The following is a 68,228-nucleotide window of genomic DNA, read 5'->3' as shown; positions in this document are numbered from 1 at the left end:
TAATGAGCGGGAATCAAGAGGTTTTCTCCAATGATTTTCCATGTGTAGCCACGGGAGGGACCGGTCCATGCGCCAGTAGGCACGTATTTGAGACGCTAATGAGAACCATGAGACGAGCTGCAACCCTAGGTTTCGTGTGTGTCCAGACATATGATGAGAGCAATTTACGTATTTTGGAAAATAACAATTGTGGAACATGTATGTGGAGATTTCTAAATAAATACAGCAACCGGGGCAATAACAACATCTTAAAAGAAGCAATTCTCCCCAGCCATGACACCTCAACTTTGCCCCTATGGTCCAGTTCATTCTTACAAGAAAGCAAAAGTGGACTATAATTACATGTATAAAGATCTGAGAAATGGGGTGTTATGTGTAACCCCAAATATGAGATATGATCGTCTCTCCAGTGAAAAGTGAACGTGGATTTCAAGTGCGATATTAGCTCCGGGGTTAAGTTAATAGATAGTGCTTGAGACTTGGAGACATTTTGGGACATTTATCAATGTTTGCTTACGTATTCCTTTTTTTTAGTACTTTTTTCTTTACTTTTTTTTTTGCTTATGTGTGACTTATTTATCAACTGGTTTCAGCCTGTTGATAATTTTCTTTCACGTAAGCAATTTTTTATTTTTTACTTTGGTAGTAGCTTTTTCTGCTCCATGCTTGAGTTGGAGTAAATTTAGTCAATTTTTAACCTTGCTGCGACTTTTTGTTGCGCAGTTGTGACTGTCACAGTTAATAAATACCAGACTACCAGTAGTCCATTTTGAAATTATTACTACGCAGTTACGTTTTGGAAAACTTGCTTTTCTCGCTTTCCAGTCAAAATGTCGCACAAAAAATTGCATAGTAAAAATTTTTAGTAAAAAAAAAATGTAACTAAATCGCTTGATAAATGTCTGTCTTTGAGCTTGTAATATGAGACTTTGCTAAATTCTGTAATGATATCGATGGAACCCGCCAGGGACCTCTCTGGGTCAGTGAAGGTAAGAATGATATCATCAGCATATAAAGAAATAAGGTGGGGTCGAGAGCCTATAATTATACCAGTTATGTCAGGCGAGGCTTTTAGCATAAGAGCCAAAGGTTCCATGCACAGTATAAAAATCAGGGGAGAGAGTGGGCACCCCTGTCGGGTTCCATTGGTAATAGCAAAGTCCCTGGAGAGTGTGCCATTCACAAAAACCTTCGCATGAGGAGCTGAGTACAGTGCCTGTATCGCACTGAGAATGGGACCACTGAAACCCATACCCTGGAGCATCGAGAAAGCATAATTCCAATGTATACGATCGAATGCCTTCTCGGCGTCCAGGGCCAGGAAATCTCCTTTTTATTTACATAGTGGAGCAGGTTTAATACCCTTCTGGTATTTTCATAGGTTTGCCTGCCTTGCACAAATCCCACCTGGTCTTCTGAGACCAGGAGGGGAAGTAGAGGGGCTAGTCTATTGGCTTTTCCCTGGGAGTATTTCTATTATTCGTGGTCTCATTTATAAATGCTAATAAATGTGGATTCAGGATCTCCCGAAATTCTTTATAATAACCAGTGGTGAGGCCATCTGGACCAGGGGATTTCCCAACAGGGAGGGATTTTACAATTTTTTCCAGTTCTTGCATTGAAGGAGGGGAGTTCAAAGCAGCCATGTGAGAGGGAAAGAGTGAGGGAAGGGCAATGTGTGATAAAAAATAATCTATGGTGGATTGAGAGGGTTGACATGTAGTTGTGTCCTCAGCAAAGTTATATAGTTGTGCATAAAATGACATAAAACTATCTGCTATACCCTGAGGGTGAAGAATCCTATGTGGAGGGTTACCATGCCACACATATGGGATCTTAGATTTTCTGTGTTTGTCTTTAAGGCGAGATGCCAAAAGTTTCCCCGTTTTGTTGTTATATGCATAGTATTGGGCTTTTAATTTTTGGGATCTACGGGCATAATCATCATAGAACAATTGTTGAATTTTATTTCTGACATTCCTGAGATTTTCTAGTAGCTGTGTAGATGGTTGCGCTAAATTGGCTGCTATTAAAGTGTCCTGTTCAGTGAGTAGGTGTCACAGCCAGCGCTCCGGTCCCTGCCTCCGGACCGGAGCGCTCGCTTCCCCGCTCCCCCTTCCCGGGATCCTGGTGCCTCCCACACAGTCACACAGAACGGGAGCACGGGATCCCTTGTGTCGGGGACGCGGCTGCCGTGGAGGCTGGTCCCCGCTCACGCGCCACATCCCTGCCTGACTTACCTGGCTCCTCGTTCCCAGCGCAGACTGGCTCTGCCTTCCGGCACGCGCGGCCCCGCTCTCTAGGGCGCGTGCGCGTCACCTTCTGTAGATTTAAAGGGCCAGCGCACCCTTGATTGGTGTGCTGGCTAATTATCCCTGCCTCCTTCCCTAATAAAAGTCTCCTGCCCCTTCCTGCCCTTGCCGGATCTTTGTGCCCTAGTGCCTTTGAGAAAGCGTTCCATACTGTGTATACTGCCCTGCCTGCTGCTGTACCCTTGCTACCGTCGTCTCGCCTTTGAACCCTTGCCGCCTGCCCTAACCTCTGCTATGTCCGACTACGCACCTGCCTGCTCCCTGTGTACCACGCCATATCAGCTACCAGTGAGGTCGAGTTGCTACTGGAGGATACGACCTGGTGGTTACCGCCGCAGCAAGTCCATCCCGCTTTGCGGCGGGCTCTGGTGAAAACCTGTAACCACTTAGAACCGGTCCTATAGTACAACCCGCGTCATCGCCTCTCTGGTCCAGAGGATCCACTACCAGTCCTGCCGGTACGTTACAGTAGAGAGGTGAGCGCAGTTAATCTCTGTTGCTTAACTACATGTTCCCATTTAATAAATAAGACCCTAATTACCGCCTTATGTGCATTCCACAAGGTTGTTGGCGATATCTCAGGAATATTATTAGTGGCAAAGTAGGAAGACAAATCTGCTATCAATTCCACCCTATAAGTCGGATGTCTAAGTAAATATTCATTGCATCTCCCCATATACGTGTATGAGGGAACAATCTGTTCGTGAATTTCCAATGTGATCGGCTTGTGGTCCGACCATGTAAAATCACCTAGAGTGGAGGATTTATGTGCGTTCAGGAGGGATTTATCAACAAGTATCATGTCAATTCTAGAGTAACTATTTGAAACATGCGAGTGAAAGGAATAGTCTCTCTCATTGGCGTGATATATGCGCCATACATAAAAAAATTCCTCCCTGCTAAAAAGAGGATGCAGAGACACAGGACGGTGTCTGTCAGGTCTTGATAAATCAACAGTCTTATCTGCTACGGCATTTAAGTCACCCAATAGTATAGTCTGACCCTGTTTATGTCTGTGAAGCATGCGGAAAACTTTTTTCATGAAAGTTAGTTGATTTCTATTAGGTGCCATATGTAGACATTATTGTGTATGTTGCATTATTAATAGAGCACACAATGAGAACATATCATCCCATCTTGTCAGCTACCACTTTCATGGGTGTAAATGCTAATGTGTTGCGGATAGCAATAAGGGTCCCCCTAGTTTTAGTGGCGAAATGAGAGTGGTAGATATGATGGTAAAGGGGATGCTAAAACTCTACATGCGTCTGCCTCTAACAGATGCGTTTCTTGCACAGCTAGTATATCACAGGATAAAGATTTCGCTTCCTTCCATAAATACGACCTTTTACGTCGCAAATTAAGTCCATTAACATCCAATGAAGCAACCTTAAATACCATTGTGACAGTCCAGCCAGCTAATACAGACATTGGACCATGTAAAGAGATTAGTGAATGATGTTGATTGCAGAAGTATCTCTGAATGAAGAGTGCCTGAAAAACAAAAGGAGGGGAAGGGGGAAAAAAGGAGGGAGAACAGGGGAAAGCAAACAAAAAACAGATTCAACAAGTTCCCAAAGGAAAAGGGAACCAAGGAAATCCAGAATGTGGTGAAGAATGATCATCACAGCAATGTGAGGAAATAAAGTCACTTGAAAGCACAGAGGGAGGCAGCACGTCCAAGTCCATGGCTGTTCAAGTGTGACCTTTTCCGCGGTGAGATACAACCCTCCAGTCCGGTGGCAATCGAGAAGGTGAAGAGGAAGCTGGGTCCACAGCAATCCCCCACAGCGACAACAACTGGGCTCCGTCTTGAGGAGATCTGATGACATGCATCTTGTCATCCCTATGGATCAGCAGGCAAGTAGGAAATCCCCACTTATACAAAATTTTGTGTTCCCCGAGGGCCACTGTGATAGGGGCCAATTTTCTACAGGTTTGCAAGGTTATAGCCGACAGATCGGTGTAAAGCGAGACCATGCGGTATTGGTCCGGGAGTGATTCCTTCTGACATGACTTACCCATTAGAGCCTCCTTAATATGAAAGAAATGGACTCTCGCTAAGACGTCTCTGGGTACGTCAGCTGCAAGATGTTGCGGGCGGGGGACCCTATGGGCCCTATCCAGGAGTAGGTCCTGTTGTGACGTATTAGGTAATAAAGCAGCCATGAGTCCAGATAAGTAAGACATCAAATCTTTAGTGGAGACCTCCTCAGGAATGCCCCTGAATTTAATATTATTGCGTCTCAACCTGTCTTTTTTTTTTATATCTGACTTCCTGCACCTCTGATTCCAGATCATAGTGTGCATCTATAAGATCTTTATGGGATGTGGTGAATTCAGCCATCTCACTTTTCAGTATGGTCTATGCCTTTTTCTGCTTCAGATATAGCCGCACGGATGGGCGCTAGGGATAGTAGCTGCTATAGTGGAGTTCAGTACTAGGAGCATATTTTTTAAGGCAACCTCAGTTACAGGCACGTTTGAGGTAGGAAAGTTATGGAAAATGTCCGTACTCATAGTTTCCAGACGCACCCCATAAGTATCAGGGAGTTTTCAAAGCTCTGTAGCGGGACCCCGCTGCATTCGGGGAGTAATGCCCATGCTGCTCCGTATCGGGGTCAAATTGGAACGGATCTCCAGCAGTTGCAAGTGATGAACGTAAGGAACTACTGCGGCGCTGTGAGGTGGCAGGTAGCTCGGAGTACGGTGAGGATGTAGCGCTGCCGTTTGTGCGCGTGCTGTGTGAAGACCGCCCAGCGCCATCTTGTGAGGCACGGCACCCACGAGCGGCGTAGAAGTCCGTTAATTTCTTCAGTCTGCCGCTGGCTTTGTTCCTCGCTGCTATAGCTCTCCAGGAGGTTCAGAAGAGTACCTGAGAGGGTTTCAGCAAGATCAGGCCGGTGAGGAACGGGTCAGGGAGCTTAATCTGTCGCTGTGTGCCGGAGCTCAGTGATCATGCGGCCATCTCCCTCTGCAGCCAAGCCACGCCCCCCATGTAATCTCCTTAATACTAGGGTGACACACTGTAACAAACCTCCTCCTTATGTAATCTCCTTACTACTGGGGTGACACTGTAACAAACCTCCTCATTATGTAATCTCCTTAATACTGGGGTGGCACACTGTAAGAAACCTCCTCCACATGTAATCTCCTTACTACTGGGGTTACACACTATAACAAACCTCCTCATGTAATCTCCTTAATACTGGGGTGACACACTGTAACAAACCTCCTCCTTATGTAATGTCTTTACTACTGGAGTGGCACTGTAACAAAACCCCTCCTTATGTAATCTCCTTACTACTGGGGTGACACATTGTTACAAACCTTCTCCTTATGTAATCTCCTTACTACTGGGGTGCCACTGTAACAAAACCCCTCCTTATATAATCTCCTTACCACTGGGGTAACACACTATAACAAACCTTCTCCTCATTACATCTTTTTACTACTGAGGTGCACATTGTAACAAACCCCCTCCCCATCTCCTTACTACTGGGGTACATGTTGCTATATAAGGTAGATCATGCTGTCACACTTGTGCTCCCTCTTCTCCTCTATGCTATGGATGGAGCTGTGCCCTGAATCATTCTTCTGAGCTGCAGAGGGGGTGTTACCTCCTCTAAGCCAATCACAGCAGCTCACTCACTGCCCGCTCTCTCCAGCTCTCTGTGTTGGAGATCCTCACACAGGGAGCGCACACAGGCTTATAAAGCCTCCCCCTCACTTCCTGTATTCCGACTGAGATGCTGATGTTGCCAGTGGGAAAGACCATAGTAACAGGAGTGGGACATTTTATGAGGACCTCTAGTGGCCACTTTTATAGGAGCAGTTTTCTAAGGGAAACTGTGGAAAAAAATTATGAAATAGTATTAGAGAAATACTTATTTTATATGGCTCTATTGTTTTTAAAAATATAGTTTTGGTTATAGTGGCCATTTAAGCTATTATTCCTTCAACAATCCGTGTAATTGAAAGTGGCAAATAGTCTGTTTCATTCCCTCCGGTGCAGTAGATGCGTTAGATCTAGAACTTTCCTTTTATGTGTAAGTTCTAACACACCTGAGGCCTATCTCTGAGCTCAAGGCCAAATGGACCTGTGTGAAATTTCCTAGATTCCATATATTACAAAAACTGTTCCGCATTGTCCATTATCTCCCTGGAACCAGTCCACATTTGTGAGTGATGGGACTCAACACCTTCCTGACATCTCATTAGGCCGATAGTTCTGGTCGTCTCGGGGCATTGTCAATCATGAATGTCCAAATACCAAAACCCAGAATTAATTATCTGCGGTCAAGTGGGAAACCTGATCCTGACTATCCAGAATAGAGTTTCGCATTCTAATATCCTGCTCAATATACACAGTATATTGGTTGAATAGAGACTGTACTGTGACACAAACATTGGTATTGTACTGTCATACAAACAATGGTATTGCTATTTATTTTGCATTATTTTAAAGAAATATATTGTTCAAAGAATAAAAAAAAAAAAATCTGGCAACAGACTTTGCAATTAAATAACCAGAAATGCATCACTTACCTCTTAAAGGGATTATCCAGGATAAGAAAAACATAGCCACTTTCTACCTAACATAGTGCCACACCTGTCCTCAGGTTGTGTGTGGTATTACAACTCGTCAACCCCATTGATGCTGTGATCAGGACTGATCATGGCATCTATGGGGTTAATGCTGCAAAGACCAGCGTGATCCCGGTTTCGGTAGCTGCGACGGGACCCCGGCTGGAAGGGGTTAAATCACTGATGACATCCTTTTAAGGCTAAGTTTCTACTTGTTTTTTTCTTCCCTTTTTTGCAAAAGCTAAAACACCTAAAAAAAACACCAGAAAAATTACAAAAAAAATTTCCTGCGTTTTGGCTGTTTTTCTGTTTTTTTTTTTCCTGTTGTGTGCAAACAGCAATTTTTGGACCCTGTGGCAATTTTCATTGCCTTCAGGGTACCAACCTACGGAGTCTAAAGGAGGTAAAGAGTGTTGCATAGCATCACTACTCACCTCCTCCGGCCGTATAGTATACAGGGGTGCATATTGCACACCTGTATACTATACAGGAGCCAGGTATCCAATCAGTATATTAACGGGACTCCCTGCTCCTAGCGGTGCTGAGCTGTTTGGTACAGCTCATGCTGGGCAGGAGATGTACATAGTATACCTTCTGACCAGCAACTATATACATAAAATGCAGTGATCTGTGGAGATCACTACTTTTACTGTAAGCACTTGCTGGGCTAAGCATTATGCAGAGCAGTGCTGGTTAACCATTAGGGGCTATCCAGTATAACCAGCTATCTATTGATAGCTGGATATACTGTATATAGTAGCCGACATCCACCTTCCTGGCTGCTGCTTCGGTGTAGCTCCGCCCTGTTGATGATGTAATTTAAGGCAGAGCTACAGCCCAGGAGCCAGGGGGTGATAAGTGTAAGGCGCTGTTCACATGGTATGTTTTGTATCATGTGAACAGACCCTTCTAGCAGTATCTTCCCAATCAGGGAGACTCCAGATGTTGCCAAAACTGCAACCACCATCATTCCCAGCCTGTCTGGGAATAATGGGGTTGCAGTTTAGGAACAACTGGAAGCTCCCTGTTTGGGAAGACACTGTATTATGCAGTCACTGTAAAATGTACTGACCAATTTTTCATGTTTTTTTTCTTCTTGTTTCAGATCCATGTATGCAGAAGACTATATCAGATTTAGTGGACTATGTCAATGACAAGCCTAAATAATGGCAGGTGGGTTTTGAGGGTTATCAGTAGCTGTTTTGGGGGCTAATGCTAAGCCCCTGTATAGCAATGGATTCTGCCTGTAAGATGACTTCCACTAATAAGCCTGAAAATTTAATTATAAAAAAACACAACACATAAAAAAAATTTTTTATTTGAATAATGTAATTTAAATAAAAAAACAATCCCGTACAGCCCTTGTTAACCCTTTTACTGAAAGAAAAAAAAATGCTGGTCATTAACGTAGTCCACCAAATCCGATGTAGTCTTCTGAAACAAAAAGAAAAAAAGACAGGAAAAATGGGTTAGCATATTTTTCCCTGGGGGGAAAGCACTGATAATGCAGTGTCTTCCTAAACACGGAGCCTCTTATTGTTGGTAAACTACAATTGCCAGAATTCCCAGACAGCCTTTGGATGTCGGAAAGAAGAAATGCAGTGTGGACCTACCATAGGCACAGCTTTACTATAGCAGCTGCTCCACAACCTCCCCCCTCCCCAGATTTGCCATAAGCATCTGCGTATTAATTTTCCACTCAGCATAAGGCTACGTGCACACAAAGTATTTTGGTCCTCAATTTGGTCAGTATTTCTACCAAAACCAGGAGTGGAATTGACACAGAAAAAACAAGCTATAATGGCAAAATGTGCCATTTGTGTGTTTTAGACCCACCGCTTGTTTTGGAAAAAATATTGTGCAAATACTGACCAAAATGAGGATCAAAATACTGTATGTGCACATAGCCTAAGACTGAAAGGCATTATTGCTTGAAAATACAATATATTTTAAAGCATGATAGGTGCGATCATAGGATTGGTTCTCAAAGTTCCCTAAAAGAACAAAAAAGTAAACATAAGTGAAATAAAATGTAATAATAAAAAAATCTTTCCCTTATTGTTATTGTTCCCTATAAGCAAAAATATATACTTAGTACTGACACAAGCATAACAACTGACATAATAAAGTTATTAACTGGATGCTTCTTAAAAATACAACTGGTCCTACGTGAAAAAAGACATACCGTATTTATCGGCGTATAACACGCACTTTTTAGGCAAAAATTTTTAGCCTAAAGTCTGTGTGCGTGTTATACGCCGATACCCCCCCAGGAAAGGCAGGGGGAGAGAGGCCGTCGCTGCCCGCTTCTCTCCCCCTGCCTTTCCTGGGGTCTAGAGCGCTGCTGTCGGCCCTTTTCACCCCCTGGTTATCGGCGCCGCTGCCCGTTCTGTCCCCCTGACTATCGGTGCCGGCGCCGATAGCCAGGGGGAGAGAAGCGGCGCCGACAGCCAGGAGGAGAGAAGGGGCAGCGGCACCCATTGCCGGCGCCGCTGCCCCGTTGCCTCCCCCCATCCCCGGTGGCATAATTACCTGAGTCGGGTCCGCGCTGCTCCGCTGCTCCAGGCCTCCGTCGTTGCTATGCGCTGAACGGCGCGGCGCATGACGTCAGAGCGCCGCGCCGTGCATGGAAACGACGCCGGTCCCCAGCGTCGTTGCTATGCACGGCGCGGCGCTCTGACGTCATGCGCCGCGCCGTTCAGCGCATAGCAATGACGGAGGCCTGGAGCAGCGGAGCAGCGCGGACCCGAGCAGCGCGGACCCGACTCAGGCCTGGAGCAGCGCGGACCTGACTCAGGTAATTATTCCACCGGGGATGGGGGGAGGCAACGGGGCAGCGGCGCCGGCAATGGGTGCCGCTGCCCCTTCTCTCCCCCTGGCTGTCGGCGCCGCTTCTCTCCCCCTGGCTATCGGCGCCGGCACCGATAGTCAGGGGACAGAACGGGCAGCGGCACCGATAACCAGGGGGTGAAAAGGGCCGACAGCAGCGCTCTAGACCCCAGGAAAGGCAGGGGGAGAGAAGCGGGCAGCGACGGCCTCTCTCCCCCTGCCTTTCCTGGGGGTATATCGGGGTATACACGCGCACACATGCACCCTCATTTTTTCATGGATATTTGGGTAAAAAACTTTTTTTACCCAAATATCCTTGGTAAAATGAGGGTGCGTGTTATAGGCCGGTGCGTGGTATACCCCAATAAATACGATAATTTGGTTACATCGACAGAAAAATAATAAAGGTTATGGCTCTTAGAATATGACATTAACCCCTTAAAGGGTAGCTCCCACCATCCTATATTTTTTTTCCTGTCCCTGCCTATTGCACATCTATCCCTAACCCCCTCCCTGCTTTTCATTTTTATTTTTACTATATTAAAAATGCCTTTTGTCGGCCTGGCAGTGTGCTCACTACCAGGCAGACTTCCCCAGCAGGCACCACGTCACTGATGCCTGCTGGGGGAGGGACTTCCGCCCTTAGTTCATCTACACAGGGTGCCTCCAGCTTTTTCACCACTACAACACCCAGCTTGCCCTGACATCTATTGGCTGTCAGGGCATGCTGGGAGTTGTAGTATTGAAACAGCTGGAGGCACCCTGTGTAGATAAACTATTAGTTAGTTACATGCGGCGCTGTGGCGCTAGCCCGTCCCCTCCGTCTCCCTCCCCCCTGCGCCATACCCCATTCCCTCCATCACAACCTCCCCCCCCCCCCGCATACCCCGTTCCCTCCATCACAAACCCCCGTCCCACATACCCCGTTCCCTCATTACACTTACTGCAGAGTCCGGCAGAGGGCGTGCAGAGACAGCGGCGGCGACGAGGCGGCGGCGATGTGCGGGAGGAGTGGCCTCCCAGCCAGTGGCCGGGGAGCCAATGCGCTCGCTCCCTGCCTGTCTGATTGACAGGCAGGGAGCGAATGCAGCCTAACTGAAAAAGGATTGATTGCCAGGCCAAAATCAGTCCTTTTTCAGGCATGACGTCACGCCAGGCTGCAGCCGACCACTAGGAGGGAGACCACTAGATGCCAGTTTTCAAATGTAAATTAAACCATTTTAATAAAAAAATAATAATAATAAAAGTATATTAGAGATATGTTGTAGTACATAAGTACTACAACATATCAAAAAATAAAGTTGGTGACAGTGCCCATTTAAGGACCAGGCCATTTTAAACCATAGGACCAGAGCGTTTTTTGCACATCTGACCACTGTCACTTTAAACATTGATAACTCTGGAATGCTTTTAGTTATCATTCTGATTCCGAGATTGTTTTTTCGTGACATATTCTATTTTAACATAGTGGTACATTTTTGTGGTAACTTTCATCAAAATCCCAAAATTTGATGAAAAATTTGAACATTTTGCGTTTTTCTAACTTTGCAGCTCTCTGCTTGTAAGGAAAATGGATATTCAGAATAATTTTTTTTTAATTCACATTTCCAATATGTCTACTTTATGTTTGAATCACAACATTGACGTGTTTTTACTTTTGGAAGACATCAGAGGATTTCAAAGTTCAGCAGCAATTTTCCAATTTTTCACAAAATTTTCAAACTCACTATTTTTCAGGGACCAGTTCAGGTTTGAAGTGAATTTGAAGGGTCTTAATATTAGAAATACCCCACAAATGACCCCATTATAAAAACTGCACCCCCAAAGTATTCAAAATGACATTTAGTAGGTGTTTTAACCCTTTAGGTGTTTCACAGGAATAGCAGCAAAGTGAAGGAGAAAATTCACAATCTTCATTTTTTACACTCGCATGCTTTTGTAAACCCAATTTTTGAATTTTTATAAGGGGTAAAAGGAGAAAATGTATACTTATCTTTGTAGCCCAATTTCTCTCGAGTAAGCACATACCTCATATGTCTATGTAAAGTGTTCGGTGGGCGCAGTAGAGGGCTCAGAAGCGAAGGAGCGACAAGGGGATTTTGGAAAGTATGTTTTTCAGAAATGGTTTTTGAGGGGCATGTTTCATTTAGGAAGCCCCTATGGTGCCAGAACAGCAAAAAAAAACACATTGCATACCATTTTGGAAACAAGACCCCTTGAGGAACGTAACAAGGAATTAAGTGAGCCGTAATATCCCACAGGTGTTTCACGACTTTTGCATTTGTAAAAAAAAAAAAAATTTTTCCACTAAAATGTGTGTTTCCCCCCCAAATTTCACACTCATGCAAGGGTTAATAGTGGAAAATACTCCCCAAAATGTGTAACCCCATCTCTTCTGAGTATGGAGGTACCCCATAAGTTGGCCTGAAGTGCACTAAGGCCGAACTACAATGCTCAGAAGAGAAGGAGTAATATTTGGCTTTTTGAGAGCAAATCTTGCTCGGGGGGCATGTCGCATTTAGGAAGCCCCTATGGTGCCAGAACAGCAAAAAAAAAAAACACATGGCATACCATTTTGGAAACTAGACCCCTTGAGGAACGTAACAAGGAATAAAGTGAGCCTTAATACCCCACAGGGGTTTCACGACTTTTGCATATGTAAAAAAATATTATTTTTTTCACTAAAATGTGTGTTTCCCCCCAAATTTCACATTTTTGCAAGGGTTAATAGCAGAAAATACCCCCCAAAATTTGTAACCCCATCTCTTCTGAGTATGGAGGTACCCCATAAGTTGACCTGAAGTGCACTACGGGCGAACTACAATGCTCAGAAGAGGAGGAGCTCACTATACCCCTTGTTACGTTCCATGAGGGGTGTCGTTTCCAAAATGGGGTCACATGTGGGTATTTATTTTTTTGGGTTTATTTCAGAACCGCTGTAAAATCAGCCACCCCTGTGCAAATCACCAATTTAGGCCTCAAATGTACATAGTGCACTCTCACTCCTGAGCCTTGTTGTGCGTCCGCAGAACATTTTACGCCCACATATGGGGTATTTGCGTACTCAGGAGAAATTGCGTTACAAATTTTGGGGGTCTTTTTTTTTTCCTTTTACCTCTTGTGAAAATAAAAAGTAAAGGACAACACCAGCATGTTAGTGTAAAAAATTTTTTTTTTACACTAACAGGCTGGTGTAGACCCCAACTTTTCTTTTTCATAAGGGGTAAAAGGAAAAAAAGCCCCCAAAATTAGTAGTGCAATTTCTCCCGAGTATGGAGATACCCCATATGTGGCACTAAACTGTTTCCTTGAAATACGACAGGGCTCTGAAGTGAGAGAGCGCCATGCGCATTTGAGGACTAAATTAGGGATTGCACAAGGGTGGACATAGGGGTATTCTACACCAGTGATTCCCAAACAGGGTGCCTCCAGCTGATGCTAAACTCCCAGCATGCCTGGACAGTCAGTGGCTGTCCGGAAATGCTGTGAGTTGTTGTTTTGCAACAGCTGGAGGCTCTGTTTTGGAAACACTGCCGTACAATACGTTTTTAATTTTTATTGGGGGGACAGTGTAAAGGGGTGTATATGTAGTGTTTTACCCTTTATTATGTGTTAGTGTAGTGTAGTGTAGTGTTTTTAGGGTATGTTCACACTGGCAGAGGTTTACAGTGAATTTACCGCTAGGAGTTTGCGCTGCGGCGAAAAATTTGCCGCAGCTCATACTTGAAGTAGTAAACTTACTGTGAACCTGCCCGTGTGAATGTACCCTGTACGTTCACATGGGGGGTGGGGGGGGGCAAACCTCCAGCTGTTTCAAAACGACAACTCCCAGCATGTACTGACAGACCGTGCATGCTGGGAGATGTACTTTTGCAACAGCTGGAGGCACACTGGTTGGAAAACCTTCAGTTAGGTTCTGTTACCTAACTCAGTATTTTCCAGCCAGTGTGCCTCCAGCTGTTGCAAAACTTCAACTCCCAGCATGTACTGATCGCCGAAAGGCATGCTGGGAGATGTAGTTATGCAACAGCTGGAGGTACACAACTACAACTCCCAGCATGCAGAGACAGCTGTTTGCTGTTTAGGCATGCTGGGAGTTGCAGTTTTGCAACATCTGGAGAGCTATAGTTTAGAGACCACTGCACAGTGGTCTCCAAACTGTGGACCTCCAGATGTTGCAAAACTACAACTCCCAGCATGCCCAGATAGCAAACTACTGTGTGGGCATGCTATCAGTTGTAGTTTTGCAAGATCTGGAGGTGCACAGTATAGAGATCACTGTGCAGTGGTCTCAAACTGTAGACCTCCAGCTGTTGCAAAACTGCAACTCCCAGCATGCCTAAACAGCTCTCTGGGCATGCTGGGAGTTGTAGTTTTGCATATCTGGAGGGTTACAGTTTAGAGACTACTATAGTGGTCTCAGACTGTAGCCCTCCAGATGTTGCTAAGTAACTCACCGGCTTCCGTCGGATCCAGGGAGCTGCGTCGCCGTCCTCTTCTTCCGCCGATCGTCGCCCGCTGCCGCCGCTGATCGTTGCCCGCTGCCGTCACCGATGGGTAAGTGGATCTTCGGCGCCGGTCCCTGTCAATTTCCCCGTCCTGTCCCGCCTATTGTGGGTGGGCAGAACGGGGAAACCGAAAGTAAAGCCCTCTGCCCCCGATCTGCTATTGGTGGTCGCCTCTAGACCACCAATAGCAGAGATAGGAGGGGTGGCACCTCTGCCACCTCACTCCTATTGCTTCAAGGGGATCGTGGGTGTCTAGGACATCCGCGATCCCCTTTATTTTCCGGGTCACAGGGTCACTATAGACCCGTATGAACCGGAATAGCCGCAAATCGCAAGTGTGAATTTACTTGCGATTTGCGGCGATCGCCGACATGGGGGGGGGTTTGATGACCCCCCTGGGCATTTGCACGGGATGCCTGCTGATAGATATCAGCAGTCACCCCGGTCCGGTCCCCGCCCGGCGCGCGGCAGGGGCCGGAATTCCCACGGACGTATGAGTACGTCCCTGGTCCTTAAGACCCAGGGCGCAGGGACGTACTCATACGTCCGTGGTCCTTAAGGGGTTAAGGAAACAGAAAATTGGCTTGGTGATTAATGGCCAAAACACTTGCGTGTGGATGGGGTAAGACAGACCAAAGTAACCCCTTCCCCAACCTCTATCTTTAGTAACGCTCTGCAATTTTCCACATTCTACCGTGACAGCCACAGCTTTGTAAATTGCAGACATAACCTATTAATTAGATCTTTTGATGGCGGCCATATTCTTGAAGACATTCATTTGAGAGGTCACACAAGCAATTTCGGATTTTAGTAGTTTCAGCAAAAGCTCCACTGAGGAGATAACCTTTATCTGCCTTTTCTAATAAGCTTCTCTTCTCAGTGATATTGATATAACCATATTAATGATACTGTTACCAAAAAAACACACTTGGGAGGCATGTGCAGAAAACCCCTGGCTCACTGTGAAGGTGACACTGGATTGTATGTTCTTTCTACATGTAGGATGTTGTGCCAGCCATGTCGTCGTACTGTTCAATGAGCCTTGGGATTTTGGGATACAGGGAAAAGATGAGTAAACGTATCTAAAGAATACGATCGCGGCGATGTGCGGTATTAACCTTTTAGAAGCGGCGGTCAATGCTGACCGCCGCTTCTAAAGTGAAACTGAAAGTGACCCGGCTGCTCAGTCGGGCTGTTCGGGACCGCCGCGGTGAAATCGTGGCGTCCCGAACAGCTGATCGGACACCGGGAGGGCCCTTACCTGCCTCCCCGGTGTCCGATCGGCGACATTAACCAGTCCTGCAGTAGCATCAGACTTGTCCATGAGTCATGGACAAGAGATGACTCACGGACAAGGCTGCATGAGCAGACGCACTAATCACCTCCCACCACCACAAGGGAGGGACACGCCCCCTTCCCCTGAGAGGATTTCTAACACTGTGAGCTAATGAAAAGAGGGATTTTTTATAATAAATATAGATAAGAGAGGCATAAAAATTACATGTACATGGTCAGGATTAGGTACCCAGTAACATGGTATTATTATTATTATTTTTTTTGTAGGTACAAAAGAGGACTTCATTTCATTTTGGTGCTGTTATTCACTTACATATTAGTATTCGGTGCTGCAATTCACTTACATATTAGTATTCGGTGCTGCAATTCACTTACATATTAGTAATAGTAAATGTGTTCAAATGCTATATAATCCAGGACCTAGCACTAATAAATCAAGACCATTGTACAAATAAAGAGAGAGAGAGGAAGGCGCCTCATGTGCGGGATCAGCAGATCTTGTTAGTGGGGGTGGGGGACGGTAATTCCCAAGCCGCTTACCAAAGGTGGTTGTGCGCCCACACACAACAAGGTAAAATGCAGAGGGAATATAAAAGAAGGTCCACTGCAGCCCTCCTGGGTAGAAGTAAAATCAAAACCGAATGACCATGAATTCAGGAGTTCGTCCGGCGCAGAGAGGAACCATCAGGAAGCCAAGTAAAATCAATGGATTTATTAAATGCAACGCATTTCGCTGCGCATGCGCAGCTTCATCAGGCTGCGCATGCGCAGCGAAACGCGTTGCATTTAATAAATCCATTGATTTTACTTGGCTTCCTGATGGTTCCTCTCTGCGCCGGACGAACTCCTGAATTCATGGTCATTCGGTTTTGATTGTACAAATAAAGCAAGAAAGGTCTCCAAACTGTGCACCTCCAAATGATGCAAGACTCCAACTTCCAGCATGCCCGAACAGCCAACGGCTGTTCGGGCATGCTGGAAGTTGTAGTCTTGCCAACTGCTGTCCAGGCATGCTGGAAGTTGTAGTTTTGCAACATCTGGAGGTTAACAGTTTGGAGACTACTGAACTAGCCAATTACCACCAAAAACACATTTAAGGCAGCTAATTTACCAAGTACGTCCCCTGACGAAACTCAGCAGGAGCGAAACGTGCGTTGGGATCGGATTAGGTATTGACATTGTGGTTGGTTACTCTCTACGGGCTTATTATTTGCTATTGTTAGTGCTGAGCGCGAATATTCGAAAATGCTAATTTTTACCGAGAATATCGGCACTTCGTGATTTCGAAAATATTTAGAATATAGCAAAAATATATATTCGTAATAACGAATATTCGTTTTTTTTTTTTCTTCACAGTATCACAACAATGATGGTGTACTGTGTAAAAAAAAAAATTATGATCATCCCTCCCTGCTTCCAGCTTGTGGTCCAAAGAAGGCTGCAATATTATTTACTGTGTGAGTCCGTGTGGAGCGCGTATATTTTGTATATCCGAATATATGCAAACATACGCAAATATTGACATTTCCTGAGGACACTGATCCCTCCCTTCTTTTAGGTGAAAGATATAATCACGCATGTGCACTATGTGAATTTAATTACGAATTTTCGCATGGAAAAAAAGTGCACGAACATAGCGAATATCCAAATTTCGCGAACATAGGACTAATATATGTCCATATATATATCGCGAATTCGAATATGGCCCCTGCCGCTCATCACTAGCTATTGTGACGTCTACCCATATGTACATGTATATTATTCTTCTGTGACTTTTTTTCCGTTTTATTGTAGACTCATTCTCTTACTCATGCCCCAACCCTGGTGTTGACATGTGTCCTCCTCATTATCTATTGATTCCTGGTGATTGCGTGTTCATTCTGTAGGGGTGGCAGGGGTGCTGTAGTTTTATGATTGCTTGTTTTAGTATGTTCATAATTTTCAATAAAGTATTTTGATTATTTGGGATATTTTCTGTAACCGATCTATTTTCTTAAAGGGGTTATCCAGCATAAGGTGATTTTAGTACGTACCTGGCAGACAGTAATGGACATGCTTAGGAAGGATCTGCCCTTGTCTTGGGCTAAATGGCTATGTTGTGAGATTACCATAACACTGTGGCTAGCTTTCTGTGAACTTATATTTCCTGTTTTCAGTTTTCTTGTTTGCCTACAAATCCCATGATTCCATCTTCCTCCTTCCCACACATGAGCCACCCCACCCATTGAAGCATAAATGAGCTGCAGACCTGTGGTTTTCAATCAGGATGCCTCCAGCTGTTGCATTACTTGCAGATTTCTCTCTCCACCCATTGAAGCAGACAGGCTCCCTGTCATCAGCTGACTAGTGAATCAGGTCTCGACCGCATTGCAAGCTGGGAAAAATCAGAGACAGCAGTCATATTATATGCTGTTAAAATAAATCTTGGGATGATAATCACATAAGAATTGTGAGAAAACCGTCACACACAGGTACAGACACTATATTATGAACTACACTAACTTTACAGCCCCTGTAGCATAGTCAAATAAAAAAAAAACTGGAATACCCCTTTAAGGTGCAATTCTGTGTCAATGTAGAATCTCTAGATTAGATCATGTATGATAATAAATGGTCTAGGTGGATTTCTCATAAACATCTGGACATCTCTTGGTAAATTCTGGCTGGCGTGTAAAGAATACAGGTTGCATTCTGTTGCTCTGCCTCAATCCCTTTTGAACTATCCTCTCACTGTTTCCTGTTTATCCCTTGGGGCTGTATTCTCTATCACATGAACGGGTACTTTTCCCTGTGAATCTTCTGCTCATGAAAGGAACACACATGCAGTGTCTGTGAAAGCAGAGAAGATTGATTCCCTATACCTGTACGGTTTGAGACACATTTCAGAATTTCCATTTCACCTGTGCCTGGTTTCCTAAGAAGACCTTGATTTTCGTTCTCTATTGGCTTCATGTTCTTGTGGGGATCCTGAGATCAGGCTTGTTTGTGTTTGTTCACCTCCAACTTGGTTGCTGCAGCAGAAGGTATTATTCTATACAGTAGTGGGAAAATGGAAATATTCTTCTATTACTATACAGTTATTCTGTTGGCTGGCTTGAAAGGTAAGACATTTTATCATACTTACTTTACGATAAGGTATCAACTTGTAACAATATAATTATTATCCATTTGTTGCATAATTAACTAACAATATATCACACAATAATGATAATGGTCGCATACACACTATATATATATATATATATATATATATATATATATATATATATATATATATATTATAATAATAAACCCTCTCTGTGTAAATATATATATATATATATATATATATATATATATATATATATATATATATATATATATATTACACAGAGAGGGGTTTATCATTTTTTGACACAAGCTTATATATTTATGTGTGGTTTTGCAAAGGACGGCAGGTGTAACCTACTTCACTGTTGCAATGCACATAATATTGCGCGGAATGACAAATTCATTTCTTCTACAGATAAATATTTTAATGTATATAGTGCTATATTAACCTCCTTTCTACTGTATTACAAACTATATTAATGTACTGCCCGAAAATGTAAAATTATTGAAAGCTGTATTTATGTTAAATTAGTGTTCAGGCTGCATATACTTGTTCTAGTTCATTGCTTTCATTCCTAGCTTTATTATTTTTCATTCTAAATCTACATTTTTTAAGGCTTATTATTAGTGTTTAGAAAATCTTCATCGCCCTGAGGGTTACTGTTTTAACTGCTGCATTGAGAGGTGAATGCTTTCTGGCACTAAAAGGGTTGAGAGACCAAGACGATTTAGTCAATAAAAAATTAATACGGCTAAGCCATGCATTAAACAAGGACTCAGGGGAGAGATGCAGTCACAAGCAAGTTGCATAACATCTGCCTCACACGTCATATTCACTTCTTATGGGTTTTGCAGAAATGCTTTCTGAACCTTTTTCTGGCTCTATTCAGGGCATCTGCTCAATAACATTTTTATATGTGATAACCATCAATGAAGTTAAGGATTTTTTCTCTTCAGTGTGGCACCTATATGTGAACAGGACAGAATAAGCTTTCAGGAAATAAGATAGTGCCTGTGGGCCTAGTAGTTTCAGGGGCCCACAAATGGCACACCCCAAGCAGATGAGGACTCACAGAAGTAGATCCTTAAAGGGGTGCTCCACAGGAAAACATTTTTGTTAATCAACTGGTGCCGGAAAGTTAAACAGATTTGTAAATTACTTCTATTCAAAAGTCTTAATTCTTCCAGTACTTATCAGCTGTTGTATACTACAGAGGAAGTTCTTTTCTTTTTTAATTTCCTTTCTGCCTGGCCACAGTGCTCTCTGCTGGAAAAAAAAAGCAAATCAAGTTTTTTCCCCATCATTCTGCTCTCATACCCCATAATACCAAAGGGAAAACAGAATTTAAGAAATGTTTGAAAATGTATATTTTGCATAGACGGAACTATTCAGACCCTTTCCTATGACACTACACCTTGATTGGAGTCAGCATTTTGGACATGATTTGGAAACACAGCCCTGTCTATATAAGGTCTCATAGGATAGTATGGAGGCAGACATCTGGAGAAAGATACAAAAATTCTGTTTCCCACAAGCATAGTGGCCTCCAAAAATTAAAAATGAAAGATGTGTGGAATAACCAGGACTGGACCTAGCTGCTCCACCAAACTAAGTAATTGAGGGGAAAGGGACTTGATTAAAAGGGTGACCAAGAACCCAATGGTCACTGTAGCTGAGCTCCAAAGGTCCTGTGTGGAGAAGGGAGAAATTTCTAGATCAACCATCACTGCATCACTCCACCTCTGGGCTTTGGCAGAGTGGCTAGAAAGAGGCTTCTCAGTAAAAGAACATGAAAGCCAATCTAGAAATAAATCACCTAATGGACTCTAAGACTGTCAGAAACCAAATTTTCTGTCTGATAAAACCATGATTACATTTTTTGGCTTCAATTTTAAACGATATGTCTAAAGGAAACCAGTAAGGCTGGGTTCACACCACGTTTTCTTAAATACGGTTCCCTTATACGGTTTGGAGGAGAGGGGCGGGGCTTAATCGCGGCGCCCGCACTCAGCCGTATTCGGGAACCGTATTTAATGCAAGTCTATGAGCCGACCGGAGTGAGCCGCAGCCTCCGGTCGGCTTTGTTTTCGGCCGTATGCGGTTTCCCGACCGCAGGCAAAAACGTGGTCGACCAGAGGCTGCGGTTCACTCCGGTCGGCTCATAGACTTGCATTAAATACGGTTCCCGAATACGGCTGAGTGCGGGCGCCGCGATTAAGCCCCGCCCCTCTCCTCCAAACCGTATACGGGAACCGTATTTAAGAAAACGTGGTGTGAACCCAGCCTAACTGCTCATCACCTGCTCAATACCCTCCTTACCGTGAAGCATGGTGGTGGTAGCATCATGCTGTGGAGGTGCTTTTTTGGCAACTGAAACAGCACACAGCCAAGACAACACAGAAGTGGCTAAGGGAACACTATGTGAATGTCCTTGAGTGGCCCAGAAAGAGCCCTGACTTGAACCTGATGGAACATCTATGGAGAGACCTAAAAACTACTGATGGTCCCCATCCAACCTTGAAGGGATCTGCAGTGAAAAATGACCGAAAATCTCCAAATCTGGTGTACAAACCTTGTGGCAGGCATCATATCCATGAAGACTTGAGGCTGTAATCTTCTACAAAGGTGCTTCAACTAAGTTCTGAGTAAAGGGTCTAAATAATTATGTCAATGCAAGATTTTAATTTTTTTCTTTTCAATAAGAAAAGATTTCTAACATTCTGTTTTCACTTTATCAATATGGGTCATTGAGTGCAGAATGATGGGGCAAAACTTTAATTGTTCTTACACAAGGCCACAACAAAACAAAATGTGAGAAAAAATGGTCTGAAAACTTTTCAAAATGCAATGCTTGTTAATTTTGATATGATATTTTATATCTTATAATTATATCATATATTACTAGAGTAATGCAGCCTTGTTTGGCCATCCTTCTGGCTCATCCAGATGGTGCTTCTGCCCATAAGATGGCTTAACCCCTTAAGGACCGGGGGTTTTTCCGTTTTTGCATTTTCGTTTTTTGCTCCTTGCCTTTAAAAAATCATAACTCTTTCAATTTTGCACCTAAAAATCCATATGATGGCTTATTTTTTGCACCACCAATTCTACTTTGTAATGACGTCAGTCATTGTGCCCAAAAATCTACGGTGAAACGGGAAAAAAAATCATTGTGAGACAAAATTGAAAAAAAAAAACGCCATTTTGTAACTTTTGGGGGCTTCCGTTTCTACGTAGTACATTTTTCGGTAAAAATGACACCTTACCTTTATTCTGTAGGTCCATATGATTAAAATGATACCCTACTTATACAGGTTTGAATTTGTCGCACTTCTGGAAAAAATCATAACTTCATGCAGAAAAATTTATACGTTTAAAATTGTCATCTTCTGACCCCTATAACTTTTTTATTTTTCCGTGTATGGGGCGGTATGAGGGCTCATTTTTTGCGCCGTGATCTGAAGTTTTTAACGGTATCATTTTTGCATTGATAGGACTTATTGATCGCTTTTTATTCATTTTTTCATGATATAAAAAGTGACCAAAAATGCACTATTTTGGACTTTGGAATTTTTTTGCGCGCACGCCATTGACCGTGCGGTTTAATTAACGATATATTTTTATAATTCGGACATTTCCGCACGCGGCGATACCATTTATGTTTATTTTTATTTTTATTTACACTGTGTTTTTTCTTTTATGGGAAAAGGGGGGTGATTCAAACTTTTAATAGGGAAGGGGTTAAATGATATTTATTCACTTTTTTTTTGCACTTTTTTTTTGCAGTGTTATAGGTCCCATAGGGACCTATAACACTGCACACACTGATCTTTTACATTGATCACTGGTTTCTCATAAGAAACCAGTGATCGATGATTCTGCCGCATGACTGCTCATGCCTGGATCTCAGGCACTGAGCAGTCATTCGGCGATCGGACAGCGAGGAGGCAGGTAGGGGCCCTCCCGCTGTCCTGTCAGCTGTTCGGGATGCCGCGATTTCACCGCGGCTATCCCGAACAGCCCACTGAGCTAGCCGGCATGCTTTCGGTTTCACTTTAGACGCGGCGTTCAACTTTGAACGCCGCGTCTAAAGGGTTAATAGCGCGCGGCACAGCGATCAATGCCGCGCGCTATTAGCCACGGGTCCCGGCCGTTGTTAGAGGCCGGGCCCGAACCGCTATGACGCGGGGCCACGCCGTGGCCCCGCGTTATAGATCGGGAGTGGACACATGACGTTCCAGTACGTCATGTGTCCTTAAGGGGTTAAAGGAGTACTCCGGTGAAAAACTTTTTTTTTTTTTTAATCAACTGATGCCAGAAAGTTAAAAAGATATGTAAATTACTTCTATTAAAAAATCTTAATACTTCCTGTATTTATTAGCTGCTGAATACTACAGTGGAAATTATTTTCTTTTTTAAACACAGAGCTGTCTGCTGACATCATGAGCACAATGCTCTCTGCTGACATCTCTGTCCATTTTAGGAAGTGTCCAGAGTAGATAGGCAAGTGATACATCATTCAGCTTTCTCAATAGTAGAGCACTGCAGACAGGAAATTAACACAGGTGCATGAATAGTGACATTGTCACATAGCACTCCATTTTCCATTGACCAGATCAAAAGGATTGCCAAGCAAGTGGAAATGACTTCACAAATATACAAAACAGGTCACAACTTCTAAAAAGAGTAGATCACTCAGTAGCATATAATGTTCAAGGTAGAGTTTTACATTATCAATACAGTGGCCTACCCTCCCAAAGGAGTAGTGTAGTGAAAGATAACTTATCCTCTATCTAAGGGATAGGACATAAGTTATAGATTGCGGGGGTCCGACCGCTGGGACCCCCCGCAATCTCCTGAGCGGGGCCCGGTAGTTTGCTGAAATGCATTGAACGGCGGCCAACATGCCCCCTCCATGTATTCCATAGAGATACATAAAGGGGGTGTGGCGGTGGCTTCCTGCTGGGGTCGGAACGGCCGCTTCCGGCAGATTGCCGGGCCCTGTTCAGGAGATCACAGGTGGTCCCAGTGGTTGGACCCCCCACGATCTATAATTTCCCCTTTAAATAGGGGATAAGTTATTTATCTGTGCACTAATCCTTTAAGGATTCTATAACAGGTTGTGTTCCATAGGACTGGAATAAAACAAATGTGGTGACTGCCAATATTAAAAAAAAGGAAATAAATCAGCATGGAAATTTTAGATCAAGTAAAGGTAAATTCAGCCATAAAATAAAGTTTACCTGTCCTAAACAAAAACAATACCCTTATATGTATATTTGTAAAATACATTGATTAAAAAAATGTGTATATTTTTATCCCTACAGCTGTTGTCTGTTAGAAGACCAAATACAGGAAGTTTGAGTGGACAAGTGGGGCTCTGTGCACTGAGGACAAGCAGGGCTCTGTACACTGTGGATAAGCAGGGATCTGTGTACTGAGGACAAGCAGGGCTCTATACAGTGAGGGCAAGCAGAGCTCTGTACAGTGAGGACAAGCGGGGCTCTGTACACTGAGGACAGGCAGGGCTCTGTACACTGAAGACAGGCAGGGCTCTGTACACTGAGGACAAGCAGGGCACTGTACACTGAGGACAGGCAGGGCTCTGTACACTGAGGACAGGCAGGGCTCTGTACACTGAAGACAGGCAGGGCTCTGTACACTGAAGACAGGCAGGGCTCTGTACACTGAAGACAGGCAGGGCTCTGTACACTGAAGACAGGCAGGGCTCTGTACACTGAGGACAGGCAGGGCTCTGTACACTGAGGACAGGCAGGGCTCTGTACACTGAGGACAGGCAGGGCTCTGTACACTGAGGACAAGCAGGGCTCTGTACACTGAGGATAAGCAGGGCTCTGTGCAGAGACAAATTACAGGAAGTGTGAGTGTACAAGCAGGGCTCTTTGCACTGAGGACAAGCAGGGCTCTGTACTCTGAGGACAATCAGGGCTCTGTACACTGAGAACAAGCAGGGCTCTGTGCCCTGACAACAAGCAGGGCTCTGTGCAGTGAGAACAAGCAGGGCTCTGTGCACTGATGACAAGCAGGGCTCTGTACATTGAAGCTCTATGACACATTCCTGGCTCACACAGCAGGATGAAGCTAGGAGCCCCTGCTTGACCTCAGTGCACAGAGCCCTGCTTGTTCTGCCCTCACTTCCTCTATCTGGCTTCCTCATATAGACAATGGCTGCAGGGACAGATTTTTTTAACCAAAAAATATACAAATTTTTAATCAATGCACATTACAAACATACATATAATGGTATTATCTACAGTACATTATATTAAATGTTTTTTGTTAACAACAGGTACACTTTAAAAAAAATAAAGGATTTTTTCTAGCCATGCCCACCAAGAGTGTGGTAGTGAAAACATCCTTTTAGAAGGTTGTATCAGCATATTTTAATATTGGACACACTTGCTGCTAATCTGATCAGCTCCTATGAGAACATCTTCAAAACTATATCTTGGAAGGGGGTTGAGGTTTTAAATTTATACTGTTACACTTAAAATGTAGGTGTAAATGAGAATGCTGGGGCTGGGAAGGGGGGATGAGTATACATGAGTTAATAACTGACTGAAACATAAAATACACTATAGTAAACTTAACATTGATACAAAATCAATAAAGTAATAGAGAAATACAAAGCACTTACCAACTAAAAATTGCAGCCAAAGCAAATAAATGTATGTGTGGTGACCACAGGGTGTTGCAGTATGTAGCAGGGTCTGGTGGTATTGACCTTGGGGGCAAGTTGTTGTTAACCCCTTAGTGTTCGTGACGCCAGGATGGGGTTGTTTCGGTATAAGAACCACTGACAACCAGCCCTGAAACGGTATGTAATAAAGGAATGTCCACGACAAGGGTTTTGCAATAACTGGAACTTTTACTTGGAATATTCAGGAAACAGTCTTTATAGTAATGCAGTTTCCATAGAGGCAACCGGGACACAGGATGCCTCGCAGGCTTGCTTGGCCTTGTAGTTATGAGGATATTTATGCAGGCCACTGTGGTACTAATATATTCCTTAGCTGAGTAGTAGCCAGAAAACAGTAGAAAGATGGATCTCCAGCGGGCGCTTTAACAGCATGAATTAAGGATGAAATGTTCAAAGATCATATAGCAATTTATTTGGGCACACAAAGCAACGTGTTTCCTGCCCATAGCGGGCACTTCATCAGGCAAATGTGCATTTGCCTGATGAAGTGCCCGCTACGGGCAGGAAACGCGTTGCTTTGTGTGCCCAAATAAATTGCTATATGATCTTTGAACGTTTCATCCTTAATTCATGCTGTTAAAGCGCCCGCTGGAGATCCATCTTTCTATTGTTTTCTGGCTGATATTGGACCGGTGGTCGAGGACGTGACCGGAGTATCGTGATCGTGATCGTGACCGGTGGTCGAGGACGTGACCGGTGTTGTGCCCAGAGCGCAACGCTACTTGGTAAGTGTGTTTTTTACTACCACTGCCATATATAAATACAGTATTACACTAGGGGCGCATGTGCCTTTTTTCCTCTTTTGTCTCTACTTAGCTGAGTAGTAGTGTTGCTCGCAAATATTCGCAATTCGAATATTATTCGCGAATATCGCATATTCGCGAATTCGCGAATTTCGCGAATATAGCGCTATATATTCGTAATTACGAATATTCTTTTTTTTTTTTTTTTCTTCACAGTACACATCACAGTGATCACCCCTCTCTGCTTCCAGCTTGTGTGGTGTAAAGAAAGCTGTAATACTACTGTGTGAGACTGGCGTGCGAAAATTCGCATATGCGAAAATTAGCAAATGCTAATATTCGCATATGCGCATTTTCGCGCGTGTTAATTTTGTATGGGCCAATATTCACTTATGTTAATTTTCGCATACGCGAAGTTTCGCATATGCGAAAATAAAACGAGAATATGCGAATATTCGCGAATATATGACGAATATTCGTCCATATATTCGCGAATTCGAATATGGCCTATGCCGCTCAACACTACTGAGTAGTAGTCACTGGATTTGTAGAGAGAATTGTAACTCACGTTTTAGAAGTGGCTGCTGTTCCTTAGACTTTGGCCTAGATGCAATTGTGCAGAAATTTATACTGCTTTAGTGTACAGGATGAGAAGCAGGAACTAAGAGAGCTAACTGAGAGACTACAGCCCCTTATATACTAGGGGGCTGGACTAAAGCCCATTGGTTGCTAATGCCTGGGGTTCTTGTGCCCATGGAACTCTGGGTATATCACATGACAGTAGATCACATAACCAAGAAAGGTCCTATATATTTTATACAAACTTTACAACTTTATACATATGAAGACATTTATATGAGACAACAAGGGGAGAGCCCTGCAGGAGAGCCCAATGGACCAAAGGGACTCTTCCTAAGGGGACTTAAGGATTGTACCGGGACACCATAAACCCCCTTACTTAATGAAAGTTGTCCTCGACGTCTGTCCCCTTAGGGAAAGAAGCAAAATGGCCATTGGGCCGGATGCAGTCCTGAAGCATTTGAACGAGAAAATAATAATGAAATATAAAGTCTCTGTACACATTAAAATGTCCATACAAGCTCTGTAACTTGGCAAACAGGATGACATTGGTTAACTTTAGTACTTGCAGGATATATGGAACCATTTAATGGTCGAGACAAGGTTCCTTAAGAACACAACCATGAATATGGTAACATTATTTTTACATTTTCCAACAATAACTTTCTTTTTTTCCCCCTTTTGTATAGATATATCTACATATTGTTATGCATCTCTAATGACTATGCACATATTATGAGTACCATCCCATTTGACTATGACTGACAATTTTACTGACATTTAACTGCTATATATGGTATGCATGATGACTGCAATGCTTATACCCACTTGACATTATCTCACTGTTACTTTTCGTTGATAGATATTTGACATTATACCACTGGTTATTTCTGCTGTTATACACTGGCTGCAGATTGGGTTGCCTGAGGCTTTCTGCCCAATGCCTTGGCTGCTAGGGTCTATCGATACTACACACTTACCCCTAGAACACTTTATTTTAGATAACATTTGACATACTGTTACCTTACTTTTATACGTGCGTTTGGTTGGCTACAGAATTACCTTCTGGCCACAAAAGTACCCTGGGCACGCAAAGACAAGAAGAAATAGCATTAGCTACATGACATTTAGTGCATAACAGTGGTATGGACTGGCATAAGACAGGTTACAGTCCCTAAGATACCTTTAATTGTGTGCTTGTGAGATAGGTACATGAATTTAGTGCTCTATGTGGACTAAACTTATGGATGTACACTAATAAAGTTTTGTGTGCACTGAATTTATATGTTCACTAATGTAGTCAGTCTTGGTATCTGACTTGTTAGGCATTAGTGGAAAGGTGGTTTTCTTGTTTCTCCCAGTGGAGCTGGGACAGCACCTGAGTAGAATCACTATAACAACTCTATATCATTTTGTTCTCATGTACAATAAACCATTTACATTTTATTCCATTTTAGGTGAACATAACTTGTATTGCTTGTAGGCACAAAGGTTAAATACCAGCAGAAAATAATTAAGATCATGGTCAGGTAAAATTTACCTGATATTTTTGAGTGCCAAATAGGGCACAAAATATATATATTACTTTTATCACATGTACAATAATGTGCATGTAAGGCTCAACAGTTCACCTACATTATGGAGTCTTTGGTTAGGATCAAGGTTATAGCCGGGCACAAGACTTAATAGGATCTCCTAGGGCAAGGAGTCTCTCGGCCGGAGCCTGGCACAAACTTAAGAAAAAGGTTATTTACAAACGGTGAAACTTCTTGGCACAGTCCTACCAGGCACTTGACTTGAACTGTTGCGGATAATGATAACCTGAAACAATAAAGAAGGTACTAGTGTACCACACAGTTAATAGAATGCAAAAATTTCAGATGTTTGCTCTTCTTGCTTCCCAACCTCGCCTGTCGGTGTGCTTCCTGCTTTGAGACATATCTGGGAGCACGAGGTTGGGTTTTCTCTGTGGAATGAACACAAGTGTCCCAGGCCACATTCGTAAGCCGGGACTGTGTTATGGTCGGATTAACATTGACCACCACACTGACCTCAGTGACTGAGGCCACTGGTACAACTGTAGGTGCTGGCTGGTTCGGCCACACCTCCTTAGATGGAGTAGGCCGTGGCACTGGAGTAGGCCGTGGCCGGTGCCTGCTGATTAGGCCACACCTCCGGGCGTGGAGTAGGCCTAGGTACATTGGTTGGTGCCCATTGGTTAGGCCTCACCTCCGCAGGGGGAGTAGGCCTGGGCACATTTTCTGTGAGAGAAGATGCTGAGCTGGACCTCTTCAGGAATTTAGGAGCCATGGCAGGCGCCTCGGACATGTAGGTCTCCTCCTCAAGAGGGGTGTCGACAATCTTCATTGGTCTCAGCCCAAAAGGATCTGCGTCCCAGTCGTCCGAAGGGAAATACGTGAAGGGTAGTTGAGTAGGGTCCTTGGGCCTGGTAATAGCTGCAGCCCACTCTCCACGTAGACTCCTCACCGGGGTATATTCCACGTTTTCAACCCTCTCAAGAGAGTGGAGGGCTGAACGGCTCTCCTGTTTACAAATATGGTACCTCCATGCCGGCAGTCTTGGAGGGATCCAAAACCCTGTGCTTTATCGAATTGTATAACTGTGGCGCGTCGGCGCTCCAAGGGTGGCTCACCCTCTTGTGGATAGTCCAACTTGCGTATATAGAGTGACACCAGCCTTTTGGTATCCTGCTGCTGCTCTACTCGTACTTCATAGGGCAACTGCTTAGGCCCATACCTTTCTCTGCGCTGGGCTCTCAATTTTTCTGTGATGCTGGCTATTTCGGCCTCTCAGCGGGCTCTCTCAGCCTGTGCTGTGGGGACCGGTCGATGGGACTTCCCTGGCAGGGGAAGGACATGATCCCACATGTATTGGATAAGCGAGAGAACATTGCATGAACATGTACATCCTATATAAAAGTTGTGGGTCATACAGCAAGTTGAATATCATGTAATGGCCTCCTTCTATCAATGAAATTGATTGATTGTGGTACCAAGAAAGATAGTGGAGCTAAGTTTGGAAAAAAAAAGGCTTAGGCTAAGTTCCTACTAAAACGGCAGTGCAATTTCCTGCGTCTGGCGTTTTTTCTGGCGCTTTTTCATTTGTGTGGAAATTGCACCTTGGCAGTTTTTTTGGCACCCAAAATTTGTTGGGTACCCCAAAAACAAAATGATGCAGTAATGATGGAAAAAAAAATTATTTTACGAAATCTATATATTTTATAACAAAATTTACATAATTTTTTAATGAAGTGTGTTTGTGTTTCACTTTTTTTTCTCTATTTTTACATTTTTTAGGTAGTACTACTACTCTCAGCATGGAACAGACTGTTCCATCATGGGAGTAGCAGTACCTGTACTAATAGACAATATCGCCCCAGGTGTCAGTCTGACACCTGATGCGATCGTCCATAATATAGCAGAGATGTGGAGCTGCTCTATACAGCACTCACATCTCTGCACTATACTCCGGAGTATTGTGCATAGATGCGAGCGCAGGAGAAAGCCGCTGCACATGTCTGCAATAGATAGGACGATCGCATCGGGTGTCAGTAGTGATACCTGCTGTGATCTGTTCTTACCTGCAGCTATTACTACTACTAGAAAGATCGCAGAGAGTGTAATTTCTGACACCTGTTGTGATCTGTCTATTAATGCAGGTACTAAAGCTCCCAGCATGGAGGAGAGTGTGCTGCATGTTGGGAGTAGTAGTACCTGCAGTAAAGGAAAGATCACAGTGGATGTCACTCGCAGCAATTAAGTGAGGGGGGGCTCAACTCATATATACACCAAAATGTACATTAAATTCAGGGGTGCAGCTCCAGTGAAAAAGCATACATAACAACAACTGAGCAAAAGTGATCACTGGAAAAAAGGCGCACACCACCAATAAAGTAATGAAAAATACAAAAAGTCTTTATTATACATATATCAACAAATCCATATATAGGGAGACATTAAAAACAATTAAAATAGCTCAATATAGAGCATAGCACAACCCTGGGGAAGGGCCATGAACCCCCTCCCACAGGTAAGTGACCCCGTCCGTAATGAACACTCAGTACAATGATGACAGATAATAACACTGTGTCACAGTCACCTATCATGCCCAAAAAGAGCTCTAGCGTGACCCCGTCCCTCTAGACATTGGATGCCCATCTCTGTCTCTCGCCTAAGTATTATTTAGTACTGTCTTTATTGTTAGACTTGTTTTCTATTTTTGGGCAGGATAGGTGACTGTGACACAGTGTTATTATCTGTCATCATTGTACTGAGTGTTCATTACGGACGGGGTCACTTACCTGTGGGAGGGGGTTCATGGCCCTTCCCCAGGGTTGTGCTATGCTCTATATTGAGCTATTTTAATTGTTTTAATGTCTCCCTATGTATGGATTTGTTGATATATGTATAATAAAGACTTTTTGTATTTTTCATTACTTTATCGGTGGTGTGGAAAAAAACAGTGATCACTTTTGCTCAGTTGTTGTTTTGTAGTGGATGTCACTCCTGACACCCTCTGTGATCCTCCTGTATAAAATATAGATGCGGCCGGCCGCTCTTCTATGATCCCCTGCACTGACGTATATATATTCATATTTCCCACAGAGAGCTGTGATTGGCTGGAACCATCTGTCCAATGACAGCTCTGTGCGGGAAATATGAATAGGTATATATTTGGCAGTGCAGGGGACCATAGAAGAGCGGCTGGCCGCATCTATACATTATACAGGAGGATCGCAACGGGTGATTAAATCGCAACGGGTGAGTCAATTAGTACAGGTACTACTCCCATCACGGAACAGTGTGTTCCATGCTGGGAGTAGTAGTACTACCTAAAAAAATTAAAAAAAAAAAAGAAAAAAAATGTGAAAAACATACACACACACACTAAATTTTTATTATTGTCAGCTACATTTTTAGGTCCCCACCCGCCTACATAAATTGATCCCTGTTTTAAAACTTAATAAAAATGTTGTTATAAAAAAGATACATTTCGTTGGATATAATTTTTTCCTACACTACTGGATCTTTTTTATTTTATTTTTTTAAATGGTACCCTATGAAATTTTATTAAAAAAGGTATCTCCATCACTTTGTTAGATAGCTAAAGTCCAAAAAAGAATATAAACCGCCTGAAAAAACACCAAAGTTAAAACCCACATATCGCTTTTCTTGGCGTTTTTTCACTCCCATAGACTTCAATGGGAGAAAAATTTCATGATTTTGACAAAAAAATCGCCAGGGGCTCAACATGCTGCGATTTTGGAAAACCGCCAAGGAGCTGAAAATCGCCAAAAAAGAGAGAAAAAACGCCAAAAGGATAAAAGAAAACGCCAAAGTGAAAAACGTCAAGTGGCATAAGAATTTAGTGATTTCTCATTGATTTACAGCTAACATCTGGCCGCATCGTTTTTTGACCGAAAAAACGCCATGCGGCAGAATTGGCGTTTTTCTTGGAGTTTAAAAAAAAAACAAAAAAAAAAAAACAAGTAGAAATTTAGCCTTAGAGTCGGCCTAATACTATACCAGTACAACATGGAAGCACTTACTATGGAAAACAATTCTTTACCATAATATTATCAATGCATAAGACATTGTGAGAAATATAAGAAAGGGGAGCATTTTTACATTACAAACAAAAATAATTAGAGCTGGGATCTCATTGGTTACTATTTCCACTTGCTTGACTGGTAGCCATGGCACTTTTATTTCCTGTGTTGTCAGTGGCATTTGAATATCAAAGAAGAAACTCCATTTCTGAGGTTGTTGCATCAGACAAGGAAGCATCATCGATATGTGGTGTCCCAGTATGACTGTTACCGCTACTATCTTAAGAAAGTTGTCATGCGGCTGAGAGTTGAAAGGTTTTTCTAAATGTACAAATTTATGTAAGGTACTGGAGAGTTATTGCAAATGTATTTTTGTACATTGCACTGTGGTCTTATGGTAAAGGGTTAACATTCTTACATTTGCTGTACACAGAAGAATGATGCTTTGGTCACATGATCTTCCTAGACAATGATTACAGGAGAAGTCTGTCAGTGTAAGGCTATGTTCACACAGGTGAAAAAAATCATTCCTCACATTTGACTAAGCGGCAGGGACTAGGACCACGCGGAAATGTACCGTCTCATAGACGGCAATGTATTTCCCTGCAGACTCTGCAGATAAAATAGACTTTACTATTCTTTCTGAGGACACCGGAATCAGAATTTCCACGGCAGAAACATCTGTCACGTAAATTCTGCTGTGTAAACAATGCAGCAGAATCCCACTGAAATTACTGGGACTCTGAGGCAGTGGGATGTCTGTGCGGAATATTCCGTGCAGACATTCGACACAAGTTTCGCCCCCCGTGTGACCCGGCCTAGCACTTACAGGCAGCAATGCTTTAGAATACTGCTTATTTCAAAGCAGTGTATTAGTGATCAGATGATACCCCTTCTAGTCCTGTAGTGGACATAATTAATTTATTTTGGTATTTGGTGCCATTTTTTGTAAAAACAACCCTCCCTCCTGCAAAAATAAATCATTTTTTTTCTTTCTTAAGTCAATTAAAGGGGTATTCAGGTGAAAAAAATTTTTTTTATATCAACTGCTCAAGAAAGTTCAACAAATTTGAAAATTACTTCTATTAAAATATCTTAATCCTAAATACTGGTAGGATTATGGTTTTTTAATAGAATTAATTTACAAATCTATCACACAATAGAGAGAAAGGAACGGAAGGAGAGCAACTCTGTATATGCGTGGTACCAGTATAAGGAGTCTGCGGCAGTTGTCAGGGTCCAGTTACTCCATAATACCTGCGGGGTGCATGCAACGAGATAGAGTATCAAAATGTAACAATAGAAGAATGTAGCATTCACTCACCGCAACAACGGCATAAATGTTCCCGGCTAGAGGGGATCGCGGGTCGGCGTCTTCAGGACATCAGGAGCGCTCAGAGGCTACAACCGGTTTGTTTCATGCGCTATTGCGCGCTTCGTCCGGCCTGTCCATCTACGTCATCGCGCTACTCACCTTATATCATGTGACCTAGGGGGTAGTCATGGTGATCATAAACAGTGATCTAATCAGCACAGGTAACGCTCGTACATGGGTAATATGTGAAAAATAAATATAAATGAGTGCTGACCTTTATTGTGTCACTTATGACTATTAAATAGAGTGTGATCTATTTTTATAAAGACTAAAAGTAGTAACATTAAAAACAAAATGGTGATATTACTATGTAACAGGTATAGACTGTATATGGGATTAAAAGTGATGTATAGCTATACAGGTTTGTATATTAAATAGAAATGGTGATAGATCTAGTTTATCATTGAACCCGAGGGGTCCCTGTGCATTACTTTTTAGGATCCATTTGGATTCTCTTTGTAGCAAGAGGGCGTGCCTGTCGCCGCCATCTTGCGGGTTTTCAATGCGTTCCAGTCCACCAAATTTCAGGACTTTCCAATCATTCGCGTGAACCGCAGCCATATGACTAGCTAAGCGGGGAATCCCTTTCCCATTTTTGAGGGTGTATAAGTGCTCCCTGAATCTGAAATTGAGTTGATGTTTCGTTTTGCCGATGTAAAACATCTTCCATGGGCACATGATGTAATATATTACAAAAGTGCTCCTGCACGTGATCAACTGATCTATTCTGGACAACGGACTCTGATACGAGCCTGTTCAACGAAGCCACAAGAGAAACCCCTAGAGATCAACAAAGAAATAATGAGAACAGTGATACCCCTTTAGGCGGAAAACACGCAGGGGAGGAAGGAAGAGACGCAGGCCGAGGAAAGACTCCCTTCAAAAGGAAGTCTGTGACGTGGCCTCAATAAGTAATGTAGTCAATATTTCTGGTGTAGAGGTTCCCCAGATAGTTATAGAAGTGGCATCAAAAGGCCTCAATTTTGGATTGCATTAGCAATTCAACTCTACTCTTTTTATGATAGATCTCTTTAAGGCTTTAAGAAAAATCAATCTATATAAGATCTTCAAGAATAAGAAGTCAGAGAATACTGAAAATCTAAGAGACTCTGAGACACAATGTACAATTGGTCCCCTAGGATTCAGCGCCATCGAAGGCTTTAGTGATACAGAAAATCAGTGTGTCATGGATTTAGCGGATTTGGCCTCAGGTGAAATCCAATGGACAAAAAGCCCCTCGTCCAAAGAATACTTCAAAGGAGGGAAACCTTCTACCTACAATCCCCCCATAGCTCCCGGGTCCCCCCTAGATTTATTTTCTCAAGCTGTAATAAAGGACATTAAATGCTTAATATTTCCTGAAAAAGAGAATAATCTAACCAGCAGTGAAAAGAAGGCTATTGACTGACTAGTAGCGCAGGAGGAATTACATTTGACAAGAGCAGACAAGGGTGGCGCCATCGTAATCACAATAGAGATCAGTACAAGAAGAAAGCACTTAGGCAGCTATCGGACGAGTCAATCTATGAAAAATTTTCAAAAGACCCTACTCACAAAATTACAGAATCTTTAAGATCTTTACTTAGGAGACATGTAGAACAGGGAGCACTAAGTCAGGGCATAGCAGAGAAATTACTTCCATCCTCACCCAAAAAGCCCAACTGGTATCTATTGCCCAAGATACACAAGTCACGGACTGATCCCCCAGGCCGCCCTATTGTGGCCGGGATCGGATCTGCGACCGAGTTTCTCTCCCAGTTTCTGGATTGGTCGCTAAGTCCACTCCTTCCTAGTACTCAATCATATTTAAAAGATTCTAACAACGTACTGAGTTTTTTCGACACCTTCGTCTGGCAGAGCTCCTATCATTTAGTGTCTATTGACGTTGAGAGCCTGTACACCCGCATCCCACATGATGCGGGTGTACAGGCCATCCGTCAAGCTCTACTGCATACTGACAAATCTATAGCCTTCATAAATTTTGTTACAGAAGCCACACAGTTCATACTTACCAACAATACCTTCATATTTGAAAAACAGTGGTTCAGACAAAGGACAGGTACGGCTATGGGTACGCCCATATCATGTACATATGCAAATCTATTCCTAGCAGCTTTTGAAAAGAAATATATCTATTCCACCCAGAATCAATACAGTCAGCATATCAAGGCATATAAAAGATATGTCGATGATATCCTGATGGTCTGGGAGGGGACAGAACAAGATTTCAAAAACGTCATTGAACATCTAAACAACACAAATTATATGAATATGAATTTAACGAGTGTCTATGGTGGAAAAGAAATAGAGTTCTTGGATATGAAGCTGATAGCCCACACAGGGACACAGGAAGAGTGTGGCAAGGAATTCCTTGCTCCACTTCAAGAGCTCTTATCCGATGCATGTGAAAAAAGGGGTACCATTGAGTCAATTTATTAGATTGAAACAAATTAATTCCAGCAAAGAAAAGTAGGAACAGCAAGCAGAAGATTTAAAGAAACACCTAACAGAGAGAAACTATCCTAAATAAGTAATTGAGAGTGCATACAAAAAGGTAGAGAGTATGGATCGCAGAGAAATTTTATATAAAAGCAGAAAAAAAGAAGAGAACAAAAGGTTTGCTTTTACATTTGCTAATAGCCAGATGAACATCATAATTAATAATACACTGAAAGAAGTCGCATCCAGAAACCCCGTGATTACATACAGGAAGAGCGGTACCATTTCAGACTACATTAAGAAAAATAAGAGTAGAAAAGAAAATTGTAATACAAAAAATAATAATTGGCTGCGTGAATTTAAGATGACAAGAAACCGCAAATGCAGCAGCTGCAAATTCTGCTCTTTTAATGCCAGCAACAATTTCTGCAATATAGGTGGTATATCCCACAGAATTGATCAGTTGATCACATGCAGGAGCACTTTTGTAATATATTACATCATGTGCCCATGCAAGATGTTTTACATTGGCAAAACAAAACGTCAACTCAATTTCAGATTCAGGAAGCACTTATACACCCTCAAAAATGGGAAAGGGATTCCCCACTTAGCCAGTCATATGGCTGCGGTTCACGCGAATGATTGGAAAGTCCTGAAATTTGGTGAACTAGAACGCGTTGAAAACCTGCAAGATGAGAAGAGAATCCAAATGGATCCTAAAAAGTATTGCACAGGGACCCCTCGGGTTCAATAATAAACTAGATCTATCACCATTTCTATTTAATATACAAACCTGTATAGCTATACATCACTTTTAATCCCATTTACAGTCTATACCTGTTACATAGTAATATCACCATTTTGTTTTTAATGTTACTACTTTTAGTCTTTATAAGAATAGATCACACTCTATTTAATAGTCATAAGTGACACAATAAAGGTCAGCACTCATTTATATTTATTTTTCATATATTACCCATGTACAAGCATTACCTGTGCTGATTAGATCACTGTTTACGATCACCATGACTACCCCCTAGGTCACATGATATAAGGTGGGTAGCGCGATGACGTAGATGGACAGGCCGGAAGACGAAGCGCGCAATAGCGCGTGAAACAAACCGGTTGTAGCCTCTGAGCGCTCCTGAAGTCCTGAAGACGCCAACCCGCGATCCCCTCTAGCCGGGAACATTTATGCCGTTGTTGCGGTGAGTGAATGCTACATTCTTCTATTGTTATAATTTACAAATCTGTTTAAAGGAGATATCCAGTGGTGCACCCAGTGGTGAACAACTTATCCCCTATCCTAAGGAGTTGCAGATCGCGGGGGGTCCGACCGCTGGGGCCCCCCGCGATCTTCTGTACGGAGCCCCGACAGCCCGCGGGAAGGGGGCATGTCGACCTCCACACGAAGCGGCGGCCGACACGCCCCCTCAATACAACTCTATGGCAGAGCCAGAGCACTGGCATCCGGCTCTGCCATAGAAATGTATTGAGGGGGCGTGTCGGCCTCTGCTTCATGCGGTGGTCGACACCCGCTGTCTGGCCGGAGAGCCTTGCCCCCGTACAGAGAGATCGCAGGGGGCCCCAGCGGTCGGACCCCCAGCGATCTCAAACTTATTCCTAAGTTTTTCACCACTAGACTACCCCTTTAACTTTCTGGAGCCAGTTGATATAAAAAAAAAAAAAAAATATATATATATATATATATATATATATATATATATTGTTTTTCACCAGAATACCCATTTAAGTCATACATTTCCAGGAAGCATGTTTTATTTGGCATGACAATGGGCATATGCTGGGTTAACAACAGATTTTGTATTTTTGGAAGACATCCCTGTGTATGTATTACAGTGATGTTCTTTTGCATTATACTTTAGACAAGCACCAATCTGTGAGTAAACGGTGAAATGTTAATGCAGTAGACATAGTGCCTGCGAGGCATGATGATCGCTAGTGCTTACTTCACTCCACTTTGGGCTACCTACTCTGTTTGTATTTTCATATTTAGACAGGAGAGACAGACTGGCTGTGTTACAATAAAACCACCTAGGGGAAAATTGTCACACCTTTGGAGACTGTCTTTGTCAAAAGTGCTGCTTCTCCAGCAGTAACACAGCAGGCTATTTGTCAAGCCTACCTTGAGACATTTGTACATGCATTTCGATTCCCAAAAGCGCATTGGGGCACACTCACATTGTGGGATGTATTGGCATGTAGCTACTTGAGTTCAGTGTATGGGAGCAATATGAAAAATATTCAATATTGTTTATCCGTGTGGCATTGCACTATATTTCTGTTTTGCAGATGTAATATTTTGTATGTAATTGTCCACAAATTCTTATCATGATATTCTTTATGTTTTAATAATCTGATATAGTTGAAATATATTTTCTTAATTGTGGTGATAATTATGATATTTGTAAGTAATATCATAGAATTATTGGCAGTAAAGGCAGGGCCGCCATCAGGAAATCAGGAATTTTGGGTCTCCATACAGCCAAAGCATCTGGGCCCCCTTCCCCATACCAAAAGCTATAACCCAAAAAACTTTTAATTTGATCCATATTTTGGTCTGTTTAAACCAAAAATGTGTGCTGAAAATCTTGCCAAACTATGTCGGAATTGTAGCATGTAAACGGCAGAAAGAAGGGCCTGACATATAGCATTACTCCCATTGTTTGGGAGAAGAGCGGGCCAAAACGCTTCACTCCCTAGCTCGCAAGCTCCATAGCTCCAACGCCACCCCAACAACGTTGTTTCGCAACAAGCTTCCTCAGTTGTTTCACAACAAGCTTCCCCTGAGGAAGCTTGTTGCGAAACAACGTTGTTGGGGTGGCGTTCTGCATCAGGGTAAGATGTCCGTTGTATGCCTCTATGATGTGAGATGGGTGATTGACATTTGAGCCATATTTTCCAGGACCTTGGTGATTGCTGAACATTTGTGTATGGTTCAATCCGATTCCTGGGGCTCTCTACTATTTCACCCATTTGCCACTTTCATAATTGCATACTTTATTCTGTTTTGTTTTGCGGTCACTCTTTTTCTCTCTGGGCATTGTGCAATACAGGATTAACACCTATATACTCTTTCTGAGTGTATATGTTTACATATGTTGGTATATATTTGCTAGTATGTTTTTGTACAGCCTATACTTTTTTATGTGTGTATACACCAGGATGGGGGTTACCTTAGTATCTCCATTTTCTTATTAACCAGCCTAGCGGTATTCCCGAGCGTGACTCGGGGTTAATTTTCGCTGCTAGAAGCGGTAACCCCGAGTCACACTCGGGATAGAATTGCAGAGTTGCTGTGCGGGCTGCACAGTATATCGCAAAAGCAATCGAATTGCGATTTTTGCTTTTTGCGATGTAGTGATGCAGCCCCCGGGAAAATATGTGATTATCTGCTCGGGTCGGCTCCCGTGGCGGGGGCCGGCCAGAGCCGGTAAAGACATATACTAAAAGTCAGTGTTTCTCAACCAGGGGGCCTCCAGATGTTGCAAAACTACAACTCTCAGCATGCCCGGACAGCCAAAGGCTGTCCGAGCATGCTGGGAGCAGTAGTTTCACAACAGCTGGAGGCCCCCTGGTAGAAAAACCCTGAACTAAGTGTAAAAGTAAAAAGGAAGAAAATAAAAAAACCTTTTGCTCACCTAGTCCCGGTCCCTGAAGATGTCGTTCCCCTCCGTGCGCTCTGGTCCCTGCTCTATTCATCTTACAGGACCTTTCCCTTTTCAGCCAATCACAGGCCGCAGTGGTGTAAAGTCTGTGATTGGCTGAAGGGGAAAGGGCTTGTTCTGCAGCAAATACACTAGGTTTGAAATCTGCCCGGCAAACCCAGTGTATTCTGCTGCAGGACAAGAAAAGGTGACAGAGGGGGGAATGTGACACAGGGGAGAATGTAACAAGGGGGGGGGGGGGGGGGAATGTGACATAGGGGGGAATGTGACATAGGGGGGAATGTAACAAGGGGGGGGGGGGAATGTGACATAGGGGGGAATGTAGCAAAGGGGGGGGGGAATGTGACAAGGGGGGGGGGAATGTGACATAGGGGGGAATGTGACGGGGGGAATGTGACAAGGGGGGGGATGTGACAAGGGGGAGGAATGTGACAAAGGGGGGATGTGACAGGGGGGGGGGAGTGGAATGTAACATGGAGGGGGGAAAATGTAACAAGGGGGGGTAGAATGTAACAAGGGGGAGAATGTGACAGGGGGGGATGAATGTGACGGGGGGGGGGAGAGTGTAACAAGGGGGGAGAATGTGACAGGGGGGATGAATGTGACGGGGGGGGGAGAATGCAACAAGGGGGGGGGGGGAATGTGACAGGGGGGGGGAATGTGGAATTTCAATGCAAAAAATTGTACCGCTTTTGGTACAAATTTCCAGACGGAATCATACCGCTAGGGAGGTTAATTAATTGTGGCCCATTTTTTTCAGTCCATCATCCAGACGCCTTAGTAGTCTGTCCGCTGCCGTTCCTTTTAAAATTCTGTTTTTAAATACAGTCACCAATAATAAAGACTATATATACTTTTTCACTATTTTATGTCTCTGTGTAAATTTTTTTTTGGGTTATTTGTATTCCTCACAATTCTAGCATTAATAAATAAAAACATCTCTATAGACTAATGTAAAATGCAACTCTGCAGGACCTTTGTAAATCAAAATGATATGTCAGATAAAGTGGAAAAAAAACATGTAACAACATAAATATAGTAATAAATAAAAAAAAGATAAATCTATCAAATTCTAATAACTTTAAGCCCATGCTGTGCATAATAAAGAAAATGAGCAATATACAGTGGTATGCAAAAGTTTAGGCACCCCTTACAATTTACATGATTTTCATTTACCAAGCACTGATTCATTGGAACACACAATAGGTTTGGTGAGATCATTAGGCCTTGAACTTCATAGACAGGTGCATCCAATTGTGAGAAAAGGTATTTAAGGTGGCCAATTGGAAATTGTTGTTTTCTTTGACTCTCCTCTGAAAAGTGGCAACATGGGGGCCTCAAAACAACTCTTAAATGACCCAAAAACAAAGATTGTTCAACATTATGGTTTAGGGAAAAGCTACAGAGATTTAAGCTGTCAGTGTCCACTGTGAGGAACATAGTGAGTAATTGGAAGACCACTGGCACAGTTCTTGTTAAAGCCAGAAGTGGCAGGCCATGTAAAATATCAGAGAGGTAAAGGCAAAGGATGGTAAGATTGGTCAAAAACAGCCCACAGACCACCTCCAAAGACGTACAACATCATCTTGCTGCAGATGGTGTCACTGTGCACCGTTCAACAATTCGGCGCATTTTGTACAAAGAGAAGCTGTATGGGAGAGTAAAGAGGAAGAAGCCTTTTCTGCACACACGCAACAAACGTGCGCTTGACGTATGCATATTTGGATAAGCCAGCTTCATTTTGGGAGAAGGTGCTGAGGGCTGATGAAACAAAGTTGGAGTTGTTTGGTCAAAACAAGAGGCGTTATGCTAACGTAAAAAACATAGCGTTCCAAGACAAACACTTGGTATCCACAGTAAAATTTTGGTGAAGGTTCCATCATGCTGTGGGGCTGTGTAGTTAGTTATGAGGTGTTCTTGGTACAGTTTATCCAGGAATTGGTGTTAGAATTGCATTTCCATATAAAGTATTAGCTCAATGGCAAGTTAAGAAGCCATTTAGCAAGGTGATAACCTGAGAATGAAGCTGTTCTCAGCCATTGGTTTGGCATTGCACTATAATTTTGTTGGGTAAAATAAGAAGAAAGAAAAACGGCAGCACAGCATGCGTGACCAAGTGGTGCTGTTGTTTTCTGGGCTCAGGTGAGCCCTCTTTCCTTCACCTCCCCCACGTCCCATTGTACTGCCTGGACCCCGAATAAACCACTTCCTTTTTGGAAGGGTGAGTGCTGTGCTGCCGTTTTTCTTTCTGCTTATTGTACGCACCTGTGTCTACAGTGTCCTGCACCACCATCCATTACTGTAGAGATATCCTGATATCCACAAGTGATTGCCCACGGGTTCCAGTGCCGGGTACTCATATCTATTTTTGCAATATAATTTTATTGGAGTTGCTGTGATCAATAAATCTGGAAATTCAATACTCTTGGTAGTACTGTGTTGGGTGAAGGAACAAAAGGAAAAACAACAAGGAGCAGACACACCTATGTTCTCTATGTCTGCATACAAACTTTGATTGCTTTAACCGTTACACTTACTTCACCGAGGGGAGCCGAGTCCGTCCTGCTCCTCTCGCGCTGGTACGCTGGTACGCTGGGTACGCTGGGTAAAAGAAACATTATAAGAGTTAGTATTAAGTCTGTATGAAACATGTCAAGTCTTGTCTTGTCCTCCATAAGAGTAGGATAATGTCAACATAGCGTCGCCATAGTCTTCACTAAGTCTGGGGAAGATGTTAGGCTCCTTTAACCCCTTAAGGACCAGGCCATTTTACACCTTAGGACCAGAGCGTTTTTTGAACATCTGACCACTGTCACTATAAACATTAATAACTCTGGAATGTTTTTAATTATCATTCTGATTCCGAGAAATTTTTTTGTGGTAATTTGCATCCTTTCTTGGTGAAAGATCCCCAAATTTGATGAAAAAATAGAAAATTTAGCATTTTTCTAAATTTGAAGCTCTCTGCTTGTAAGGAAAATGGATATTCCAAATAAAAAAATTTTTTGATTCACATATACAATATGTCTACTTTATGTTTGCATCATAAAATTGACGATTTTTTACTTTTGGAAGACACCAGAGGGCTTCAAAGTTCAGCAGCAATTTTCCAATTTTTCACAAAATTTTCAAACTCACTATTTTTCAGGGACCAGTTCAGGTTTGAAGTGGATTTGAAGGGTCTTCATATTAGAAATACCCCATAAAAGACCCCATTATAAAAACTGCACCCCCCAAAGTATTCAAAATGACATTCAGTTTTAACCCTTTAGGTGTTTCACAGGAATAGAAGCAAAGTAAAGGAGAAAATTCACAATCTTCATTTTTTACACTTGCATGTTCTTGTAGACCCAATTTTTGAACTTTTACAAGGGGTAAAAGGAGAAAATTTATACTTATATTTGTAGCCCAATTTCTCTCGAGTAAGCACATACCTCATATATCTATGTAAATTGTTCGGCGGGCGCAGTAGAGGGCTCAGAAGCGAAGGAGCGACAAGGGGATTTTGGAGAGTACGTTTTTCTGAAATGGTTTTTGGTGCCAGAACAGAAAAAAAAAAAACATGCCATACCATTTTGGAAACTAGACCCCTTGAGGAACGTAACAAGGAATTAAGTGAGCCTTAATACCCCACAGGTGTTTCACGACTTTTGCATATGTAAAAAAAAATTCACTAAAATGTGTGTTTCCCCCCCAAATTTCACATTTTTGCAAGGGTTAATAGCAGAAAATACCCCCCCAAAATTTGTAACCCCATCTCTTCTGAGTATGGAGGTACCCCATAAGTTGACCTGAAGTGCACTACGGGCGAACTACAATGCTCAGAAGAGAAGGAGTCATATTTGGCTTTTTAAGAGCAAATTCTGGTCGGGGGGCATGTCGCATTTAGGAAGCCCCTATGGTGCCAGAACAGCAAAAAAAAAAAAACAGATGGCATACTATTTTGGACACTAGACTCCTTGAGGAACGTAACAAGGAATAAAGTGAGCCTTAATACCCCACAGGGATTTCACGACTTTTGCATATGTAAAAAAAAAAAAAAAAAATTCACTAAAATGTGTGATTCCCCCCAAAATTTACATTTCTGCAAGGGTTAATAGCAGAAAATATCCCCCAAAATGTATAACACCATCTCTTCTGAGTATGGAGGTACCCCATAAGTTGACCTGAATTGCACTACGGGCGAACTACAATGCTCAGAAGGGAAGGAGTCATATTTGGCTTTTTGAGAGCAAATTTTGGTCGGGGGGCATGTCGCATTTAGGAAGCCCCTATGGTGCCAGAACAGCAAAACTCCCCCACATGGCATATCATTTTGGAAACTAGACCCCTTGAGGAACGTAACAGGGAATAAAGTGAGCCTTAATACCCCACAGGGGTTTCACGACTTTTGCATATGTAAAAAATAAATAAAAATGTTTTCACTCAAATGTGTTTCCCCCCAAATTTCACATTTTGCAAGGGTTAATAGCAGAAAATACCCCCAAAAATGTGTAACCCCATTTCTTCTGAGTATGGAAATACCCCATGTGTGGTCGTCAAGTGCCCTGCGGTCGAACTACAATGCTCAGAAGAGGAGGAGCGCCATTGAGCTTTTGAAAAGTGAATTTGTTTGGAATGATAGTCAGGGGCCATGTGCGTTTACAAAGCCCCCGTGGTGCCAGAACAGTGGACCCCCCCACGTGACCCCATTTTGGAAACTACATCCCTCACAGAATTTAATAAGGGGTGCAGTGAGTATTTACACCCCACTTGCATTTGACAGATCTTTGGAACAGTGGGCTGAGCAAATGAAAAATTACATTTTTCATTTTCACGGACCACTGTTCCAAAAATCTGTCAGACACCTGTAGGGCGTAAATGCTCACTGTACCCCTTATTACAATACGTGAGGGGTGTAGTTTGCAAAATGGGGTCACATGTTGGGGGGTCCATTGTTCTGGCACTATGGGGGCTTTGTAAACACACGTGGCCTTCAATTCCGGACACATTTTCTCTTCAAAATCGCAATGGCGCTCCCTCTTTTCTGAGCATTGTAGTTAGCCAGCCGAGCACTTTACATCCACATTTGGGGTATTTTCTTACTCAGAAGAAATGCGGTTACAAATTTTGGGGGGCTTTTTTTTCCTATTTTCCCATGTGAAAATGAAAAATTTAGGGTAACCAGCATTTTTGTGAAAAAATTTTTTTTTTCATTTTCCCATCCAACTTTAACGAAAATTTGTCAAACACCTGTGGGGTGTTAAGGCTCACTATACCCCTTGTTACATTCCGTGAGGGGTGTAGTTTCCAAAATGGGGTCACATGTCGGTATTTATTGTTTATGTCAGAACCGCTGTAAAATTAGCCACCCCTGTGCAAATCACCAATTTAGGCTTCAAATGTACATAGTGCGCTCTCACTCTTGAGCCTTGTTATGCGCCCGCAGATCATTTTACGGCCACATCTGGGGTATTTCCGTACTCAGGAGAAATTGCTTTACAAATTTTGGGGGTCTTTTTTTCCTTTTACCTCTTGTGAAAATAAAAAGTAAAGGGCAACACCAGCATGTTAGTGTAAAAAAAAATGTTTTTTTACACTAACAGGCTGGTGTAGACCCCAACTTTTCCTTTTCATAAAGGGTAAAAGGAGAAAAAGCCCCCCAAAATTTGTAACGCAAATTCTCCTGAGTACGGAAATACCCCATATGTGGCCATAAACTGTTTCCTTGAAATACGACAGGGCTCTGGAGTGAGAGAGCGCCATGCGCATTTGAGGACTAAATTAGGGATTGCATAGGGGTGGACATAGGGGTATTCTACGCCATTGATTCCCAAACAGGGTGCCTCCAGCTGTTGCTAAACTCCCAGCATGCCTGGACAGTCAGTGGCTGTCCAGAAATGCAGGGAGTTGTTGTTTTGCAACAGCTGGAGGCTCCGTTTTGGAAACACTGCCGTACAATACGTTTTAAATTTTTATTAGGGGGGGGGGGGACAGTGTAAGGGGGTGTATATGTAGTGTTTTACCCTTTATTATGTGTTAGTGTTGTGTAGTGTTTTTAGGGTACATTCACACTGGCGGAGGTTTACAGTGAGTTCCCTGCTAGGAGTTTGGGCTGCGGCAAAAAATTTGCCGCAGCTCATACTTGAAGCAGAAAACTTACTGTAAGCCTGCCCGTGTGAATGTACCCTGTATGTTCACATGGGGGGGCAAACCTCCAGCTGTTTTGCAAAAGTATAGAGACCACTGCAAACTGTGGCCCTCCAGATGTTGCAAAACTACTAATCCCAGCTTGCCCAGACAGCAAACAGTTGTGTGGGCATGCTAGAAGTTGTAGTTTTGCAAGATCTGGAGGGCTATAGTTCAGAGACTACCATATAGTGGTCTCAAACTATAGCCCTCCAGCTGTTGCAAAACTACAACTCCCAGCATGCCCAAACAGCTGTCTGGGCATGCTGGGAGTTGTAGTTTTGCAACATCTGGAGTGCTACAGTATAGAGACCACTATATAGTGGTCTCGGACTGCAGCCCTCCAGATGTTGCTAGGAAACTTACCGGCTTCCGTCGGATCCAGGGAGCCTGCTGCACGACATCGCCGCCCGCCGATCTCCGACGCCGATCGTCGCCCGCAGCCTCCGCAGATCGGTAAGTGGACTCCGGCGCCGGTCCTCAGTCATTTCCCCGTCCTGCCCCGCCTATTGTGGGTGGGCAGGACGGGGAAAACGAAAGTTAACCCCCCTGCCCCTGATCTGCTATTGGTGGTCGCGTCTAGACCACCAATAGCAGGGATAGAAGGGGTGGCACCTCTGCCACCTCACTCCTATCCCTTCAGGGGGATCGTGGGTGTCTTAGACACCCGCGATCCCCCTTATATTCCGGGTCACCAGGTCACCATAGACCCGTAATGACCCGGAATCATGCAAATCACAAGTGTGAATTCACTTGCGATTTGCGCCGATCGCCGACATGGGGGGTCTGATGACCCCCTGGGCATTTGCGCGGGGTGCCTGCTGATAGATATCAGCAGTCACACCGGTCCAGTCCCCGCCCAGCGCGCGGCGGGGACCGAAATTCCCACAGATGTATGCGTACGTGCCTGGTCCTTAAGAGGTTAAAGGAGCCATAAACAGATTGACATAGTTTTGTGCAGGCCTTGTACCCATAGCAGTGCCAACCAACTGCAGGAAATATTCATCTTAAAAATAGAAGCAGTTATATGTAAGTTTTATGGCTTCTACAATAAACTCCATATGTTCTTTTCCAATGTCAGCTTTGTTTAAGAGGTGTCAGACTTCATGAATATATTCAGGACCAATCTATACAAAAATTAAAATCTAATTCTATGTCATTATTAGTGAAAGGGGTGGGGGCAGACACTTCAACTGTGTGGGACCCCAAAATTCCTGATTGCGAACATGACTACAACAATTTGACTCGCACGCTCAGTGCTAGAGACTAGCTGTTAGAGAATGCATCACGCTCACTTCTAGAGACTAGCAATTGAAAAGACTCAGGGACAGTCACATGACTACAACATTAGTGGACCAGAATTGAGGACTTTGGAAAGGAGTAGAAAAAAAGAAAAAATACAAAAAATTATTAGTATTGCAGTACTAGTGCCGCATGTTTTGCCATGGTTGGCATTTCCTAAGGTAATAATAACAGGCTAGCTGCTCATAATAGTCCCAGAAAGTTGGGCTTGGAGGACCCTGCCTGCTTTTCACAGTAGACCTAATATTTTGTTGGGTTGAATAAAATGAAATGTCTGCCTCTGAAAAAGAATGCAGATATAACCTTTTTTTGCTGTCTTTTTCTTCTTTTTATCCACTCCCCTTTTTAGCCAGGCTCCTTCATACATCAGTATGTAAGTGAGCATAATGTAAGATATACAGAAATATATATTACTATTTTATATTTTTTATGAACATATGTAAGATGTACCTAATGGGGGAAATGTATCAGAACCTGTGTAGAGAATGAGTGGTGCACTTACCCTGAACAACCAATCAGATTGCTTCTTTCATGTTAAAAAAGGCCTCTGAGAAAAAAATGATGCACTGATTGGTTCCTATGGGTAACTGCAGCAATCATCTGCTACAAAGGTTTTGATAAATCCCCCACAATATGTTATAATTCTGTCCATCTGTGTTGCTGTGATGTTTGACTTCTTGTATTAATTTATATGCTTCTTGTATTAATTTATATGCTGCTAGTACTAGTTAGGCAGGGCAAATAAGAGTCCAAGGCCAGGTCAGGGTTAACGGTAGCTTTACTGAGACAGATGGTACAGTCTTTACAGCTAGGCCAGGATCCCAGAGAGATGACCAGTAACACAGGGGACCTCGTAGCTTGCTGGAACTGGCAGTGACTTTGACAGACTTTAGGACTGCCACGCTGACTATAATAGACTTGACTTGGCTGAAGATAGTGACAGCAGAAAGAGATGACTTGACTTACTGGCTTGTGGCTATAATTTAGGCTTGAGGCCTCCAGATGTGCTGGACACAAGCTCTGAGATGTCTGGACATGAATTGACCTCAGCAGAGAATGAATCACAAGAGAGAGAGATTGTAGTACCTCCCCCTCTTATAAAGGGGGGCTGAGCAAGGAGCCCATAGGCTAGCTGCGGGTCATCTGTTCACCTGGTGCTCTCTGGGTAACAAAACATGTGACTTTAACATTTGACAACCATTATCATGGGACTATTAACCATGTGACCATATCAAAGGTCCAACACACATAATATACAACTAATTACATTATGGGGAACACTGGAGGCGTGCCCTGGGGACGTGCAGGGACTCAAGCTGTTAGGACTGTGATATGCATATTCCATACTGGGACATCACAAACGTATACATGGTGCCAGTCACTCCCAAGACTTTTTCCCCAGTATGACACTGACTTTGTAAGCATAACATCCATATGAACACCATTTATAATTCTTAACTATATTCTTAACATCATTTATAATTCTTAATAAAGGACAATTACATCTGGCTATTTATAGCCCCTGGGATTGATAAAGGCCTAAAGTTTTTAGGAACTAGATTCTCTATCCCCTCCTCCTGACTCTTTCCTCCACTATCATTTTGCTTCTGCCTTTTCCTTTGAAATCCTCTTCCAGACATTTCAGTATATGATGAAGAATATGTATTTCGGCTGGTTGTTTTTAGCCCCTGGATTTTATAAGGGCCTATCCATCCTTACAGATGAGCTACTTGTGCTCACTATGACTGATGTTCTGTAATAGCTATCGATAATTTTGTTCCTCTGGTATCCTTCCCCCTCCAAAAATCGTTCCTCCTCCAAATGATTTAACCTACATATGCTTCCTCTTCTAAACCCCCTGTCCTTCATGCTTTATCACAAATATCGGTGCATATTTTGTTTTCTACTAGTCGTGCTCTGCTGTGACTGTCCTTTCCATTGAGTCTGTAAGGATGGGTTTCCACACACGTTTTTTTCTGCACTTTTTGAGCCAAAGCCAGAAGCGTATAAAAAGAAACGGTAAATATAAAGGTAGGACTTCTACGTCTCCTTTCTTTGACTTAAAAACTGCAGTGGCAGTTTACCAAAAAACGGCAGAAAAAAAACTTCTGGAAACCTAGCCTAATATAGCTGTTCTTGCACCAGGACACTCCTGTAAATCACCTACTTAAATCTATTTGCAACCATTACCACAACTTTGATACATTTTTCCAAGTAGTAGAAGCTGTGAACGAATGCTCAGCTCACCTCCTTTGTCCAGCAGTGCACGGACTGGTGCGGACCACACCTGTAATTGTGTAACAAGGAAAGAAGTTGTCCAGCGCTGCTTCCCATAAAATAGAAAACTTTATTCAGGTAACACCAAGGTACATACAGACATGGTCAACCACGTGACGCGTTTCAGCTCGTTAGAGAGCCTTAGTCATACCTCTTAGTATGGCTAAGGCTCTCTAACGAGCTGAAACGCTGAATTCTATTTTACGGGAAGCAGCGCTGGACAACTTCTTTCCATTTTTCCAAGTAGGCACAATGTAGAAACCTTACCATTTCTTACCATATTCCATATTCAAATAACTAAATTTTTTTTATTGTACTGGCCTTCGCCTATGTTACTCCAGGGTGTTGTGCCCTGGCACTTTTCTTTTGGGGATGACACCCTTGATCTGAAGTAATAGAAAAATAATTTAAATGAATGTACTGCCAGTTGCTGCAGCCGAGGAACCCAATGACAAAGAGCACCGTGAATAAAATTATGGTGTAACATGGATGTAACAACTTCTATAGAATGTCTCTTCAAGAGATCAGAATAATATGATATTGCACTTACCCTGACTTCTTCCATTGGCAAATCGGCTGCTGAAACATATTCCAGTAATCCTTTTAGATATGCTAGAGAGCAGCCTGACAGCAGCGCCACTCAATGCACAGTGTCATTCTGTCTATTACATTGGACAATAAGCGTTATTAATGAAGATAAGCTCACATTGTGGTGTGTCTATGGGGACTTAAGGAATAGAGCTCCACTGTTTTCATGTCTAAATCCTTACTGTTTGTAGGCACTTTGCAAAGCAATACTGAAGAGAGGCTTTTCCGTAAACTCTTCACACATTACAATCATTTTATAAGGCCAGTCGAGAATGTGTCCGATCCTGTTATGGTGCACTTTGAGGTGGCAATGACTCAGCTTGTTAATGTGGTAAGTCAAGCTCCTGTATAGCTGTCTGCTATAATGCTAAACTTCAATTTGAAAACATAGATGGATGGATGGCTGGATAGGTAGAGTTTGCTTGCTGTGTTTAAGATTACTGTCTAGATTATACTTTATTAATATAGGAGAACACATTCTGCAATTGCATACAGAATGTATCCATTAGGTTCCAATTGATTTATATACCTTTAAAATTCTAGACTAACTTTACCCCTATTCAGACAATTACTTCCTGGTGTGCTAAAAGGAATGCAGTCTAATACTAGGTGCTTGACTAGGTTCTTATATCGTAAAATTACATTAAAAAGATGGTCATAAAACAGTAAGTAAAATAAAAAGCTGTATTTTAGTGTAATTTTGTTCTCTATGAAAGTCTATGAAAAAGCAGCATTTGTTTTGTTTACACAGTGGTCCTCATTTACTAAGAGTGTTTGGTTTTTACTAGTGTCAAATGTTGTTTCAGACTTGCAGGATTCCCTCTATTTACTATGGGGATTCACAGATTTACAAGTCGGGAAAGTTTTCTGACCAGCTATTTCTTGGTGGAAATTTCAAGCCATTTATTCACAGGATTTTCTATGAATTCAATAGGAAATTGGTCGGGTTGTGAAACTATGCTACTTCTCTGGCCAGCCATGCCCCTTTTTGGGATTTGTTGTTTTCTTAGGCTTATTTTGGCACAATGCACCAAAAAATCTGGTGCAGATACAATGGGCCTTATTTACTAAGAGTGTCGGGTTTTTACTAGTGGGAAAAGTTGTTTCAGACTTGCAGGATTCCTCTCTATTTACTATTGGAAAAAGTCGGAAACATTTTCTGACCAGCTTTTTCTAGGTGGATATTTCCAGCCATTTATCCACAGGATTTTCTGTGAAATAATAAATATTATGTGAAACCACGCCCCCTTTTGAGCTGGTCACGCCCCGTTTGTGACAGACCATGCCAATTTTTCGGCTTTTCACAGTGCAATGTCGGGTTTGTTGGATTTTCCGGGCGCTCACTGTCGCACACTGGTGCAGACTGGCGCAGACATGTCTCAGACACTCTGCGCCAAAATAACCAGACAAAAACTGGTCGGTTTCAGCTTAGTAAATGAGGCCCAATGTGTGGCACACTGCACCACATTTTGGCACACGACCCAAGAAAAGCAGTATGATTTACAGCTATATACAGATTTACAATAGTAAATCAAGGCCAATGTGTGCACTGACAGATGCTTTTCCAATGACTGTCACAAAGTGCCCTATCACTAACGGGCACCTTCCATAGACTTTTACAAACTACATTATAACATTAAAAATAAAGCAGTTTATTATTATTATTGTGTAAACCCAGCCTAAGGGTAAAAATATACAATGCGATTGTGTTGTATTTGGTAATCTGCAGCGAGTATGCACTTCTGAAATGCAGCTGTTATCCTGCATTTATTTTTCTTTCCAGTTGTAGCAGTTACATGTTAACTAGAGAATAGCTTAAATTGGCAAGTGTCTGTCAGTATGCCTATGTAAGGTTTTGCAATACGAGAAGGTGTTAAAGGAGTACTCCGATGGGAAAAAACATTTTTTAAATCAACTTGGGCCACAAAGTTACACAGATTTGTAAATAAAGTCTATATAAAAAAAATCAATCCTTCTAGTACTTGTCAGCTGCTACATGGTCCAGAGGAAGTTCTTTTTCATTTTGAATTTCTTTTCTGTCTGTCCCTAGTGCTCTCTGCTGACACCTCTGTCCATTTCAGGAACTGTCCAGAGCAGGAGAAGTTTGCTATGTGGATTTGCTCCTACTCTGAACAGATGTGTCAGCAGAGAGCATTGTGGTCAGACAAAAAAGAAATTAAAAAAGAAAAGAACTTCCTCTGTAGTATACAGCTGATAAGTACTGGAAGGATTCATATTTTTAAACAGAAGTAATTTACAAATCTGTTTAACTTTCTGGCAACAGTTGATTTAAAAAAAAAAAATGTTTTCCACAGGAGTACCCCTTTAAAGCTTCTTCTGATATTCTCTTAAGACCAGTGAATAGTTAGAATTTAGTGCTATATAAAAGTCTAAACAATCTGCCACCAGAGCTATACCACAGGGGACTTGGTTTGTGGCCACCATGTATCTCAGTATAAGTTATATAGCAGTATTCTATAAACTTTGTATAGCGCTCTTATTAGATTAATTCTAATTCTACATTTGCCAAAGGCATCATTTACTGATATATTTTCAACAATTTTACAACAATTTATCTATATATACATAAAATACTAGTTTTTTTTCTCTAATAAGGATGAAGTTAATCAAATTCTAGAGACAAACTTGTGGCTTCGGCATGTAAGTAATAACAATTTTGGACTGGGGTACATTGGGGCATCCAAAGGAAATCATCTTCAGGGTTGGTTTGTTGAATTAAAATCAGATCATTATAGAACCTAATGGTAAAATTTGAATTAGTAGAACTAGGAGGCGATCCAAATGTTGTGGCCATAACACTGATGTCAAAATGTGTTGTTAAACTGGCTTAACTACATATGCACTTTTATTTTCCCAAATATCAGGGATATCTGTATCAAAATTAGGTGAAGTTCTAATTCTATTAAAAGGATATTTTCAACTTTTAAAGTTGTGGTATATCCTTAGGATATGCAATAAAATTATAATGTTTGTGGACTGACCTATGGGACCTCCGCAGATCCAGAGGACATAGAGGTTCCTTTATGGAAATGTGGAATATTGTTCCTCTGAATGAAGTCGCTGGTTCCCAAGTATTGTATAAGATTTTATTTGAGCGTATTTCGATCCCGTACAGGGATCTTCATCAGGCATGAAGATGAAGATCCCTGTCTGGGATCGAAACGCGTTCAAATAAAATCTTATACAATACTTGGGGATCAGCGACTTCTTCAGATGAATAATATTCCACATTTCCATAACATATCTCCACCGGATAGACTGACGTCACTCCGGGAAGTTCCCCGTGGCAGCGGTCCGGCTCTCTCTCCAGATGCCACTGTAGGTGTTGTGCCCTGAGCACACCACATAGGGGTAAGGACCCATCTCTGTCTCCATTCTGATTCACCTGCCAAACGGTCCTCACTAGGGGCGCACCTCTTGTTGTTTTTTCCCCCTTTTATATTAAAGAGTTTCCTCTGACATTTCTCCAACACAGCAGTTTCCATTGGCTACAAGATGTGTAGGTTATGTTGTATGGACAGGTTTTACTTAGGAATAATAATAATAGTGATGATGATAATGATAAATAATTATTATTATGATTGTCATCATTATGATGATTATTATTACATATTTAACAAACCAACATAAAGACCATTGTTTCTCAACTTCAGTCCTCCCCCTAGGAAATCAGGAATTTCCATTCTTCTGCACAGGTAATCAGTACTTTCCACAGGAGTTTTCTCTTTGGATATTTTCATTTCAAGCATAACCAATTGGAGTTACTTGAGACCTGGATTTTGGAAACACGTTTATGAACCATAGGTGATCATGCTCTAGGCCCATATAGTACTATAACTAACAGGTCCAAATAACATTATACATTCTTACATGCATACAGTGGTGCAGATATACTTACTCTCATGTGTGTACTACTTTACATAATATTAGTATTTGTTATTCAGCTTAAATCTACAAATAAGAGCACAACTATGGGTTTATTTCTAATTTTTACATGATGTTCCCTTCCCCTAACTCCAAGCAAATGAATTATATCATTCTTATGCTGCAGATCTGGAATGACTACAAGCTAAAGTGGAATCCTGTGGATTATGATGGGATTGAATTTATGCGTGTGCCTGCAGACAAGATTTGGAAGCCTGACATTGTTTTGTATAATAAGTAAGTAATCTGTTTTGATCTCTCTATAGTTTATTACAATAATGTGACTGTATAATAATTTTTTATAATAATTCTCCTCCCGCAGTGCTGTCGGAGACTTTCAGGTTGAAGGCAAGACAAAGGCTTTACTTAAATACAATGGTTTGATTACTTGGTCTCCACCAGCAATATTTAAGAGCTCATGCCCAATGGACATAACATTTTTTCCCTTTGACCATCAGAACTGTTCAATGAAATTTGGGTCCTGGTCATATGATAAGGCAAAAATTGATCTTATTATCATTGGGTCAAAGGTTGATATGAAAGATTTTTGGGAAAACAGTGAATGGGAAATAATAGATGCCTCTGGGTACAAGCATGATATTAAATATAACTGTTGTGAAGAGATCTACACAGATATAACCTACTCGTTTTACATCAGAAGGCTGCCTATGTTCTACACCATAAACCTAATAATGCCATGCCTCTTTCTTTCATTTTTAACTGTGTTAGTCTTCTATTTGCCATCAGATTGTGGGGAGAAGGTTACCCTTTGCATCTCGGTATTGCTTTCCTTGACTGTATTCCTGTTGGTTATCACTGAAACAATCCCTTCTACTTCTCTTGTAATCCCACTTGTTGGAGAGTACCTCTTATTTACTATGATATTTGTCACCTTATCTATCGTGGTAACAGTATTTGTGCTTAATATCCATTATCGGACCCCAACAACACACAAAATGCCCAAGTGGGTAAGGGATGTATTTCTAAAATGTCTACCTAAACTACTCATGATGAGGAAAACCATGGAGAAGAAAGATCGACCATGTTCTAAAAGAACCAAGAAGAGAATGTATGGCAAGACAGCAAAATTTGTGGACTCACAATGCAGAGATGTAGAAGTGTTTGAAGATGAGTCATGTTACCATTGCATGAGATCAAAAGAACAAAGTGCCAGGAATCGGAGGCGACAGCATCATGAGTCCTGTAACGCAGTTCAGCAGTCTCCTGCAGAAATCAGAGGTGTCGTTGAGAGTATTCAGTTCATGACAGAAAACATCAAGGATCATAATGAAAGAAAAGAGGTATATTCACAAATTAGTCAACAGAAATGTATCAGAAAATTATGTACTTTAGATACTTACAATGTAGTTTGGAACTTTTTTTTTAACCATTATAAGCAGCCTCCGGTGCTCCACCCGCCGCTCTATATGAACGTTGGGTGCAGCGGGATAATCGGGGGTGGGGGGTGGGTTGGGGGTGAGGGGTGTCCCCAGCGGCGGGTCTTTTGAAAGGCACAGGAAAGGTAGTTCAGATAGGTTTTCCTTTAGCATATGAGATAAGGTGGTATTCCCCTTGTTAGCTTAAATAGAAACAAGCACACAGATTCTCTTCCCATGTTGGTAGACAATTTAGAAGACTTGCATTACTCGCAGTTTTGTGTACTACAATACCCAACAGCGGTTCTGGGATGGTAAAGTTTGTGGCATGGAAGTCATTTAGCACTGGCTCCAGTCAGAGACAATGCCAGGACATCTAAGCAGTGTGGATGGTTGCTAGATAAAGGAGGTTTGGAGGAGAGATATACCACCTCCTTCAAAGGGGATGCTATTCTATGATTTGGCTTATAGTGGCCTTTTCTGTCTAATTATTCCTTGTTTTGTCTCATGAGGATCCAGATAGTAATAGGGGACACTCAGGATCACAAATCCTATATGCAGAGCTTTTAGTAGTAAAGAAATGTATCTTGAGACATAAATACTATGCACTCTCTGAAAGAGAGAAACTCCTAATGAAATATAAGGCATTTATATTGTATCACTATCAGAGGTGTACTAAGTGCCCCTCCTGTGCCCTTGGGGAGGTATGTGTATCATGTATGTCCCACAGCAGTTAGTTCCCTTTTTAGGTAGTCATGTATAGGCAGGTATATAGGCAGGTAGGTTAACACATTCTTAGATAAATAGATCAATTTCGTCTCTAACAGGTAAATATGTTGGTAGGTAGATAGCCAGGTAGGTTGTCACCTACGTAGGTAGGTAACCAGATGGTAGGTAAGGGGGTAGCTAAATTTTTTGGTATGTAGCTAGCTTGGTAGATAAGTAGGTAGGTAGCCAAGTAGCTAGGAAGATACTGTAAGTAGGTAGCTATATAGGTAGGCAGTAAGGCAGGTAGGTAGGTATCTTGGTACATAAGTAGGTAGGTAAATAAGCAGGTAGATATGTAGCCATGTAGGTAGGTAGCTATGTAGGTAGGTAGGTAAATCCAAAGCAGAAGGCAGCACATCCAGGCAAAGGAGTAGGTGCAGGTAGGTCTATGGGGCCCCGGTCACAGGGTCCAACAGCATATCCAGAAAATGAAGGTGACCGCAGCACACAGAAGTATCCAAATAAACGTGGTTTTATTCCATGAACATAAAGTGCAAGTGCGACGTTTCACAACACCATTCTCAAGCAAGTGAATAGTGACCACAACAGGGTATTTATAGGGAGTGTCAAATACAGTATCAATTCATCAAAACAATCACAAATCAATCTATTAACTTGAATCATAATAAGTTCAATAAAGTGTATGTGCCATATTACAGTGCGGATTAAGGGACATTAAAAAACATCCATAGATAATGTGAGTAAATGGCTGGAAATATCGACCTAGAAAAAGCTGGTCAGAAAATGTTTCTGACTTTTCCCAATAGCAAATAGAGAGGAATCCTACATGTCTGAAACAACTTTTCCCACAAGTAAAAACCCGAAACTCTTAGTAAATTAGGCCCAATGTGCGTGTTATTTAAAAACATATTATATGTATAGTATACAAAAAAGAAGGTTGCAGCAGCACACTTGGTCAAAAAATGGAGGCTCTTTTTGATCAAAACATGTCCCCCCATCCACCACGCAGAGGTGGCCTCATTTCTGATGGGACCCTAACACAAATTCAGAGTCTAACACTCCTAACACTCACCTCTGTTGGGCATATAGCCTCTGACTGGGTGACATGCTGGATCCATTATCAATTTAAAACACCTCCTGTGAAAAAGCGGAGGGGTGCATGGCTACAGAGGGTGTCCTTCCCCCTGAATTGTACAAACAAGCAAAAAGAAAAATAGCCAGCACAACTACCTAAAACACGGGTGCACGCTGCTGTGGCAAATACAGAGTATACAAAAAAAGAAGGTTGCAGCAGCATACTTGGTCAAAAAATTGAGGCTCTTAGCGCACTTTTTGATCAAAACGTGTCCCCCCCCATCCACCACGCGGAGGTGGCCTCATTTCGGATGGGACCCTAACACAAATTCTGAGCCTAACACTCCTAGCACACAGAAGTATCCAAATAAATGGGGTTTTATTCCATGAACATAAAGCGCAAGTGCGACGTTTCGGTGTTCTCACAACACCATTCTCAAGCAAGTGAATAGTGACCACGACAGGGAATTTTAAAAAAATCAATTCATCAAAACAATCACAAATCATCAATCTATTAACATGAATCTTAATAGTTACAATAAAGTGCATGTACCATATTACAGTGTGGATTAAGGGACATTAAAAAACATCCAAAGATAATGGCCCTTATTTACTAAGAGTGAAGTGAAGGGTTCTTTGTGGGTTTTAATTCCCTACAATTTATTTTCCATGGTATTTACTAAGGTTTCACTACATTTTCCACTTTCCCTACATTTTGCTTTTTTTTACACCTGCTCTGATCTGTCTGGTTTTCCTCAGCTCAAATCCACCACATTTTATGTGGAACCCTTAGTAAATCTGTTGGGTTTCTGTGAAAATGTCAGGAACACTCCCCTTTTTGGAGACCACGCCCCTTTTCTCAGCACCCACGCCCCTTTTTCGGGGTTTCTTAGCAAAATGGAGAGTTAGTCGTTTTCAATTCTGGCGCAAATTCTGGCGCAAACAGAATTTCTGGTGCAATATGACAGAATCTGGCAAACAAAACATGTTGGGTTTGCAATAGTAAATGAGGGCCAATGTGCGTGTTATTTAAAAACATATTATTATACGTATAGGTATCATGAGAATGGGTCTTGTGCATATAAAAGGTCAATTAACGAATTAACAAACAATTTTACAGTAAGTCGCAGTTGGGAGGTGCCTGCATTCATATCAGTAGTCATGGTGCCGGGTAGCGTGGGAGAACTTACACTGCGACTGCGCAGCTATTGCTAAAATACAATAGAATGTGTTGGCCAATCACGCTTGTCCCACTCCGGATCACGTGACCGGAAATACCTAGGTCACCTGATCGGAGCTGTGCTCTCTGGCATGCGCATTCGCTCATAAGATATCTGAATCGCACAACTCCATCTTAGAATAGGGCATAACATAAAATGAGAGTAGGATAAAAGAATGGAACAAAATGAAATGAAAAAAAGGTGGAAAAGAAATGATAAACTGACCATCTGTCAGTATAGCCAGTCATTGCCCATAGCTAATATGATGAATTTATTAAAGTATTAGAAACACCCCCTTTGAAGTAATTCTGTATACAGCCAATGGCACAATTAAACCTCACCTGGCTGACGTCCTGTTCAGTAATGCTCCCCCGTGCGAGAGAGCAACCGAGTTACTGCATGGTAGTGTGAGACCTATGTGGTATCACCCCCAACTCACAGCGAAGAAGCCAGCACTTCTGGGGTGACACCTACAGTGAATAGGGGTGCCACATTCACAAAACAGTCATACATGTGGCTATATATTGCATGATAACATTGGCCAGACAAAATAATAATTAAATAAAAAAATAAAAAATAATGAAATAATAAAAAAAAATGAAAATAATAAGGTAATAAAAAAAAAATTGAGAATAAATTATTATTATTGATAATAATAATAATAATAATAATAAAAAATGAAAAAAATATTGAAAAGAATTGAATTTTGTTTTTAAAAAAAAAGGTTGGAATTCAAGATGAATTACCTGAGACTTTATAGAACGTGACAGGCCAGCACATAAATTTTTTTTTTAAATATATATATATATATATATATATAAAGAAATTGTGGGTAAACATTATGTGAAAATTGATGATATTTATTACGTATACTCATGCTATGAAACAATTACTGTTTTATAAGTAATTATAAACTTGCAGGGTTGTCTTAGCCACCATTTCTAGGTAGGTAGGTACCTATGTAAGTAGATTTCAAGGTATTTAGCTATGTAGGTAGACAACCAGGTAAGTAACTATGTAGGTAGGTAGGCAGCTAGCTAAGTGGGTAAGCAGGTGTGTAGCCAAGTAGCTAGGTAGATGAGTAGGTAGCTTTGTAGGTTGGTAGCCAGGTAGTTAGGTAAGTAGCTATGTAGATAGATAGGTAGGTACATCAGTATGTAGCTAGATATATAAGTAGGTAGGTAAATAAGTAGGTAGGTATCCACTCATCACTGTATGAAGATGCGTGTTCAGTCTATGAGAAAGTGAGAGTGCTAGCCCAATCAGCTGTGGCACTGGAGCTCACACCTCCCAGTAGCTGGATATTCAAATGGACATCACCCTAGCTGAAATGTTGGTGATTGTGGCTCTTCCCATCACCAGCATTCCAGTTCCTTTTCCTCCGTGCCTGTTATCCTGACCTGACCTGATGTGCACCTGACCTTTGCCCTATCCCTGACTATTCACTTTCTTGCTAATGTTGTACTATGCTGGTTTGACCCTTGCTTGCTCTGATTCTGGTTCTGTTTTGTGTACTGTGCTGCCCTCTTGGTTTAGTCTTTCTGACTCATCCCTGGTTAACCCCTTGTCTATTAATTTGCTTCCTGATGTGTCCTTGTGTTGCTGACCTGGTCTATCTGACCTTCCTGACGCCCCGTGCACTTAATGAGTTTAGGGACCGTCCCCCAGCTGAGGGCTGTTGTTTAGGGTGAATAATCCAAGTAGGTAGAGGCAGTGGTTTGGGGTAAGTATAGGTCTTCACTGCCCACTACCAAGCATGAGAATTATCAGTGGCCTTTCTAGACTAGTTTTAAATATGTCATATTTTAGAAAAGTATTGATACTGCTCGTACTATAGAACACTCTGAAATGTGTATTTACACTACGCAGTCATTATGTGTAGATTACACTTATCATTCTTTTCTGTCTTTTTCAGGAAGAAGATGACTGGAAGTATGTTGCTATGGTCATTGACAGAGTCTTTCTCTGGGTATTCATAATCCTGTGTGTTTTGGGAACCACTGGATTATTTTTGCAACCGATGATAGATGGAAACAAAACATAGACATTTACTTATGGATGCAATAAAACATAAATATTGTATACTTGGTTCTATTAAGTTCTATCTGCATACATGAGTATGATATGTTATACGTCCCTCATGTAGATCTTTGGCTGAAAATGACAGCATGTAGTAGCTGTGCACAGTTCTGTATTTCCAAGGCCTGTGAAATCAAAGAAACTTTTTCTATAGCCTTTTATTAAGAAAACACTTCTATTAGAAAGAACAAATTAATCTCCACATTCATTGACCTAGATACTCTTATTATATAAACCACCTTACAAGACCATAACCTGAATCTTTAACTAGAATTTCTTTTTCTTTATAGGGTTCTCTGGTTTAGAAAAATGTATCCCCTATCAGAAAGATAGGGGATAAGTGTCTGATTGTGGGGGGTCCGACTTTTGGGACCCCCTCTGATCTCTTGCTCGATGCCCTGGCTCTCCTCAGATAATATTTTGGAATTTATCTGAGTTTTGGTCAAGTTTTTTTTGTCTGTAATTTTAAGCATGTGCCAAAACAAAACAAAAAAATATATAAATCAATAAAAAAATAAAACAATATTTCCATACTGTTCTGAATATTCCAGCTTTTTTACACCTTGCACTGCAGAGCTCCTTAGGGTGACTGTGGAAGTAACCCAACAGTGGTTTTAACATGTCATTGACAGGGATGTGATGGATAAATCTATCAGACTAGATTTCCAAACAGGTTTTTTTTGCACATTTTTGGAAAACTGCCATTGCAGTGTTTAAGCCAAAGCATTGTGTATTAAAAAAGGAATTGGAAATATAGAGAAAGGACTTATACTTTTCCTTCCTGCTGGATCCGCTTCTGACTTTGGCTCAAAAACTGCAGTGTGCAGTTTCCAAAAAAAAAAAGAAACCTGTGTAGGAATCTAGCTCTAGGATGACATTTGTAAAAGGTGGGTAAGGGTTTCGTCCTGGTCAGCTGAGAAGATTCCTTGTTGCTCAGCACAATTCTCATGAGAGAAAACTTTCACTTATTGTATTAGGTGGACAAATACAGTGGTCCCTCAACATACAACGGTAATCCGTTCCAAATGGACCATCGTTTGTTGAAACCATCGTATGTTGAGGGATCCGTGCAATGTAAAGTATAGGACAGTGGTCTACAACCTGCAGACCTCCAGATGTTACAAAACTACAACACCCAGCATGTCCGGACAGCCAAAGGCTGTCCGGGCATGCTGGGAGTTGTAGTTTTGCAACATCTGGAGGTCCGCAGGTTGAAGACCACTGGTATTGGAGGTTGTACTCACGTGTCCCCGCCGCTCCGGACCATCACTGCTGCCCTGGATGCCGCCCTCCATCGCTGCCGCCGCGTCCCCGGGGTGTCCCCGACGCTCCAGCAAGGCCTCTGCTTCCCCGCCATCCTCGCTCTCCGTCGCTGCCATCACGTTGATACGCATGCCGCTCCTATTGGATGACGGGACGGCGTGCGCAGCGATGTGATGACGATGATGGAGAGCGCCGGCGATGCAGGGGATCCCGAAGAGGACGCGCCGGAGCCCCGAGGACAGGTAAGTGATCATCAGCGGACCACACGGGGCACTGTAAACGGCTATCCGGTGGCAGCTGAAGCAGTCTGCGCTGCCGTATAGCCGTTTATGCGATGGCCCTAACATACTAAAGCATCGTATGTTGATGCTGCCTTCAACATGCGATGGCCTCTGAGAGGCCATCATATGTTGAAATGATCGTATGTCGGGGCCATCGTAGGTCGGGGGGTCACAGTACTATATAAATTGTAATACCACAATTGTAAAGCCCCATAATTTAAATTAAAGCACCAAGAATTGGGCAATAGATGCCTCATTCATGTTTGTATCATTATAGTTAAGTGTGCATTACCTTTACTGTACTATATGGGTGCCATGCATATATTACCCCAGCAATGCATTGTGGCATAAGTTCCCATATGTGTTTTCCTGTACTGTAAAAATATTGGCCTATAAGGACAATAGCTTCTCATAGTTGCTGTATATTACATGACATGCTCTGATAACCCATTCAACCTCATACCAGAGATATTAAGATTAAAGGGGTATTTCAGGATTTTTGGTTCTATGAATGTAAGACAGGGACAGCAAAGTTAGTCTAGTTACTAATATACTTCACTTACCTGTGTTTGGTGGTTGGTATGGAATTTCTTTGTCTTTCTTAGCCCCAGAAGTTCATTTTTTGCCGGATACAGAATTTGTGGTGTCTTGGTCCTTTCCCCACTTGCTGTGTGGCCCGAGACAATACATCACAAGTCAGATGCTAAAAGGGGGCTTGTCTGCTTCATCTGTTGTGTTAAGCTAGCCCCCCGATGATGTTACTGGGACACATGTACGTGCATTCATCATCACACAGATTCACAGCTTGTGTGTCAGATGATGTTGGGCAACTTATGTGATCAAAGGGAGCGTGGCTGTGCTGCAATAGGTAAGGTGACTGATTAGTGGGAGGTAAATAAGTCACATCCCAACTTGAAACAAAGGATCCTGGGGAATGTAGTCTGAGGAAGCAGAAGCAGCCAGTTCTCAAAAACAAGCCAGCAGCGTGATGGGGGACATAGAACACAGCCATTTACCACCTACACATGCACAGATCCTTGATAAGCATTGCCAGACTGCATGAGAATTTATTACTAAAGTCACCTTATGTTGGATAACCCCTTTAAGTAACTGTGAAGGCCAGATGACCAAATAAATTAGCTGGTAAGTACTATTGTCATCAGTGTCACCTGCACTACCTGTCTATACTGACAGGTTAGTGCAGGTGACACTAATGACAGATTTCCTTAAACTTCCCTTCAAATTTTGTGATTCTCCGATCTCTGTTATTTTTTACAAATTATTCTTGCTAATCGGACAAAATATTATGTCTTTACCAATAAAACAGAAACAATAGCACCAAATATATCCTACCAGTTCACAGTATGAAGCAGTTGGGGACTCCAGTCTGAAGCCATGAGGGATACTAACGAGTTTTATTATGAGCATTGTTAAAATCCTGTCTTGAGACTGTTTGTATGTTTATTTAGACTTTTATATGGTTTAAATAAAACTTCAAGTTTTTTGGTACCCTTGGATTGCTGGATCCTTTTTCTGCCATTATATAAAAGGAAGTAACATGTAATTGTTCAATCAGCAGTCACTTACCTCCATCATATTGCTCCACATTCAGTCAGTAACTGGAGATCCAGGACCTGTGCCTTAGGTGTCCAGCACAAGCAGTGTCACTAGATATACATAATATATTTACACTAAAGAAAACAATAACAGATTTAAAGTGGTAGTCCTGTGTAGGAAAATCTATCCCCTATTCAAAAGATAGGGCATAAGTGTCTGATCACAAAGGGTCCAACCGCTGGGACACTCCGCAATCTTGTGTACGGAGCTCTGGCTCTCCTCGTTCATGGATCAGGGTTCAATGTGCCCCCTTCTATTCATCTTTATGGGAGAGTCAAGAGATACATGAGCTGGTGTGCTCTTCTATCTCTGGCTTCCTATAGAGATGCAATGAGAGGGCATGACCTAGACATAGTTTTTTTGTTTGTTTGTATCTGTTTTTTCCCTAGATGTAGATAGAGCCTGTCTATGGATAAAGGTCCCTTGCAATGTATTGGTGGAAGTGCTGCTGAACCAGGGGAAGCTAAATTCATAGTCAGCTTGCAAGAAGCAGGCTCAGTAGGCTGGCACTACTAGACCCTACTTCAGAACACCTCTATTATTCCTTACAGCTAGGAAATAGTTAGGTATCTCTGGATCTTAACAACCCCTTCTGCTTTTTAACAGGACCAACCGACTGCTTACAGAACTGTCCCATTTCGATACAAAATTCAGACCAGTTTCCACAGCAGATGCCCTCTGGCCCACTAAGTCTAAGGATTTCTCCTCTCAACTTTCAAATTGTACCCCCGTACAGCGTCTTCTGGGCTTCATCACTTACTCCCCTTAGGTTATCCATATTGGGCAGACTGCTCAGAGAAAGGTATTTGCAGGCTGACAATGAATTCATCCTTCACCATTTCTATGGCAGCTTTAACAGCATTCTGTAGGGCACATCCATCCACTGCCAGGCCCTGTCTACACTCAGGACAATAGAAATAGACTATCCACCTAATCACTATTCACTCAATGACGTCCAGGCTCTGCATGTCCAAGTATCTCTACCAAGTCCTGTCTCTCTTAGTACTTAGCTGGGCCAGTATTAATACCTTTAGAACCTATGCCCATAACTGTATCCTTTCTGGTGATTGGCAGTCCAGAAGACCCTCATCCATGCTGCCAGCAAACACAATCAAACATAGTGATGCATTGGAGGTCCCCCTTACAACTTACAGGACTTGCTGGAACTGCTGCTTATGTTGTGGCGCTAGATGCCAAATCATAAATTAAAAATCTTACAGAGCACATATAGTCTTTTCTGAACCTCTACCATTGAAAAAGGGGATGTGGTTCCCCGAAACGCATTTGGTTACAAGACAACCTTGCACATTACTTGGGACAACTGCCACCGCATTGTCGGTGCTCATCTGCCCTCACAGCTTCTCCCCGTGACGTCGGGGTAGAGAGGCCACCTCCAGCGTTGCCACACGCTGCTACTCTAACAAGGTCTTCCAGCGCTGCCATACGCTGCTACTCGGCAATTACCTCCGACCTCCAGTGCCGAACCCCATTACCTCTCTCATATCTCTCCCATGCTGCCGGGACAGAGGGATGTTCATTTGGACAATAAGCGCTGCCATACGCACCTGATCGCTTACACCGGAGAAAGTTTACCTTTGACATTTTCTTTTTTAACCCTGGATGTCTGCTCTCTCTACTCAAATATTCAAACAGACTTGGGTCTATCAGCCATACAAAATACTTTTTCGAATGATATAACACTCAGCACTGACCAATCTGCATTTTTGTTAGATTCTATTCGTTTTATTTTGGACCACAATATTTTTACATTTAATGAAGTTTTGTATAGGCAGACCAGGGGCTGTGCCATGGGGACTCGTTTCGCCCCTAGTTATGCTAATCTATTTATGGGGCGATTCGAGTCCCTAGTTATGGCACAGTCCCCTGCATTTATTGAGTTTGTTTGCTTTTTTCGGAGATATATTGACGATTTATTCATAATTTGGAGTGGCTCTTTTTCGCAGGCAGAGCAATTTGTTGGTGAATTAAATCAAAATTCTTGGGGGCTTAATTTTACTATGCAATATTCCACTCACCTTATTCAATTTTTGGATTTGGTAATATCCAGATCAGATTTGGGACACATAAGTACCAAAACTTTTTTCAAAAAAGTTGATATTAATAGCTTTCTTAGCTATGAAAGTGCACATTATCCTATCTGGCTCCGTGGTGTCCCTTATGGTCAGTACCTGCGCGTCAGAAAGAACTGTACATCAGATGACAGTTTTGATACGCAGGCCGCTGTCCTTAGGGGACGTTTTCGTGAAAAAATTTATCCCAATAAATTACTTTCTGATGCCTATAAAAAAGTAAAAGGAAAAACACAATTAGAATTAGTCACACCTAAGTCACCGTCTCTAAATAATATGTCACTCTTGAAAACATTTAATCACAAATATAATTTTATTACTAATTTCAATAACGAAGCTACTAACATTAAAAAAATATTATCCAAACATTGGCCCATTTTGTGTAATGATCCAATTCTTAAAAGTTTCCTTCCTACTACTCCTAATATTACATTTAGAAGATCTCGTAATTTACAAAATCTTATTGCCCCTGGTAAATTGAAACCTATAGTTATAGACACAGTTCAGACGGGTGCCATCAGCTCTCCATGCGGCCGGTCTCGCTGCATGTGCTGTGATTTAATTAAATCCACAACTGTATTCAAATCAGCGTATACACATAAAGAATACAAAGTAAAAGGCAATCTTACTTGCGACACTAATTTTGCCATATATTTACTGTCTTGTCAGTGCGGTTTACAATACGTAGGCCGCACTGTACAAACAGTTCGGGCACGTATGAATCGCCATAGATGGAATATCAGACATGAATATATGCTACATAGCATTTCTAAACATTTTTCATTAAAACACAATAGTTGCATAGAATCTTTAAATTTGATTATCTTGGAATCGGTCCCAAAGGGTATTTCCAATAGATTCCAACGTTTAATCAACCGTGAGAGTTTTTGTATCCATAAGTTGGTAACTTTATTTCCGCACGGTTTGAATGAGACAATTGAAAATATTTGTTGATTTTGTTCATCCATATTTTCATCAATGTATTCTTTATTTATTCATTTTTTACTTTAATAGTTTTTTGGAACCTGTTCTGACAGTGCGTTTTTCTCTAAGCTTTTTGTGCTTCCTTCATTTGATGTTCGGGGTATGAATCATGCAACTCCTTCTATCAACTATTTGGTTAAACTGGTCACGCCCGATGGGAACCTTGGTCTTGTTTTTATCCTTCATCAAATTCACACTATGTGGCTATTTTTTCATTTTTCACTTCTATATATGTCCTCTTAATTTTATAGCTGTAATTTATATAATATTTCCTTAAGATCAGTGCTGAGTGTTATAAATGTATATTTATGCTCACTGTTATTTATACATTTTATAATGTTTTTTTGTATTATATTTTAATTATGCACTTCATGGGTTTATCCCGTGTGGGTAAATAACCCTGGTACAACTGCTGTGTATTAAGCCTGATGAAGCTGCGCAAGCGCGGTGAAACGCGTTGCTAATAAACCTCCTTCCTTTACCTGGGCTCCGATACCTTCTCTTTGGTCAGCGCCGAAAATCCTGGTTTCTCCCTGAAGTCTTGTTTTATTCTACACCGGAGACGGTAAGAGGCACTAAGTACCCAGTTTTCACAGCGATTTACCTCTTGCATTCAGTCCCCGTGCCGTCGGGGTAAAGAGGAGGTCACCTGCATCTTTGCACATAAAAGTGGTTGCAGTGGGTCCCAATTTGGGAGGCTCCAGCGCTAGCTAAAGCTGCCATATTGGATTATTAACTTTTTCATCCTGCACGGTCACCTGGATTATTCCCAGCTTTAATTGTGTGACTTTTCTGCACTGCCCCATTTTCTCCCATCATTGAAGTGCAATATCACATTTTATATTATTATATTTTAGACTAGCTGGTTTTTCCTTCCTAATCCTTGCTGGGGAGGAAAATAAACAAAGGAGGAAGCTTTTGACTTCATATCCCGTCCTCATATATTGTTGTCATATCGCAACCCCATATCCCGTCCTCATATGCTGACCTCCTATCCCGACCTCCTATCCCAACCTCCTATCCCGTCCTCCTATCCTTTCCTCCTATCCCATCCTCCTATCCTGACCTCCTATCCTGACCTCCTATCCCGACCTCCTATCCCGACCACCTATCCCGACCTCCTATCTCAACCTCCTATACTGTATTCCTATCCCGTCCTCCTATCTCGACCTCCTATCCCGTCCTCCTATCTCAACCTCCTATCCCGTCCTGCTATCTTGACCTCCTATCCCGACCTCCTATGCCGACCTCCTATCCCGACCTCCTATCCCAACCTCCTATCCCGTCCTCCTATCCCATCCTCCTATCCCGACCTCCTATCCCGACCTCCTATCCCGACCTCCTATCCTGACCTCCTATCCCGTCCTCCTATCCCGACCTCCTATCTCAACCTCCTATCCCGTCCTGCTATCTTGACCTCCTATCCCGACCTCCTATGCCGACCTCCTATCCCGACCTCCTATCCCAACCTCCTATCCCGTCATCCTATCCCATCCTCCT

At 42.2% G+C, this 68,228-nt stretch overlaps 1 protein-coding gene across 3 annotated transcripts; it reads left to right on the top strand.

Moving 5' to 3' along the window:
- Window positions 1-16,560: 16,560 nt before the first annotated feature.
- CHRNA6 (cholinergic receptor nicotinic alpha 6 subunit) lies at window positions 16,561-61,573 on the top strand. Of its 3 annotated transcripts, none has more exons than XM_056568842.1 (6): window positions 16,561-16,701; window positions 50,262-50,401; window positions 52,687-52,731; window positions 54,143-54,252; window positions 54,338-55,316; window positions 60,330-61,573. In XM_056568842.1, the coding sequence occupies exons 2-6, from the start codon at window positions 50,360-50,362 to the stop codon at window positions 60,456-60,458; spliced, it is 1,305 nt and encodes a 434-aa protein (XP_056424817.1). In that variant the 5' UTR covers window positions 16,561-16,701; window positions 50,262-50,359; the 3' UTR covers window positions 60,459-61,573. The 3 variants fall into 3 exon arrangements, with proteins under 3 accessions (XP_056424817.1, XP_056424816.1, XP_056424815.1); XM_056568840.1 differs by lacking the exon at window positions 16,561-16,701 and adding an exon at window positions 18,264-18,633; XM_056568841.1 differs by lacking the exons at window positions 16,561-16,701; window positions 52,687-52,731 and adding an exon at window positions 18,262-18,633.
- Window positions 61,574-68,228: the final 6,655 nt, after the last annotated feature.

Source organism: Hyla sarda, chromosome 1, assembly GCF_029499605.1.
Source record: "Hyla sarda isolate aHylSar1 chromosome 1, aHylSar1.hap1, whole genome shotgun sequence".
Taxonomy (NCBI): Eukaryota; Metazoa; Chordata; class Amphibia; order Anura; family Hylidae; genus Hyla; species Hyla sarda.
This window is presented reverse-complemented; position numbering and strand designations above follow the sequence as displayed.

Bases quoted from the DNA above. Each gene is read 5' to 3' on its own strand.
- CHRNA6 (XM_056568840.1), top strand. From the start codon at position 18,582: ATGGAAATATTCTTCTATTACTATACAGTTATTCTGTTGGCTGGCTTG. The intron at 52,732-54,142 runs GTAAGTAATAAC...CTTATGCTGCAG, and splicing joins CAAACTTGTGGCTTCGGCAT to ATCTGGAATGACTACAAGCT. The intron at 55,317-60,329 runs GTATATTCACAA...TGTCTTTTTCAG, and splicing joins ATCATAATGAAAGAAAAGAG to GAAGAAGATGACTGGAAGTA.